Source organism: Lathyrus oleraceus, chromosome 3 (genome assembly GCF_024323335.1).
Source record: "Lathyrus oleraceus cultivar Zhongwan6 chromosome 3, CAAS_Psat_ZW6_1.0, whole genome shotgun sequence".
Lineage (NCBI taxonomy): Eukaryota > Viridiplantae > Streptophyta > Magnoliopsida > Fabales > Fabaceae > Lathyrus > Lathyrus oleraceus.
The window spans coordinates 326,055,825-326,127,913 of record NC_066581.1 but is presented as its reverse complement, the minus strand read 5'-3'; the positions used below and the strand labels follow the sequence as shown (position 1 = coordinate 326,127,913).

Below are 72,089 nucleotides of genomic sequence, written 5' to 3'. Positions count from 1 at the left end.
GTTGAGATTAGAACCATTATCAGTAATGATTCTTTCGGGAATCCCATAGCGACAAATGATTTCTTTCTTGATGAATCAGGCAACCACATGTCTGGTGACCTTCGCAAATGACGTTGCTTCGACCCACTTGGTGAAATAGTCGATGGCAACAAGGACGAAGCGATGCCCATTGGAAGAGGTCGGCTCAATCTTTCCAATCATATCGATGCCCCACATAGCGAAAGGCCACTGCGAAGACATCACATTCAAAGGATTCGGCGGCACATGCACCTTATCAGCATAAATCTGGCATTTATGACACTTCCGAGCATATTTGAAACAATCAGATTCCATGGTCATCCAGTAATAACCCGCTCTCAACAATTTCTTAGCCATTGCATGTCCGCCGGCATGAGTACCGAAGGAGCCTTCATGAACTTCCTGCATTAACATGTCCACTTCGTGTCTATCCACGCATCTGAGCAAAACCATGTCTAAGTTCCTCTTATACAGCACATCGTCTTTGTTCAAGAAGAAACTGCCTGCCAATCTTCTCAAAGTCTTTCTATCATTGTTGGATGCCCCTGCAAGGTATTCTTGATTCTTCAGAAAGCACTTGATGTCGTGATACCATGGCTTGTCATCAATCACCAGTTCAGCAGCAAACACATACGCGGCCCTATCAAGGCGCATCACGTCGATCTTGGGAGCATGGTTCCAACGGATCACCGTGATCATGGAGGATAGAGTAGCAAGAGCATCTGCCATCTGGTTCTCATCACGAGGTATATGATACAACTTTACTGTTGTGAAGAAAGTCAACAGTCTTCTCGTGTAATCTCTGTAGGGGACCAGAGTAGGCTGGAGAATGTTCCAATCACCATTCACTTGATTGATTACCAGAGCTGAATCTCCAAAGATGTCCAAAGTCTTGATTCTCAAATCAATGGCTTGCTCAATACCCAAGATACAGGCTTCATACTCAGCTTCATTATTGGTGCACTCGAAAGTCAGACGAGCGGTGAAAGGCATGTGGGCACCTTTCGGAGTTGTAATGACAACACCAATTCCACTTCCTCTGGCGTTGACGGCCCCATCAAACATTAAAGTCCACTTTTCGTCTGGATCAGGTCCCTCTTCAACAACTGGCTCTTCACAGTCTTTCATCTTGAGGAACATGATGTCTTCATCTGGAAAATCAAACTTCATCGGCTCATAATCTTCAACCGGTTGTTGAGCAAGATAGTCTGACAGAATACTCCCCTTGATGGCTTTTTGGGAAGTATACTGGATGTCGTACTCTGTCAGTACCATTTGCCAACGAGCAACTCTTCCAGTGAGAGTTGGCTTCTCAAATATATACTTGATTGGATCCATTTTGGAGATCAGTAAGGTTGTGTGAGACAACATGTATTGTCTCAATCGCTTAGCAGCCCCTGCAAGTGCACAACATGTCTTTTCAAGCATTGCGTATCTCGACTCGCAATCTGTGAATTTCTTACTCAGGTAGTAGATGGCATGCTCTTTCCTACCTGTCTCGTCGTGTTGACCGAGAACACAACCCATGGAATTGTCCAGTACTGTCAAATACATAATCAGCGGTCTCCCTGGGACCGGAGGCACAAAGATAGGAGGATTCTGCAAATACTCTTTTATCTTCTCGAACGCCCTTTGACAATCATCATTCCACCTGATAGCCTGATCTTTTCTCAAAAATTTGAATATTGGCTCACACGTGGCTGTTAGGGGAGAGATAAACCTTGCAATGTAATTCAACCTCCCTAAGAAACCACGGACTTGTTTCTCTGTTCTTGGCTCAGGCATTTCCTGTATCGCTTTCACTTTGGCCGGATCCACCTCAATCCCTTTTCCGCTAACAACAAAACCCAGTAGTTTTCCAGATCTCACCCCAAAAGTACACTTGTTCGGATTAAGCCTCAGCTTGAATTTCCTCAAACGCTCAAACAGTTTCTGCAAATTCACCAAATGTTCTTCTTCTGTCTGATATTTGGAAATCATATCATCAACATAAACCTCGATTTCATGATGAATCATATCATGGAACAGAGTCACCATCGCTCGCTGATATGTTGCTCCGGCATTTTTCAGACCAAACGGCATCACCTTGTAACAGAAGGTGCCCCATGGGGTTATGAATGTTGTCTTCTCCATGTCTTCTGGTGCCATCTTAATTTGATTATAGCCAGAAAAGCCATCCATGAAGGAGAATACCGAGAACTGAGCCATGTTATCCACCAAAACATCAATGTGAGGTAAGGGGAAATCATCTTTAGGACTAGCCCTGTTCAGATCCCGGTAGTCAACACACATCCATACCTTTCCATCCTTCTTAGGTACCGGAACAATATTTGTAACCCATGGCGGATAATTTGTGACTGCTAGAAACCCTGCATCCAACTGTTTTTGCACTTCTTCCTTTATCTTGACAACCATCTTTGGTCTTGTTCTTCTGAGCTTCTGCTTGACCGGAGGACAACCTTCTTTGAGCAGCAAGCGATGTACCACGATGTCTGTGTCAAGCCCTGGCATGTCCTGATAAGACCAAGTGAAGATGTCAATATACTCTTGCAGCAATTCAATCAACCCCTTCTTCACATTGTCTTCAAAAGCAGCCCCTATCTTGATTTCTCTCTTGGCGTCCTCGGTGTCGAGATTAATCACTTCAACAGACTCTTGATGCAGTTGAATGACCCTTTCCTCTTGTTTTAATAACCTGGTAAGTTCTTCAGGGAGTTCACAGTCTTCATCACCCTCTTCTTCAGCTTGAAAGATTGGATTTTCAAAGTCGAAGCGAGCCATAGCAGAACCGTTATCAATAGGATCCGGTGATGTGCATCTGCATGAGTGATGGTATGTGCTTATGAGTGTGAAAAAAAATAAAAAAAGTGGAAACTAAACAAAACATTGCCATTTTTTTAAAAAAACTGCAAAAATAGAAAGACAGGGAACGAAATATTTGAATGCAAAAAGACGTCCTTTGTTTATGATAAAAAATGCAAGTGTCACATAGATGAGCCCTACAATGAGTCATTACGCCCTGGAGGAACGTAAGACTTGGATATGCATGAATAAACAAAGAAAATTACTCCTCCAGACAAGTGGCTTGGACAATCTCCTCAGAAGACCAATTGTTGAGAACTTCACCCGGGATCCTCGGACGCACCCAGTTATCGATGTCGCAATCACTATCCCCATCTTCATTGTTGACCGCAGAGACTAATTTGACTTCTCCTTCAACCATGTTAACGTTGGCTCCACCATGCTGGGGCATGGGATTGTTGACGACATTAGGAGCTGGTGCAAAGTTAACGGTCTTTGAATCAATGAGGTCCTGAACTACGTGCTTAAAAGCTTTGCAGTTCTCAATATTGTGGCCAGGTGTCCCAGAGTGGAAGCTACACCTAGCGTTGGCGTCATAACCCACCGGAAGCCTATCAACGGGAGGAGCCAGAGTGCGCAACTGCACAAGTTGTAGTTGTTGAAGACTAGAAAGCAACTGAGCGTACGACATTGGAAGAGTGTCGAAACGCCGGTCCATCGTCCTTGGCCTCGGTTGATAGGCGGGTCTGTTACCCGGTTGTTGTGGTTGGTACTGAGCTGGTTGACGTTGTGGTTGTTGTTGTTGTAGTGGTGCTGCAGTTGGAATGGTCACAGCCGCAACATACGGTTGCTGATGATAGTTCTGAAAGTTATTCCTCCGGTTATCCCTATTCTGATAAGAAGATATGGCACTTGCATCCCCTTCTCTCCTCTTCTGTCCCTGAATGAACGGCTTCTTCACCCCTGATGAGGATCCATCTCCACTCTGGGTCTTATATGTCCTCAGGTGATTCTCCACCCTTTCTCCGGTAGAGACTACATCAGCAAAATTGGAGGCATTGCAACCCACCAGGCGCTCCAAATAAGGTCCTGGCAGAGTGTTCATGAACATGTTAGCCATTTCCTTCTCCAACATAGGAGGTTGAACACGGGAAGCTGTTTCTCTCCAGTGTTGAGCGTATTCTCTGAAGCACTCATTGCTTTTAAGAGACAGATTTTGAAGTTGAGTTCTGTCCGGAGTCATGTCTGCATTATACTGATACTGCTTCACGAAAGCCTCAGCCAAATCCCTCCAGCAACGGATGTGGGCTCTGTCCAGCCTCATATACCATTCCAGGGATGCCCCAGCTAGGCTGTCCTGGAAAAAGTACATAAGCAACTTTTCGTCATCGGAGTATGCAACCATTTTACGGAAATAGGCTTGCACATGGGTCTTCGGGCAAGAGTTTCCATTATATTTGTCAAATATCGGGACCTTGAATTTCGGTGGCACTCTCACACCTGGGACCAGCCCCAAGTCAGCAACATCTACTCCCAGATGATTCTGTCCTTCCACTGCCTTCAACCTCTCTTCCAATCTTCTAAACATGGGGTCCACACCATGACCCATACCAAAGTCTTCCTGTAGCAGGGGGAACTGATCGTCCTGATCATCATGAACGGGCTGTTGGCCGGAGGTGACATGTAGGATTGGGATAGGCCCCGGTCCATTGGGTCCATTAGCCTCTCCAGCTGGAGGATCAGTCACCGTCTCTGGTTGAGCAGGGGGATTCCTCTGTATCATCTGCCTGAGCTCTTGCTGTCCCTGAGCCACCCCTTGAACCACATCCATGAATTGATTCATGCGGATTTTCATCTCGGCAAACTCTTCCTGTAGGCTTTCCATTACTCTCTGTTGGTTTCTGCGGGTACCGTACCGGTGAAAGCCTGGGTCAGCTATCCTGATAATGGAACACCAAACAAACTGAGAACACTGTAGCGGTACCTGTTATGCAAGACATGCTAATGAATATGTAAATGCAATGACATGTTTATCGATTCCAAAGGTATTCTACCCCCTTGATTCCAGTCTCTCAATAGATAAACGATGTAAAAAAAAAGACTAAGTCGTTGATGAGAACCAAGAAAATTCCGACTAGAATCAAGTAGAAGATATAAACCCCACAGAAATGGATAAACATGTGTGAATGATTATGAATGCAAAATGATGTGATGCAAAATGATGTGAATGCAGTGCAGTGGCATGGGAATCAGGATCGTTGTATCTGCTTGAACATCTGTCAGGTTGCACTGTCTGGAGAGAAATTAAGAGCACACCAAACAAAGGTCATGGGATGGATCATGTTATCCTTAATATCAACCACCCATTTTGGTGGATTATGGTTTACACCTTATCAACACCCAAGTTTCATTGATATTAAGGATACCTGATCGGATCAACCATGAATCAAGGGTTTGTTGCAAGTCACGAGCATGGAGTTTAGGTTAAGAACCACCCAAAAGGAGTGTACTAAGGTTTAAACCTGCCAAACATGTTCTACAAAAGGTTCCCATAGTCATAATCCCATCTTTCGAATATTATCGGAGGAACGACTACTCGTATTCCAAAAATATTCTCAAGAGAGACTCTTATGAGTGTAGTATCGCGTAACAATCGTATCAAATCTTACACTTGAACGACTTTCGCACTACGTCCTACGAATAGGCCAAGATGGGTTTGGTAAACTAAGGTCCTCGGCTTCTAAGGTCTATATTGGAAAAAGTAATGTCTAACCACAACTTACTTGTGTGACATTATTGATCTCAACATGACCTCCACCAAGTGAATGGGCTTGCAAGTCAACTTGCTAAGGGATAACTCCACACAAGTCGACAAGACTATGCCATTCTCCTATCCTAAGTGCACTCGAGTTCGGGTATAGAACTCACCTCACAAAGATCACCAAGCAGCCATAGCCAGCCAACAGATACAGCAATGATATGTACACAATGCAATAAGGTAAAGCAGGTAAATAAATAACTGTACTAAAGCATGAACACCCAATAAACAAACAAACTACAAAAGCTAGGAGGGACTCGCTTAAGGAAACCGGGTCCCCAGCAGAGTCGCCAGTTGTCGCAACCTGAAAAATACAGTGTGCGAAAAAACAACCGGCGAAAGAAAATGACAGAAGAGTCGCCACCGTGCGTTATTTATCCCAAAGGAGGGAAAGGAAACGCTCGAAGTAAACCTGAAAAGAGGAAAGGAAAAGACAAGGTCTCGCAACCAAATCTTGGGTTCGGGAGTCGGTTATGCGAAGGGAAGGTATTAGCACCCCTACGCATCCGTAGTACTCTACGGGATCCACTTTTGTAGTTCTTGTCTAAAGGGTGTGAGTTTATCTTGTGTTATTTACTAAAAAAGGGGTTAAATGAAAATGACTCGCGCGGATGTCGCATGCACTGCATACGTATCTCATCTGAATATGAGAATCAGAGTCTTCGTAGCTCGGCTGACCTATGGGTTGGGGGGATGCGTGCTCGCTAAGACATTGTGTCTTATGCCTACGTATCTCATCTGGAATGAGAATCAGAGCAAGCCGTAGTTCGGTTAACTACGGGGTTATGGATTGGGTTTTGGACGAACGACGTTACTACGCAATCTACCGGATGCTCGACCTTTGGAGACTTACTCGCCTGTAGTAGAATGAGTAAACGTGTGTTTAGGAGAAGAAAAATCAATGAAGGGTTAGGGTTTGGGATGCTCATGCAAAAGGAGTCCTGGACGAAGGAACTTGTAAAAAAAATAAACACACAAAAACATTGCCTCCTATCGAGGTCTTCCAGCTAGGAAAGCAGTAAAATGCGGGAAAAATGTAAAAGGTACCACGCGGATAAAGATCTGAAGTAACAACAATTAGAGGAATGGGAAACCCAGGGATCCTTCCAAGCTAAACACCATCAAAGAAAGTGGGTCAGTACAGGTAACCGGAAAGAACCTCTAGGGGGTATCCCACAAATAAAGTGGAAAACCACGCAAGTTATCCCTGCAAAAGTCATGTGAGTCCTCACAAAAACTCAACAAACAGGTTAGAGACAAAAAAAATAGGGTAATCAAGGGTTGCCCCCAAATCAAAATGTAACCACATGAATCATGCCATTAAAATTCACAAAAAAGACATGCATCAAAAGGATATCAAATTCACCCATAATACCTCAAACATTCAGAGTATTCAAATTAAAAGCTCAAAGGTAATGGGAATAAGGGCAAACCTGATTGGAGAGCTTGATTGAAATTGAGTTGCACCTGTGAGGTTTACAAAACAATCTTTAAGGTTTATGTGAGGCAGAGGTGATTCTGTGCAGTTGAGTTCCCTTTAGGGTTTGGAGGCTGCTTTGAACTCTGTTAGCTCTTCTCTCACTATCTTTTTCCCCAGGGTTCTTCTCTCACTATCTTTTTCCCAGACAGGGTAATAGGAATAGAATGAAATTTTGTTTCACTGAAACTCTGAATTTATAACCTGATTTTTGTGGACCTGTGGGCTCAAATGAGAGAGGTCCAAGTCCAAGATTTTTTTCTTTTATTTATTTATTTTTTATTATTTCGTTTTTCGTTTTTCTTTTCGCTTTTTTTTTTCAAAACACGTGGGCTTCGCTTAGCGAGCATGACAGCTCATGAACAAACCTTTACTCCTTCAAGATTAACGTTTTGATTGACGAATAGGCCCATGTTGGAAGTAACTCAAGTCTTTCCCTTGTGTTGACTGATCATCTAAATAGAGCCCACAAAGTGTCCTGGATGATGTTCAAGCTTCTTGGATCCGATTCCGATTGCCATGATGAAATGCAAATGCTAAATGACCTAAAAATGAATGCATGCATGAGGTGTAAAGTGTATGCTTCCAGGAAAAATGAAGGGTAAATTTTGGGGTATTACAATAGGTTGCCACTATTTCAACCATGTTTGGGTCATTTGATACATAGATGAAACCATTTTCTTTAAATTAACTTGTTATTCTATTTGCTTATTGTTGTCCTACTAACCACTAACTACTAACTCCTAACATTTATATTATTGCACGTTACTTCCTTGCAATTTATTTTATTGTTCACTTTATTTCAAGTACCTTATGTTTATGTTTATATTTATGTTTATTGTTATCTAACCATATCATTTACATTATGCTAATCTATTTACTCTCTTACTATCTTGCTAAATAAAAGAGGAGTAAAAATAAAAATAAAGAGAACAAATTATAATCTTTTAAAATATTGATAGATGGACTTAGGGTTGCATAACTTTCTTTGTTACAAATCTATTGTTAGTTGAGTTTTCAATCATCTTCAATACTTTGCATCAATGATAAGCTATCCCTTAATGTGTCATGTTTTGAGTCTTTTTGACCTATGAAAAATAGTCCTCAAGAGGTTCACTTTGTACATATTACTAATCACTAATTATACTTCACTAACTTTGTTTATCATTAACCTTTGTTTATCATTAACCTTTGTTATTGTGATTTTGATACTACTAACTTGTTATTTATTCAAATGTCATTTACATTCACTAACCATTATTGTTGTGATATTGTCATTCTTTATCTTATGATTTACTTTTATGTCATTACCTTGTAATTTACATTCAAGTACTCATTATCATCATCATTGTACAAACTCATCATGCATGTTTATTTACTTGTTATTCATTTTATTGTCATCATACATTAAAAATAACAAAAACATGATAAAATGGTAAGACAAAAAAATATTCACTCCACTCTTAATCAACTTGGACTTAGAGGATTTCATCTTAGGACCTTTGCTTGGAAGCCTTCCTTTACTCTTTGTGATACTTTGTAAACACTTGGAATTTCACCAGCAACTTACATGCATGTTTGTGAGACCATTATCCTTTGTTTAGCTTAGGTCACTTTAGCACACAAAAGGCTTTCTGTTGGGCTACCTTACAATGAGACTCTTTAATTTCTTGTTCATTACTTTGCATTCACGTCGCATAAGCTAAAATTCATAAGCAATCTCATTTCGAGACCATTTTCATAATTCAATTCATATGCACATGTAAATACAAACCTCGGTCAATATCGAGTGCGCCTTTTCTAAATCAATTTAAAACACCTTTGTAAGTCGATTACTTGTAAAAGTATTGCCATCAACCTTACATGGCTTACTCTTGGGCCTTCTTACAACGAGACCTATTCGGTTTTAATTAATCGATTAGACGAACTATTCACTAAATAAATTCAATCCGTTCACAAAATACAAATTTAAAACCTCGACCCAACATTGATTATTCTTTATTAAGAATTAAAATACTTAATCATAATTAAAAATTATTTCACTTAGGAATAAAAGAGGTAATGGTTTTGAGTTTTCAACTCCTCTCCTCGATTATTTAAGCACGAACTCTTTTACTCGATTAAATCGAACAACCGTCATTTCTAATCCACCTAAGCACAAACAAATCAAATTCTTTTACAATAAGAAACAAAAAGGGAGATAACTTTGAGTCTTCAATTTTTTCTCCTCGACTATTTGAGTACAAGTTCTCTTACTTGTTTAGTCAAATAATTGTCGCTCCTCCACAAATCTCCAAACCCCGATTAAATCAAAATATTTTCACAATAAGTTGAATGAAAAAAGGAGTCAACTTTGAGTTTTCAATTTCACTCCTCAATTGGACGAATACGAGTTCTCTTACTCGGTCAGTCGAACAATTGTCATTTCTCCACAAACATACAACTTAATCAAACCACTTTCATAACAAATTATACGAAAAGGGAGATGGTCTTGAGTCTTCGATTCCTCTTCTCAAATACTTGGATATGAGTTGTTTTACTCAGTCATTCAAGTATTTGTCGTTCATGCTAAAATACGTCAATCTTATACAACCTTATTTTCATAAATACTCAGATGAAACAGAGAGCGGTTTAAAGTCTTCTATTCCCTTTCTTGGTTATTAGGATACGAGTTGTCTTACTCGATTATCTGAGTAATCGTCATCCAACAAAATGTCTCAACACATCAAATATATATCTTTCTTGCCTCGTGCGATAAAAACCAACCAAACAAAACGTCAAACATATTAATCCAACCCGTCACCCTCGTGTGATCAAAACTATTTTAAAAAAGAACACCATTTAATCCTTTCTAATGCGCATAACAAACCAATGCTTAAGCCTCCGCCGAGAGTAGACAAGCCAACGTTTAGCCTTTAGAACGCGATCTAAACAGTTGTTCACTAAAAAACACCAACCAACCGTAGTTCCCCGAACTAAGAATGCTTTGATTTCCTTATTATACCATAAGGATACGTAGGCAGGAGATTGATGTATCTTCGCGAGCACACTAATAAGAAACCTCTCATTTCCCTTTCTTAGGTTCCCATCCATCTCTTTTCAATACTCTAATTACCCGAAGATAACAAACAAACATAAATTAACACTCGAAACACAAATTAGAACTAACAGGTTCCCGTTGAGTACAATGGACACAAGGGGTGCTAATACCTTCCTCTTGCGTAATCCACTCCCGAACCCGAATATGGTTGCGACGACCATTATTCCATTTCCTAAAGGTTTTATCGATATTTTCTTATCCCTTTATTAGGATAAATAAAGTTCGGTGGCGACTCTGTTCGAACATAAATATTTTCCACGACCATCGCGAGGAATCGTATTTTTCAAGATGCGACAGATGGCGACTCTACTGGGGAATAGCTCCATGCAAAAGAGAGTAAAGCCTAATTTATTTCAGTTTCTGTATTGTGTGTTAATCTTGTTTGTTTGTTTGTTTTTTGTTTATTCTGCTATTATTATGATGTCACAATTATTGTCTGGTGTTTCTATTGGCTATGTATTATTGGGGTTCTCTGGTTGGTGATGTTTTGTGAGATAGACTCTCCACCCGAGTCTGAGAAAAAACATAAGATTAAGTTGGTGGTTGCATAGTGGGCGCCCACAAGGAGTCTTCCTTGTTGGGAAGATACGAAGACCCCTCCTAGAGGAGATTCTCTTGAGGTATTATTGCCCGACGAGTTTTCGTCACGATGATAGTATTCTCAAGTTGGACAAATGACTCTAGGGACCTTTTTAACCCATTATATCCGGAGGTTATGTAGTATTAACCTGCGAAGTCTCAAACTTATTGGGTTAATACGAAATCCCCAATCAGATGAGATCCCTTGGGCGTATTATTACATTACAGTAGTAGTCCCAACCTCGATCTATGACTCTGAGAACCTTATTAGAACCTTGGACTCGAGAGTTGTGTAGTATGGACCCACCAGGAGTCTTCCTCTTTGGGACCATACGAAGGCCTCCCCCAAACGAGACTCTATTTAGGGATGTTATTTGCATATGAGTTTTCGTCATGACAATGACTTTCCTAAATAGTGATTGATGACTTTGGGAACCTCTTACCTTTAGAATCCTCCCAAAAGGGTTTTGTTTAATAGCCAAGAATACCCGCTCTCACGACCTGTATATTAACCTACGTGTGGCGCGCATAATACCACTCATAGCATAACATTCATATTATTTTATTTCCAAGGAATTTGAGTATCATGAGTTGTAGGGATTCAAGAAACATGGAATCAAGCAAAATAAATATTTACTCATTCAAGTTCAAAGATCCCGATCTAAAGAGCTTACGTGACTTGGTCTCTCAGATGCACCCGGTATACAGAATCAACTTTGGGAAGAATTATGGCAATTTGCTCAGCATCCTCAATCAACGAGTAGACTATACAGCTTTAATCACTTTGGCCCAATTTTATGACCTACCTTTAAGATGCTTCACATTCCAAGACTTCCAGCTAGCACCAACGTTGGAAGAATTCAAGCGTCTTATTAGGATTCCTATGAAGAACAAGCCACTATTTGAAGGGATAGATGAATCTTTTCCCCTTGAGGTCATTGCTAGTGCACTTCACATGGATGAAAAGGAAGCATAAGCTAACCTAGAGACCAAAGGGAATACCAAAGGATTTCCACTAAGTTTTCTCTTAGAAAGAGCTCATACCCTATTGAAAGCAGAAAGTTGGGATGTGTAAGACCCCAATTTTGACCCTAAGATCCCTCATGGCATCATAACATTGCATTTGCATTGCCTCAAGGATCTTTAGCATCTTGGTTCCCTTTGCCTTTGGGTGGGACTCCTTGTGATTGGTTTGAGATCACCAAGCATGCTTGAATTATAAATCATTGTTTCTCTTACTTTTGTTTACTAACCAAAAGCACAAAAATGTGTCACTAACATCTTTTGTTTGAAGCTTGAGTATCATCCAAGACACTTCGTGGGTTCTATTTAGATGATCAGTCAACACAAGGGAATGGCTTGAGATACTTCCAACAGGTTCAAATGGGGTTTATTCGTCAGTCAAAACGTTAATCGTGAAGGAGCAAAAGTTTGTTCATGAGCTATCATGCTCGCTAGGCGAGCAGAATGGATCGCCTAGCGAGTCCCAAGAAAAGCCACCAGAATCACCTACGCTCAGAGGAATTTCTTGAACTGTCATGCTCGCTAGGCGAAGCCCACGTGTTTAAAAAAAACGAAAAACGAAAAATAAATAAATAAATAAATATATAAAATATAACAGAAAATTTTTGGACTTGGGCCTCTCTCATTTTAGCCCACAGGTCTACAAAAATCAGGTTATAAATTCAGAGTTTTAGTGAAACAAAAGGCCATTCTATTCTATTACCCTGGCAGGGAAAAAGATAGTGAGAGAAGAGCTAACAGAGTTCAGAGCAACCTCCAGAGACTGAAGGGAACTCATCGGCAAAGAACCAATTCCCTCTCATATAAACCATAAGAGTGCTTTGCAAACCCAACCGGGCAATTCAATTTCATTCGATCTCTCCAGTCAGGTTTGCCTTATTCCCATTACTTTATGCTTTTAATTTGAATGCTCTGAATGTATGAGGTATTATGGGTGAATTTGATACCCTTTTGATGCATGTGTTTGACAAGAGGTTTAGGCCTCCTACCCTTGGTTGCTTTTTGTGAATTTTAATGGCATGATTCATGTGGTTACATTTTGATTTGGGGGCAACTCTTGATTACCCTATCTTGTTTCTCTAACCTGTTTGTTGAGTTTTGTTTTGTGAGGGCTCACATACTCTTGCAGGGATAGCTTGCTTGGTGTTCCACTCTATTTGTGGGGTACCACCTGGAGGTCTATTCCGATTACCTGTACTGACTCGCTTTCTTTGATGGTGTTTAGCTTGGAAGAGTCTTTGAGTTTCTTATTTATCTAATTGTTGTTACTTCGGATCTTTATCCGTACGGTAGATCTCTCGATCCCTTTACTTTTCTCGCATGTTATCGATTTCTTAGGTTTCGTATAGCCTCTCGTGGCATGTCATTTAAGGTAGCGTGGTTCCTTCATCTAGGACTGCCTTTTTGCATGAGCATCCCTAAACACCCAAACTCATTGATTTTTCTTCTCCTAAGAATACGTTTACTCCTTCTACTACAGGCGAGTAAGTCTCCAAAGGTCGAGCATCCGGTAGATTGCGTAGTAACGTCGTTCACCCCAAAACACAACCCTTACCCCATAGGTGGTCGAACTACGTTTTGCTCTGATTTTCATCCCAGATGAGATACGTAGGCATACAACGCGATGTCTTAGCGAGCACACTCCTCTTCAACCCATAGATAGCCGAGCTACGAAGACTCTGATTCTCAGATTCAGATGAGATACGTATGCAGTGGATGCGACGTCCGTGCGAGTCATTTTCTTTTGACCCTTCTTTTAGTAAGTAATACATTAGATAAACATACACGCTTTTCTCATCCCTTCAATCATGTTTTCACAAATAAATTTTCAAAAAAAAACAACAACCTTTGCAACAAATGTGAAAAGGGCTCCCTAGGAGTACCTAGGATGCTTTGGGTGCCTAATACCTTCCCATTGCATAACCAACCCCCTTACCCAGATCTTTGACATTTTTACTAGTTTTTTATTTGATAAAACTTTTAGGTTTTTGTTCGCTTTCTAACCATTCCTTTGGATAAATAGAAGTGCGGTGGCGACTCGACTTGTATGATTTACCTTGGATTTAGTCAATATCTCTAATGGTAACGAATACCCCGCTACAGGATGCTTGTTACTCTGCTATTGCATTGGCCATCTATGGCGTCGTCCTGTTCCCAAATATGGATGGTTTCGTAGATATGGATGCCATTTGTGTTTTCCTTACTAGGAACCCAGTACCCACTTTGTTAGTCGATGTCTACTATTAAATAAGTCATAGGTATACTAAGAAGAGGGGATTGATTGCTTGTTGTGCTCCTTTATTGTATCAGTGGTTTCTAGAACATCTTCCGAAGACAAGTGCTTGGGTTGAACAGACAAATGTTAGTTGGCCTCAGAGATTGGGATCACTCCGATTTGAAGATCTATCTTGGTACTCCAAACAATACATCAACATGGATATCATATTCAGTTGTGGAGATTTCCCAAATCTACCGCTTATTGGAACTCAAGGATGTGTGAATGCTAATCCAGTCCTATCACTCAGACAACTTGTCTACCCAATGGAAGGCCCTCCAGAGGCAAATTCTTTGGAAGTTTTCTTGTTACTTGACTTTGGGGTTGAGAACCCTAGCTTGTTCCAACGAATCAAAGAGGCTTGGAAGAATATCAATCAAAAAGGGAAAGTTGATTTAGGGAGCAAATGGGATTACAAAAGAACCATATTTTCAGTGGGTAAAGGAAAGGGTGCAGATGATTAGAATGTCATTTGTCATTCGGACACCTATACCTCTTCCTGAACCTAAGATCACCCATGTCCCTATTAAAGAAATGGAGGAACTCAAGACCACTATGGCAAAGCTAGAAAAAGAGAATGAAGAGCTGCAGATAAAACTCCAACAAATGATCAATGAGAAAAACAATATGAAGTGAGAGCTTGAGAGAAAAGAGGCACAACTTCAAGCCCATGTGGAAAAGTTCAACAAGGAGGAGCATAAGAGAAAAAAGATCAAAGTGGGATTAGAACAAGCTGATCATTGTTTAGATACTCTTAAGGGTCAACTACGACAAGCTCAGAAAGAATGTCAAGACAATGAGCGTTGGTGGCATCTAGCCACGAAGGAAAACAAGACAATAAGGGATACACTTGGGGCTCAGATAAAAGAACTCACCAATTCTGTTCGTCATGCAAAGGCTGAAGTAGATCAGGAGCGCCGACTCAAGAATATAGCCAATGAAGCTTCTAGGGTGTCACCCATGATATGGGAAGAGAAGTGTCAAGAAGTAAGAGATGCAAGGGAGTCTGTCAGCTATTGGAAGAACCAGCTAGAGTCATTACGCCAAGACAGCTCCATGTGGTTGAAAGAGCGAGACTATGTGATTGAGGATTATGAATCCTTTAAGAAGACCATAGACTTCTTACAAGTAGATAGGGATGACTTCCGTGCAAAACTCGATGGGCTACTAGGATTCTGTAATTGGGCGGCTAAAGAATTACCATGGAAGTTGAGAGACGCAGTCGAAGAGTTGAAAGAAGATAGCACTCCTCCAGCCATAATCAGTTTCATTCTGCTCTATAAAGGTTACTGAAGAGATTCAATGAGGAACTAGAAGAGCTTCAGGCCAGAAAGCCAGCTGTTTAATTTGCTTATGTCTTGTATTTTGTTCCTTTAACAAATGTACTTTTGAACTATGACCTTTTTGGACCTCTATGTTATGTACTTGAATGAATGACGTTTAAAAAATCACTCCATTATTGTTATTCTAAGTATTTCTTGTTTCTTCGAATTACTAACAACTAATGAAACTCGAATGATTCCCTGAAAATAAAATATGCATAAACATTTGCATCCTCATTATGCATCACGTTTCATAAAAATTCAAAAAACTTACCCAATCTTTTTACCCTTTATCCAGCCACACTGACTAATCAACACCGATACGAGACGCGAAGCAAATACAAGATGACATTAGAGAAAGTTGAGGCCAACCAGATTACCATGAGGACAGACATCAATACGATCCAAGAGAAGATGGATCAACTATTGGAGACAATGCTCGTGATTGCTCAAAGAGAGAGGATTGAGGAGGAAGAAGCTAGGGCAAAAAGGAATGATAGCACGCCAGATCTGAACCCCTAAGACGAGGGTTATGTCCCCACCAAGAAGAGACTGGTTCAAATACCGGTAGGAGGCAAACGAGATGGAGATCACGCAGAACCTTCTGATACGTCTACTCATCATGGGTCCGAAATTGGAGATGACCAGTACGATGCATTCTATATGCCTGATCAACCAAAACCTAAGATACTTCTAGATCCTGCTGCAGATAGGCTTCGTGCCTTGGAAAAGAAGATCAAAGCCATAGAAGGAAACAATATCTTCGGTGCTTCTACCATGAACATGCGTTGGTATCGAATTTAGTCATCCCGGCTAAATTTAAAACTCCTGATTTCGAGAAATACAAAGGACAGACTTGTCCAAGAAGTCACCTGGTAATGTACTTCAAAAAAATGGCTGCTCATACCGAAAATGACAAACTACTTGTACACTGTTTCCAAGACAGTCTGAGTGGGGCATCTTTGAGATGGTACATGAGCTTAGAGCAAGGGAGGATTCAAAGTTGGGAGGATTTGGCTGACGCATTTCTTCATCAATACAAATATAACTTAGATATGGCACCCGACCAAATACAGTTGCAAGGATGGCTATGAAGGAGAGTGAGTCATTCAAAGAATACGCCCAGCGGTGGAGAGAGTTGGCTGCTCAGGTAGAGCCACCATTGTCTGAGAAGGAACTGACCGGGATATTTGTGGACACCTTGAAGGACCCATTCTTTGATCGATTAGTGAGCAGTGCAGCATCTGACTTCGCACATCTAGTCACAATTGGAGACCGCATAGAGAAGGGGTTGAGGGATGGAAAGATTCTAGGAGCAGTGACAACACCTAGCGCACCGAAGAAGTATTCTGGAGGCTTCCCGAAGAAAAGAGAAGGTGAAACAAACGCCATATCCAGAAACTATAAAGGGAAGCAACAAGCTTCATATGGTCAAGTCACCGCCGTGGTGCCTATACCCTATTAACAGCCAATGCAGCAACAACAAATGTATCAGCCACGACATCAACAACATCATCATCAGCAAAATACAACACCACCAAGACAATTCAAGCCAAGACCTCCAAGAAGGCAACTTGACCCCCTACCAGTACCTTATAGTCAGATATTCCCATATCTGCAAAAGGAGGGCCTTCTAACATTGAGGGAGTTAAAACCAGCTATTTTTCCATATCCACCCGGATACAACGCTAACGTCCATTGTGAGTTTCACATGAGAGCACCTGGTCATACCTTGGAGAATTGCTTTGCATTTCAAAATCGGGTACAAGACTTGATCGAAGCGAAAGTCGTCTCATTCACTCCGAGACGCCCGAACGTGAACTCCAACCCTATGTTGACGCATAAGGATGCTTCCGTCAATGCCATTGAGGAGAGTGATCAAGGCTTGATCCGTAAGGTTGAAGAGATTCAAACCCCTATCACCATGATAGGAGCACAATTGCTGAAGAGTGGTTTGATCCCGGAAGAGCTGATTAAGGAAGAGAACGATGAAGGGTTGAGGAATTTTATACAACAAATGCTGGATTGAGGCGAGTTACAGATAAATTGTCGCGTCAAGAGCAAGCGCTAGGAAGAGATAGTCGTGGTGGACATCCCCTATGATGAAGTTAAAGTAGAAATACCTATAAGCCTGTTGGTGATAGAGTTCCTGGCACCATTTGAATATAAAGATGAGAAGGCAGTCCCGTGGATATTTCATCCCAAAGCTTTTAAGTAGGGGCAGGAAGATCAACCTTTGATGATCAACGAACCAAATGTCACTTTAGTTGTGGGGCCAGCAGGAATGACACGTAGTGGCCGAGTGTTCGCACCAAGAACTGCTGATACTTCTGAAAGAGCTAAAGGGAAGGAGGATGCTGTCCAGATCCCCATCCCTAATCAAGGAATGTAAGACATGCACCTGTCTCCTAAAGTTGATGTCACTCATGAGGAGGCTGAGGAGTTTTTGAGAATAATCAAGAAGAGCGATTATAAGGTGGTGGACCCGCTAAACCAAACACCGACCAAAATTTCCATGTTATCTTTACTTCTTAACTCATAAGCACACAGGAATTCATTGTTGAAGGTATTGAGCACCGCTCATATCACGAAGGATATAACAATAGAACAATTTGATGATGTGATAGCTTGTGTGACCACTGAGAATTTATTGGGTTTTAATGATGATGAACTACCAATCGAGGGAAAGAACCATAACAAGACCCTCCATATCTCCTTGAAATGCATAGATACTATACTGGCAAGAGTGTTAGTAGACACAGGTTCCTCACTGAATGTCATGCCGAAGACAACTTTGATAAAGCTGCTAATGGAAGGGATAAGTATAAAACCTAGTGCCCTAATCGTAAAAGCATTTGATGGCTCAAGGCGAGCAGTGATAAGAGAAGTTAACTTATTAACCAAGATAGGTCCAACTATTTTCAATATCACATTCCAAGTCATGGACATACATCCTGGTTATAGCTGCCTACTTGGGAGACCCTGGATTCACTCCGCAGGTGCTATCACCTCTACTCTACATCAAAAGCTGAAATTCATTATAAATGACAAGATGATTGTGATTGGAGGAGAGGAAGACATCTTGGTTAGTCACTTGACATCTTTCCGATATATCGAGGTAGATGGTGAAATCACTGAAACACCATTCCAATCCTTGGAAGTGGTAAACATGATGGCCATCCAACAGACCTTGGAAGTCCCGAAACCAGGACCATCCATGGCCTCGTGGCAAGGAGCTAAAGTTGTTATGGAAAGTGAAGATGCTCAAGACTGGGGCAAAGTGGTGGAAGTGAAAGAGAAACGAGACAAGTTTGGCTTGGGGTATGACCCATCATCACACAAGGCCGGTAACCAACATGACAAAGAACAAATTCCTTCTGTGGAGAAAACATTTACCAGCACTGGCCACATCTTTGGCAAGCAGGTGACAATGATCAATGAAGAAAACCACAAGGAGGGGGTGTCCAGCTGGATGCGTCAAGCCGCGCCTAATGAAGAACTAACAAACTGGAAGGCTATGGAAGTTCCCCAAATATTTCAAAAGTAATTTTATCATTTTAGACAAAACCATGTGCTCTTCCCAAGGCACAGTGGCATGTTGTAGGGCCTCCTTTATCTTTTTCAAGAGTTGTTATCATTAATGAAATGACTTTTTTCATTCAAATTTTCGTTCTTTTTCTTTCATTTTGATCTATTTACAGAAATGGAAATCAATTTTTATGCACGCACTTTCTAAATAAACTGCATAAATCATAACATGCAGAAACACCACCGAGATCATTGATAACGACACTACTATGGTCCAATATGACTTTGATTGTCCAATCTACCAAGTTGAAGACGAAGTGGGGGAAGATTGCGAGCTCTCTGAAGAGTTGGCCAGATTACTCAGACAAGAAGAGAAGGTCATTCAACTACACCAAGAAGACGTTGAAGTTATCAATCTGGGAACAGAAGAAGATAAGAGAGAAGTGAGGGTAGGCTCCGCACTTCAAGATACAGTGAAGACAAGATTGATAGAGCTCCTCCACGAATATGACGACGTGTTTTCTTGGTCATACCAAGACATGCCTAGATTAGATACTGATATCGTGACCCACAAGCTTCCCCTTAAAGAAGAATGCCCTGCTGTTAAACAAAAGCTGAGAAGAACTCGACCAGATATGGATCTCAAGATCAGAGAAGAGGTAAGAAAGCAGTTTGACGCTGGTTTCCTGGAAGTCGCCAAATACCCACAATGGGTTGCCAACATTGTACCAGTGCCGAAGAAAGATGGAAAAGTCTGCATGTGCGTAGACTACCGAGACTTGAATAGAGCCAGTCCCAAAGACGATTTCCAATTACCTCACATGGATGTATTGGTGGATAACGCAACTCAGTTCTCTGTGTTTTCCTTTATGGATGGTTTCTCTGGATACAACCAAATTAAAATGGATCCCGAAGACATGGAGAAGACCACGTTCATTACCCCTTGGGGCACCTTTTGTTACAAAGTAATGTCGTTTGGATTAAAGAACGCCGGGGTAACATATCAACGTGCCATGGTGACTCTCTTTCACAACATGATTCATGAAGAGATTGAGGTGTATGTCGATGACATGATTGCCAAATCCCAGACAGAATTAGAGCACATCACCAACCTGGGGAAACTATTCGCTCGTTTGAGGAAGTTTAGGTTGAGACTTAATCTTAATAAATGCACATTTGGGGTTCGATCTGGGAAGCTTTTAGGCTTTATTGTAAGCCAAAAGGGAATTGAAGTAGATCCTGACAAGGTTCAAGCCATTCAGAACATGCCTGCACCAAAGACTGAAAAGGAGGTTCGTGGTTTCTTGGGGAGACTAAATTACATCGCCAGGTTTATCTCTCACCTTACTGCAACATGTAAACCAATATTCAAGCTTCTGAGGAAGAATTAAGGCATGGAGTAGAATGATGACTGTCAAATAGCCTTAGATAAAATCAAAGAATACTTGCAAGAGCCACCGATTCTAATGCCCCCTGCCCAAGGGAGACCTCTCATCATGTATCTAACCGTGCTCGATGAGTCCATGGGTTGTGTATTGGGACAACAAGATGAGACTGGTAGAAAAGAGTATGCCATCTATTATCTGAGCAAGAAATTTAACGATTGTGAGACCAGATATTCATTACTCGAGAAGACCTGTTGTGCACTCGCATGAGTCGCTAAGCGTCTCAGGCAGTACATGCTAACTCACACAACTTGGTTGGTATCTAAAATGGATCCCATCAAGTACATATTCAAGAAACCAACTCTCACTGGTAGAATTTCCCGATGGCAGATGTTGTTGTCAGAATATGATATCCAATATATTTCGCAAAAGGCGATCAAAGGGAGCATAATAGAAGACCATCTTGCTCACCAACCGCTGGAGGATTACCAATCTTTGAAATTTGACTTCCCAGATGAGAACATCATGGCTGTTAAGGACGTTGAAGACTCCGAACTAGAGGAAAGTCTGGAGCCAAGAGCAGGTTGGACGCTCATGTTTGATGGTGCCTCAAATGCAATAGGCCATGGAATTGGGGTGGTGCTGATGTCTCCCAAGAATTTCCATCTACCATTCACCGTAAAGCTTTGTTTTACCTGCACAAACAACATGGCCGAGTATGAAGCTTGCATACTAGGGTTGGAAGAAGATATTGAGTTGAAGATCAAGATACTAGAAGTATTCGGGGACTCCGCTCTAGTCATACATCAGATCAGAGGCGATTGGGAAACAAGACATGCTAACCTAATTCCATACCGGGATTACAGGCTGAAGCTACTCCCAAAGTTCGACGAAATCACTTTCTCTCATATTCCTCGAGAAGAGAATCAGATGGCAGATGCCTTAGCAACTTTGGCCTCCATGTACAAATTAATATGGCCCAACCATCAGCCTCGCATTGAAATTAGGCGTTTTGACAAACCTGCTCATTGCTTGACGACAGCAGAAAAGCCAAATGGCAAACCCTGGTTCTTTGATATCAAACAGTATCTAGAGAAGCGTGAATATCCTATAGAGGCTTCCAGCCTTGACAAAAGGACTCTCCAGAGGATGGCATCAAAGTTCCTCTTGAATGGAGAGGTATTGTACAAGCAAAACTACGACATGGTTTTGTTGAGGTATGTGGACAAACACGAAGCGAATCAGCTTATGAGGGACATATACGAAGGGTCTTTCGGTACGCACGCCAATGGGCATGCCATGGCAAAGAAAATCCTAAGGATGGGTTATTACTGGTTGACGATGGAAGCTGACTGTTACCATTACACCAGAACATGCCACAAATACCAAATCTATGCTGACAAAATACACGTTCCGCCTACCCCGCTGAATGTCATAGCGTCACCTTGGCCTTTCTCTATGTGGGGCATCGACATGATTGGAATGATAGAGCCTAAAGCATCAAATGGACACAGGTTTATCTTGGTGGCCATAGATTACTTTACCAAATGGGTGGAAGCTGCGTCTTATGCGAATGTCACAAAGCACGTAGTCGCCCCGTTTCTTAAAATATAACATCATATGTCGATATGGGATTCCCAACAAGATCATCACTGATAATGGGTCCAATCTCAACAACAAGACCATGGATGAGTTATGCGCAACATTCAAGATCGAGCACCACAACTCATCACCTTATCGACCTAAGATGAATGGGGCCGTTGAAGCTGCAAATAAAAATATCAAGAAAATCATCCAAAAGATGGTTGTCACGTACAAGGATTGGCATGAGATGTTACCTTTTGCGTTACATGGTTATTGCACGTCGGTACGAACTTCAATAGGGGCAACCCCTTATTCCTTGGTATACGGTATGGAAGCAGTTCTCCCTATAGAGGTGGAGATCCCCTCGATGAGAGTCTTGATGGAGGCTAAGCTGGACGAGACAGAATGGGTTCAATCAAGGTACGACGAGCTCAACCTTATTGAGGAGAAGCGCTTGAAAGCGTTAGGTCATGGTCAACTCTATCAGAGGCGTCTTAAAAAGGCATTCGACAAGAAAGTTCGTCCCAGGGTGTTTCCGGAGGGGGATTTAGTACTGAAGAAAATCTTGCCTATTCACAAGGACTCCATAGGGAAAGGGACACCAAATTATGAAGGTTCGTTTGTGGTGGTTAGAGCCTTTTCTGGAGGCGCTCTAATTCTAGCAACTATGGACGGTGATGAGTTGCCGCTTCCCACCAACACTGATGCTGTTAAAAAGTAATTCGCCTAAAAAATTGGAATAATAAAAGCCGCTAAATCGAAAACCTGAAAGGGCGATTTAGGCAAAAAAATGGCTATCCCGGTAGATTAAAAACCCGAAAGGGCGATCCAGGCAAAAATTAGGGATGAAAATAAAAGAATCTGACCCGCTGAGTTGAAAACCCGAAAGGGCGACACAGGCAAAAATGGGTATCCCGGTGGATCGAAAACCTGAAAGGGAGATCTAGGAAAAAATTAGGGATTAATTCCAAGGCAAAAAGTTGTACTTACAGGCATTAAGTGTATCCTCGAAGATAAAGAATCAATCTACCTTACTTTTCACAAGCAAAGTGCTCGGACTATCAAAGACATAAAGATCATAGCAGTGTGGAAACTCAATAAGAACTCAATTTTCATTGCCATTTTGTTTCTATGCACAATAATTACCTCATTAAGGAATTGCATCTTTATGTACAATCACTCATTTAAGGGGCAAATAAATAAAGGAGAAAATCTTCTCAACAAAGTTATGCCCAAATCATTTTTATATTTTATCTTTTTTGTTTGCAAAGCACCTTTTTATTTTTGATAAACATCACTTTTAAAAATTATTGGAGAAAATAAAACACATGTTCAAACAAAGTGGTAAATTTGCTTTTGAAACAGTAAACGGGCAAATCCTTTAGTCTCTAAGATTCATTTTTGTTTTTCATAAAGTTGTAGGACTGATTGCAGATAGTTACGCTCCTTTCAACTACTAATTCATACCTCTGATAAATGTACTCATGGTATAGCCAGACCGGGGCAAGGCTCCATCACATTTCCAGCAGAAACATTGGTAAATCATGGATGGAGTATCGCGTGTTGAGAGGTCTGAACCTTTCAGTAACCTGGATCACCCCAATGTCAAAAGTCCACAATATTGGCATCACACCCCAATAACAAAAGTCCACACTTTTGGCATCATACCCCAAAGCAAAAAAACGTCTTAACCGGGGCATGTCCAATTACCCATTTTCATTCTAACATGCATCATATAAATCATTCGTAAATGTTTTCCTACCGAACAGAAGAATTAAAAAAACACACGATCATATCAATCATCAGCATACTCATGCATAACACTCCCATAAAATGGGAAGTTCAACAAAATAAAAAAAGTCATTTGCATTCCTACATGCACAGCCAAATATCCCCATCAAATTGCATATTTGCATACATCCCATGCATCATCCCATGCATGGAAATCCCACCTAAAGTGGGACATCATACAAAAATCAAATATAAAATGTCAGGATCCAAGGTCATTCATGTATATCTTGGACATTCCCCATTCCAAATGAAGTTATTACCCTGCATATGCTCGTGGGATTATATCTCAGTAAATCATTTTTTCGACTTTATGATTAATAATGATATTCCCAGCAATTTTCTTTACAATCATCACTCCCCAAGCAGAGGTTATCCTAAAAAGTCTCTTATGAGCTTTTTCCACTGCAGAGCATTTCCAGTATGTCTCCCTCAAAAGGAGTCTTTCTTAAAATTCCCCCAACAGACGAATATTCGAGATACTGCTTCATTTATCTGAAGAATCTCATTTCTCTGTTTGAGATACTGTTTCATTCATTTGAAGAATCTCATTTTTGTTTTCAAGATACTGCTCTAAGTATCCTCGGAGAGTCTTAGATTCAATTAAGGTATATTTCCCTTGATGGGATATCTTAATTCTATCATATAAGATGCTGCTTCAACTCGATACAGAGAATCTCATTTTTGCTGTTTGAGATGCTTCTTCATCAATATGAAGAGTCTCATTTCAGATTTTTAGAGATATTACTCTAGTATCCTCGAAGAGTTTTAGATTTAATTAAGACATCATTCCTTTTGTCTGGAATATCTTAATTCTATCATATAAGATGCGTCTTCGACTCGATACAGAGAATCTCATTTTTACTATTTGAGATGTTGTTTCATCAATATGAAGAGTCTCATTTCAGATTCTTTTAGAGATACTGCTCTAATATCCTCGGAGAGTCTTAGATTCGGTTAAGGTATTTTTCCCTTGCTGGAATATCTTAATTCCATCATATAAGATGCTGCTTCGACTCAATACAGAGAATCTCATTTTTACTGTTGGAGATACTGCTTCATTTATCTGAAGAATCTCATTTATCTGATTAGAGATACTGCTCTAATATCCTTGGAGAGTCTTAGATTCGATTAAGGTATTTTTCCCTTGCTAGAATATCTTAATTCTATCATATAAGATGCTGTTTCGACTCGATATAGAGAATCTCATTTTTATTATTTGAGATACTGCTTCATTTATCTGAAGAATCTCATTTATTTGATTAGAGATACTGCTCTAATATCCTCAGAGAGTCTTAGATTCAATTAAGGTATATTTCCCTTGCTGGAATATCTTAATTCTATCATACAAGATGCTGCTTCGACTCGATACAGAGAATCTCATTTTTACTGTTTGAGATGCTGCTTCATCAATATGAAGAGTCTCATTTCAGATTCTTTTAGAGATACTTCTCTAATATCCTCGGAGAGTCTTAGATTCGGTTAAGGTATTTTTCCTTCGCTGGAATATCTTAATTCTATCATATAAGATGCTGCTTCGACTCGATACAGAGAATCTCATTTTTACTATTTGAGATAGTGCTTCATTTATCTGAAGAATCTCATTTGTCTGTTTGAGATACTGCTTCATTCATTTGAAGAATCTCATTTTTGTTTTCAAGATACTGCTCTAATATCCTTTGAGAATCTTAGATACGATTGAGGTATCATTCACTTGTTGGAATATCTCGATTATATCATGTAAGAAACTGCTCCGTTGATCCCCAGAGAATATTGTGTTTCTGTTCAAAACAATGTTCTGCTAATTTTCAAAAAAATCTTAGATACCATTGGAGTATCGTTCTATTGTCGAAATATCTCGATCATGGCATCCAAGATGTTGCTCTGATAATTCCCAGAGAGTCTTGATTGCTTTATTTTACCTTCCGATAACCTTTTCTTACTATATTTCTCACTGCATTTTGTTTCCGCATTTCTTCCTTACATTTCAAAAGACAAAATTTGGGTTTTTCAAATATTTAATTATCTTCCACCGCGAGTGTACGAAGACTGCTGTCATTCTTACTTTTTGGTTCAAGGTAATTAAATAGGGGCAACTGTCATACCCCAATTTTGTCCCTACCCCGATACAATTTACATCTGATCCATGGCCATACTGCACATACATGCTTTCATTATTTCATCATCATAATTTGATTGAACTTTCATAACCAAATACATATTACACGGACTCAAGGCATGGTGTTAACACCCGGGAAAAACTAGGGTTATCCGGTTAAAGTTCTAAAAAAAAATAAAAAAATTTGGACTGAGTAATCGATTACCCTAATCATGGTAATCGATTACCCTAATCATGGTAATCGATTACCCAGGCCAAAAATTGATTTTTTGACCATTTTGTACTGTGTAATTGATTACCCATACCAAAAATTGATTTTTTGGCCATTTTGGACTGTGTAATCGATTACCCTAATCATGGTAATCGATTACACAGACAAAAAATTAATTTCCAGGCCATTTTGGACTGTGTAATCAATTATCCTAATCATGGTAATCAATTACACCTGCGTGGACAGCAACAGTAGCTCTGTTTTTTACACATAGTGCTTTTTGGGTCACCCCCTTTTCCACCTACTTTCCCTATAAATAGAGGTACTATTTCCCCTCATTTTTCATGCTTTCTAGCCCCCAAAAGTTATGTCCAAGTACCATTTACTCTCCTCTCCAAACCTAGGTCAAAACAAAAAATCGTTCTCACTTAGAAAAGTCACCCCACTAACTTTTTTTGTCCTCTTTCATATTTGTTTCAAAGCTCCTTACTCTCTAACACTCACAACTCAGCTCCTTCACTATACTTCCACCATAAACACTTTCATCTCAAACCCCTTGCTCTATATCCAAGCTCAACACCACTTCAACCTACCATTTTTCAACATTTTTGGATAATGATTTTAGCTTAAACTTTGTTAACTTTTTGGTTCTGTTTTTGTGTTGAAAATGGTTGTCTATTCTTGTTTGATTTTTTGAGGGGTTTTAGACTCAAGCTTGTAAAAATTGATTAACTTTGGTTTACATCTTTTTTTTGGGGATTTCTTGCTCTTGCTACTTTTATCCACTATCTTTAATCAAACTTAGTATTTTGTTTCATTTGCTATTTATTGTTGACTTGTTTTCACATCTATTTGGTTGATGAGATCTATTAGATCATGGCTATGGTTGTTTAGAGTGGATAAAACCTTTAATGTTTCAAACCTATTAATGATTGATCAATAAATCCTTCATGATACTTTGAGGCATTGATAGGTTGCCTCTATTTCAACCATGTTTGGGTCATTTGATACATAGATGAAACCATTTTCTTTACATTAACTTGTTATTCTATTTGCTTATTGTTGTCTTACTAACCACTAACTACTAACTCCTAACATTTATATTATTGCACTTTACTTCCTTGCAATTTATTTTATTGTTCACTTTATTTCAAGTACCTTATGTTTATGTTTATGTTTATGTTTATGTTTATTGTTATCTAACCATATCATTTACATTATGCTAATCTATTTACTCTCTTACTATCTTGCTAAATAAAAGAGGAGTAAAAACAAAAATAAAGAGAATAAATTATAATCTTTTAAAATATTGATAGATGGACTTAGGGTTGCATAACTTTCTTTGTTACAAATCTATTGTTAGTTGATTTTTCAATCATCTTCAATACTTTGCATCAATGATAAGCTATCCCTTAATGTGTCATGTTTTGAGTCTTTTTGACCTATGAAAAATAGTCCTCAAGAGGTTCACTTTGTACATATTACTAACCACTAATTATACTTCACTAACTTTGTATATCATTATCCTTTGTTATTGTCATTTTGGTACTACTAACTTGTTATTTATTCAAATGTCATTTACATTCACTAACCATTATTATTGTGATATTGTCATTCTTTATCTTATGATTTACTTTTATGTCATTACCTTATAATTTACATTCAAGTACTCATTATCATCATCATTGTACAAACTCATCATGCATGTTTATTTACTTGCTATTCATTTTATTGTCATCATACATTAAAAATAACAAAAACATGATAAAATGGTAAGACAAAAAAATATTCACTCCACTCTTAATCAACTTGGACTTAGAGGATTTCATCTTAGGACCTTTTCTTGGAAGCCTTCCTTTACTCTTTGTGATACTTTGTAAACACTTGGATTTTCACTCGCAACTTACATGCATGTTTGTAAGACCATTATCCTTTGTTTAGCTTAGGTCACTTTAGCACACAAAAGGCTTTCTCTTGGGCTACCTTACAATGAGACTCTTTAATTTCTTGTTGGTTACTTTGCATTCACGTCGCATAAGCTAAAATTCATAAGCAATCTCATTTCGAGACCATTTTCATAATTCAATTCATATGCACATGTAAATATAAACCTCGGTCAATATCGAGTGCGCCTTTTCTAAATCAATTCAAAACACCTTTGTAAGTCGATTACTTGTAAAAGTATCGCCATCAACCTCACATGGCTTACTCTTGGGCCTTCTTACAACGAGACATATTCGGTTTTAATTAATCGATTAGACGAACTATTCACTAAATAAATTAAATCCATTCACAAAATACAAATTTAAAACCTCGACCCAACATCGATTATTCTTTATTAAGAATTAAAATACTTAATCATAATTAAACATTATTTCACTTAGGAATAAAAGAGGTAATGGTTTTGAGTTTTCAACTCCTCTCCTCGATTATTTAAGCACGAACTCTTTTACTCGATTAAATCGAACAACCGTCATTTCTAATCCACCTAAGCACAAACAAATCAAATTCTTTTACAATAAGAAACAAAAAGGGAGATAACTTTGAGTCTTCAATTTTTTCTCCTCGACTATTTGAGTACAAGTTCTCTTACTTGTTTAGTCAAATAATTGTCGCTCCTCCACAAATCTCCAAGCCCTGATTAAATCAAAATATTTTCACAATAAGTTGAATGAAAAAAGGAGTCAACTTTGAGTTTTCAATTTCACTCCTCAATTGGACGAATACGAGTTCTCTTACTCGGTCAGTCGAACAATTGTCATTTCTCCACAAACATACAACTTAATCAAACCACTTTCATAACAAATTATACGAAAAGGGAGATGGTCTTGAGTCTTTGATTCCTCTTCTCAAATACTTGGATATGAGTTGTTTTACTCAGTCATTCAAGTATTTTTCGTTCATGCTAAAATACGTCAATCTTATACAACCTTATTTTCATAAATACTCAGATGAAACAGAGAGCGGTTTAGAGTCTTCTATTCCCTTTCTTGGTTATTAGGATACGAGTTGTCTTACTCAATTATCTGAGTAATCGTCATCCAACAAAATGTCTCAACACATCAAATATATATCTTTCTTGCCTCGTGCGATCAAAACCAACCAAACAAAACGTCAAACATATTAATCCAACCCATCACCCTCGTGTGATCAAAACTATTTTAAAAAAGAAACACCATTTAATCCTTTCTAATGCGCATAACAAACCAATGCTTAAGCCTCCGCCGAGAGTAAGCAAGCCAACGTTTAGCCTTTAGAACGCAATCTAAACAGTTGTTCACTTAAAAACACCAACCAACCGTAGTTCCCCGAACTACGAATGCTCTGATTTCTTTATTATACCATAAGGATACGTAGGCAGGAGATTGTTGTATCTTCGCGAGCACACTAATAAAAAACCTCCCCTTTCCCTTTCTGAGGTTCCCATCCATCTCTTTTCAATACTCTAATTACTCGAAGATAATAAACAAACATAAATTAACACTCGAAACACAAATTAGAACTAAAAGGTTCCCGTTGAGTACAACGGACGCAAGGGGTGCTAATACCTTCCTCTTGCGTAATCTACTCCCGAACTCAAATATGGTTGCGACGACCATTATTCCATTTCCTAAAGGTTTTATCGATATTTTCCTATCCCTTTATTGGGATAAATAAAGTTCGGTGGCGACTCTGTTCGAACATAAATATTTTTCGCGACCATCGCGAGGAATCGTATTTTTCGAGATGCGACACCTTTGAGTAAGCTAAATTCACCCATGTGTTTCTAAGGAAAATCTCATTCTTCTTTAGAGTTACCTTATCTGCTTCATCTACTTCATTTGATTGAGTTGCATCCACAAATTCTGACTCATTAGAGGTGTTACATGTCTATTTGTTTGAATTAGTGCAGTTCTTAACTAGTTGTCTTTGTGTGTTGACCTCATTTATGTCTTTGGAAATATCTGGTTTAACTTCAATAATAGGGCTGAGGTATCTCCATGGCATCTATTGTTACTTCTTTGTTTACTCCACTAGGTTCACCAGCCTCTCTATGCACTATCTGAGCCTCTGTCACTTCGATGACCGGGTCTTTCCCATTTTCTACCATAGGAACATATACTTTTTTAGTTTTCCTTTATTTTTGTCTCTATCTTTTTCAATGCCATTAATTGATTTTATTTTACAATTGGTATCTGTATGGCCAATTCCGCTGCAAAATTTACAAAAATCGAGGTTCTTTCATATTCTATTTCCACAAAAAATGCATAACCTTTCCTTCCAACAAGGATTTTGTAGCACAGATCATTTGTGAAATCCATGTCAACTGACACTCTCACATAATGCCCAAATGTCCTATCAAACGCTGGCTTATTGGAAGTTAAATCTATGCATAAGCGAATGTCAATGTTGCTTGCAATAGTGAAAATAATCTTGGGTCTCCAATACTCTTGAGAGAGTCCATGTATCCTGATCCAGACTTGTGCATAAGTATTGTGAACATTCGATGGAACAAAGTCTCGAGTCCATGGGAATAACTTAAGGACCCCAGGACTGAGATTCCATGAGTTCAAGGATCTTACCCTTCTGACATCTTCAATGCTTGAGAAAGAGAACTCAAAGAAACCTTTTCCGGGAGAAGTAATTCCCCATTTACTTATAGAGCTCCAAAGAGTGTTGCGCTTAGATCTTATAGAAACAACGGTGGATGGAGATGAGCCTTTGGACCAAATGATACGACCAAGGAGGTTGTGTTTACATGCTTCTAGACCTAGTTGATATTCATCCTTAGGGATAGTTATTGCCAAATGGTCTCCTTTGACACATGGGATTGGGAGTTGACTTACGAGAATGCTGAAAACATTATTAACAGCCTCACGATGTTGAAGTTTTAGGAATGAGTGCTTGTACCTTTGGAATCGATGGTTGCGGTTGTTGAGCTTCTGAGAATAGATGGAACACTTAATGGACCGCCATTGAATAGAAAAAGGAGGAAGAAACGTCTGGACTGAGTTAGGTCAACAATGTAACAATCACTCGGAGAATCGCTAGAGGAGATATCAAAATAAACAAACAATTTTTATTTACTTTTAATCCTATATTTTATATTTTATATTTTATATTATATTAAAAATATAAATATAAATATAAATATGAAACAGTGTTTTAAAAACCGGATCAGTCATAAAACCGATGAGGATATCGAGTCACTGGTTCATTGGTCAAACCACTCGATCATCAGTCGAACCGCGTGACTAAACCGAATTAAACTGGATAACTCGGTTGAATAACTCGATCTTTATAACAAAAATGTAGATATTAAACCGATCGAATTAGATGACCCAATCTTTAAAAAAAATCATAATAACAAAATATCATAATTTTATAAGTTAATCATTTAAATTCATATTCTAAATATAGGCGGTATACACAATAAAATACAAATCCAAATGAATTTTGCACAAATTATAATTACATCATAAACTGGATAACAAAATAATTAGGTGTATGGAAAAAAAATTATTACAAATAAGTTTTGAACAAAATCCAAATATATTTTAATATATATTTTTAAAATTATAAAAAATGACATCGCGCTATTTAAAAAAAAAATCATTTAATCCGTCGATTTTTCAAAATCATCGCTTGGTCGATTTTTTTCAATTTTGATCGATTTTCAATAATTTAATAAATTATCCTATCCAATAATCAAATTAAATTAATAACCCTTTCAATTTTAGATTCAATCAAATCGACCGATCCAGTCAATTCAGTTTTTAAAACACCACAAACAACTGTAAGAAAATATTTATAGAAAGGAAAGTCTGGGATCCAAGTGGGGATTGGTTGCAAATACAAAATCCAACCCGCGCGATTGGACTTCTGACGTCATCATGACGCAACAAATACGCAATGGGAACGCAATAAATAAATCATTTGAAGAGAGAGAAAGAGTTTCCGCGTAGAAAGATGAGACTATGGGTCTCCCTAGTTTTAAGAAAATAATTAAAAAATTTATTAATCATGATTTTGTTTTTTTTCTAAAAAAGGTAATTTCTTATAACTCATTACCTACCTCTAAACTATTCGTAGATGATTAAATGGAAAATTTTGATTCTAAGAATGGTCTCGAGTTGTTTTTGACCATGTTATTTTTTGGTATTGAAATGTCAAGAGTCTTTGAAATTACAGATCTTTGATTTTAGTATTAATTATATCTTTATGCAATTTTTTTAAATGTTTTTAATTTTAATTTTATTTTAAATTCTAAATTCATTTTTCTTATGGATAAAATTAAATAAATATTAAATATATGTTTCGTTTCATGTTTGAACCATTCAGAAACATTTTGAGTGTGTAAAATTAATTTTGACATATTTTGTTATATTTTAGTAGAATTATTTATCTTTTTAAAAAATTGATTTTACAAAAAATTAAGATTTGTAGTTTTTTTGTTTAAATGTGATTTGAGGTTAAAATTTATTTATCAATCAACTTTTAAATTTTTTATTCAAATAAGTAACTTTATTTTTAACTCATTTTTATCTGTTTTACATGATCAATTTATTATTAAAAGATAATTTTTTAATCGCAACCAAATACTAATTTGATGATTATCACAATCTTAGAAACTAAATAAATTTAATGCTATTATTTATTCTCCCTTTCTATTTTCGTTATTCTTAATAAAAATTATGATTTAAATTTTTTACATTCAATAAAAATAATTAATTCTCAATTTTTTCTATTACGTTTTTATTCAAGTATCTACATCTTTCTTTTTTAATAATTTGTTGAATTCTGTGGATATATATATATATATATATATATATATATATATATATATATATATATATATATATATATATATATATATATATATATATATATATATATATATATATATATATATATATATATTTATTGGAGAATTCATCTCTATTTTTAAAAAAATAATAATGGAACACTCTAAAAAATTTAATACGAAATTTCAGATGAAATGCCAAATGTTTTATGTGAATTTAGTAAATTAAACATAAATCTCATAAGGAAACTCACAACAATTATTGAAAATTTAATACTAAATTTTGATAGAAATACAAGTTTTGAAAGTGAATTTGTTATATTAAACGTATATTTAGAAATGAATTCATCACAATTTATAGAAATTTTAATACTAAATGTTAAAAGAAACACGAGTTTTAAATTTGAATTTGGTAAATTAATATCACTTAGAAGTATATTTAGAAGAAAATTCTCCATATGATTCATAGAAGTTTCAAGGTAGAAACATTGGTTTTTCATGTGGATTCGGCAAACTAGACGCGCATTTAAAAGAAAATTTACCATAATTTATAGAAGTTTCAATAATAAATTTTGATAAAAACACGAGTTTTCAATGTGAATTCAATTCTCCGGCAATTAAAAAAAGTTTTGATTCTAAAATTTAATATACACACGAGTTTTTAATATGAATTTGATAAATTATGTTTTGAAGAAGACATAATCTTTGTTATATAAATTCATTTTTTCCCTCTCCTTTAAACCAAATTGATATTCTCTATAAATATATATATATATATATATATATATATATATATATATATATATATATATATATATATATATATATATATATATATATATATATATATATATATATTTTATGAAACTCATACTTTCTTAAAAAAACATATTATATATATTGATTTTAAAGATAAAACTAATCAATATTGTGAAAATGAGTTTTTATTTTAATTGAAATAAATCTCTTATCTCGATTAATTGAGAGGATGAAACAGGACCAGGACCGCTTATAAATATTTTGGGACCTTAGACGAAAATATTAAAGAGATTTTTTTATAAAATTTTTAAAGAGACTTAGTATATTATATAAAATATCAATTTTTATATTAATCTTTAGGATTAATTACTATGGATTGTCATTGTAAAATATTTTACACTATCGATTCATCACCATCACCCGTCTGCATTACTTTGTAGATTTTTAAAATAAAAGTCAAATTTATTTCAATATCCTTTTACACTGTCAGTGTACTTCAATTAAATCTTTAATCTTTTAGGTTTTTTAGCTGCAAAATCATTTATCAGAATTTTATAATCAAATAGTTCTAACCCTTCACTTTCAATAGATAAAATAGCTAACCCATTCAATATGATTTAAGTAGTTTTAGTCTCTTCATTTGCTAGTTAACTAACATTTGTTGAACCAAATAACATACAACAAAAACAATACACTTTGTCTAAATATTTAGAATAAACTAGCCATTTTCTATCATGTTTTTCTCCATTTGATAGTGTTCGTTGATAATATGATGAATAGAAACATATTTTATTTTCATCTTTTGAATATTGAAAATTATCATGTCTAATAGGACCCTTTTCTATCATTAAATTTCTAAATTTTTCATCAATATTTTTCCATAGTACTGGATCATAAATATTTGTAGGTACTTCACTAGAAGTGTTATTATGCTCAACGTTCCCTTCTACTTCTATTTCTAAAATATTATCTTCTAGTTTTTGATCAAAATTATGACTATTTGTGTTGTCAATATTATTTATACGTGGTTCTTCTATCACGTTTTCACCATTGTTAATATCATCTCTAGGTGTTTGTTCTACACCTTTTTTAGTATTATCTAACGGTGGTTGTTCTATCATATTTTCACCTATTAAACTTGCTTCTGTGTCCTTTTTATGAACAATAACAAATTTATCAAGACCACCACGTTGAGAATCAATTGGTTTTTCAACTTTTCGATTTTTCTTCAATTTTTCATAACCAGATTCATACTTTCTATTTGACATTTTCTTTTTTAAATAATAAAAATAAAAAAATTAACTAAATATTAAAGAAATCAAAATAAACTAAACTCTAAAATAAATATAGAAAATGATAATCCATGAACAGGCTCTGACGAACCTGAAATTGGAAACAGACAGAGATGAAAGGCTCTGACGCTCCGTACGCGGGACGTCGGGATGTATGCGATTTATAGGCGTTCAAAATCCAGACGATGTCAAATTCAGAGAGGTTGAGTCGCAAAGATAAAATTTGATCAATAGACAATATGTTTCAAGGGAAGAAGAAGATTTTTTTTATGAATAGAAGATGAGCAGATGAAAAAACGTGAAAAATGGAGTCTGGAGAGTGAGAGACGTTAGTTAGGGAATTGATATGGGTTAATAGAGATTTACTTTTTCTTGGATAAATAAAATACTTTAAATGATATTAATTATGATATTGATTAATTTTTAAAAAGATGATATTGATTGACTAATTTTTAGGGAAGATAGAGATTCTAAATTATTTTATTTTAATCAGTTAAAATTTGTTAATAGTTAATATTGATAAATATTTTATTTGGGGCCTAAAATATTTTTTTGGGGGAGCCTTAAGCTAATGACTAATTTGCCTTGCATCTTGCATGACCCTTGGGTGAAGTAACAATGAGTGTCATACAAAGTTATTTTTTTTGGAGCAACTGCCAACTAAAGTGAAAAGTGGTTTTGGTCATAAATTTGATTCTCAACGATAACATTTTTAAAATGGTGTAATGGATTTTTTCCCTCAGTTAGAGTTTCAATAAAGGTGAAATGTAAGACACTTCCTTTTGCTCTCAGTTGAGACTTCTAACCGAGGGATATGTATGAAGGGATCCCTTTTATCTTGATTGAGAATTTTAACTAAGGAAAAATCTAATTTATCTTTTGTCACTTTTAGGGTGCTCTTTATATTTTAGGCTCAATGGAATTTATTTTAAAAAATAAACATTTGTTTTTTTTATTAATATAAGTATTTCATAAAAACATAACCATTTGTTCAACAAAGAAGAAATTATACCATTTGATGAAGAATTCAACCTAATAAAAAAAAGGGTAGGGGCAAGTTATGAAGACAAATTTTAGGAATGATTTGTCTTATTTATGAAAATAAAGGATTCCCAGTAAAGTTCTCATTTTTGGTTGGAGATTGCTTCATAACAGTTTACTATCTAGGATGGAATTGGTTAGACGTGGCATTATCAAGGGTGCACACAATTTGGTTTGTCCGTTGTGTTTCGACGGCGACGAGGATGTATAACATCCCTTTCATTCTTGTTCATTTTCAAAGCAACTTTGAAGAAGGTTTATGAACTGACTTGACATGGATATGGATCTTCAGATAGGTTCGTTACTCTCATGATTACGCGCTTTAAAGTTGAATTTGAAATCTAAATTCAATTTTGATTTCTAGTGGTTGTTTGGGGTAGCATTCTGTTGGGCGATTTGGAATTGTAGGAACTCTATTTTGTTCAAGGTGGTATGTAATATTGATGTGTTTGGGATGATCCAATTTTTTATTTGAGATTGAATTGTGGTTTCCAATAGATTTAGTAGGGTTATTGATTGGTCTGTTTGGTGTGTTAATCCGACCTTAAGTCTTGTGTAAGTTATTTCCGATGAATATTTGTTGGATTAGTGTTATGTTGTTGGGTTGAGCACCCATTGTGCTTTCTTAATTGATTTTCCCCTACGTATAAAAAAGAGTGAATGATAAAAAAAGTTGAAAAGGAAGCAACACAATGCATGTTTGTTTTTCAATTTCTTACCCTTCACCATTCTTTTTAGGTTGCAATTATTTCACTAGATAATACAATTTCTTATTTACTAATTAAATGGTTATGCTTTATGAAATATATAAATTAATTAATAAAACAAATGCTTATACTTCAAAAAAAATTATTTTATTAAGTCCAAAATATCAAGAACACAGTAAAATGATAGAAAATACAAAATTTAAAAAGACACCATTAGCATGAGAACACAAATCTAACATATTATCTAATTATTTCAATGAACTTGAGCAAAAAGAATTTCCCTTATAAGACCTTTAATCTTCTCTTCGCTGAGGACGTGTTATATCAATATTAAATATAAGGAGTTGAGTCATCTCAGCAACAACAATACAAAATCAAGAGCAACAATAAAAACAACGTTAAGAGCAATAACAAACTTTAAAGGCGGTGTTACATCAATATTAAATATAATGAGTTGAGTCAACAAAAACAACAACATAATAATATGAAACGATATATAATGACTTTTTTCCTAGGCGGGGAGACACAACCAATGTGAAACGATATATAATTTTAATTGAAAAATAAAATAGAAAGACATTGAAATCGAACCTACGACCTGTTCAACTTTTCATCTCGATTTAGTCTTTCAATTGAAACGAAATATAATTAATTTAATTTCAAAAAAAAGAAAGAAAAGCGTCACTTTTTAAGACTTCACTTTGAACCTATGTACATTTAGATAAAAAATTTGTTAGAAAATATATATTTTATTTTAGTGAATACTCCTTCTGAAATTTAAAATAAAAAAATATTTTTTAATTTATTAAATAATTAATATATTTAATTTATATAATAATTGATTATTTAATAAATATAAAAAATCTTTTTAAAAACAACAACTAGAGCATATCTTTATAATAATTAGTAGATTAATTAAATGAAATGAAAGTTGATAAATAGAATATAATAATAAAAAGAATATTACATTATAATTATTTTGAGATATGATTTTTATGAAAAAGAGAAAGTACTTTTTACACAAATTAAAAGATAAATAAATTTTAATAATTACAATATAACTTTTTATCATTTTTGTATGATTAAACTTATTTATATTCTATCTTAGTCAACTTATTTTAAATTTATTATCTTAATCATATATTATTTTATTCTACTTTTTTTCTAGTTAAGTGCATTATTAGTTTAAAAAAGAAAAAGTTGAAAAGAATGATATAAAATACATTTGATTATATTAAAAAATAAATAAAAAGAATGATAGATAGAAATTCAACGAGATAATAAATTTCTTCTATATAAGCAAAAGAAAATTTCACTATCATATTTTTTCTTTCTTTCTCTTGTATGTTAAGCAATTCACACCTTGTGTTCACACCTTACCCTCCACCTACATATATATATTCTTCCTATCTTTTCCTTCTCTCTCATCTTTTCCCTCTCTCTCTCTCTCTCTCTCTCTCTCTCTCTCTCTCTCTCTCTCTCTCTCTCTCTCTCTCCTCCATAGCCAAAAACACCATACCCTCTTCTTCTCTTCTCACACGACTTTGCAAAATATTGAATCACTAGAATTTATCTTTTGCTTTTGTTTTTTTATTCAATTTTCAATGGATGGTCATCATCTCCATCATCATCAACATCAACATCATCAACAACAACAACATCATCAACAACAAAGACAACAACAACAGCAACATCAACAACAACAACAACATCAGCAACATGTTCAAAACATCATAGGAACTAGCAGTCTTAACATGGATGTCACCGATAGGTTCCCTCAATGGAGCATCCAAGAAACAAAGGAGTTTCTCATGATCCGTTCAGAGCTTGATCAAACTTTCATGGAGACAAAGAGAAACAAACAGCTTTGGGAAGTTATCTCTAACAACATGAAGGAAAAGGGTTATCATAGAAGCGCTGAACAGTGCAAGTGCAAATGGAAAAACCTTGTTACTCGCTATAAGGTACTTTTTCTTACCTTTTCAATTTGTTAAGGGGTAGGGTAAACTTTTCAAAAAAATATTATATAGCACTTTAATTAAAATATATGATTTTTATATTGTGAGCACTTTATTTTGTTTTTGAGATATAAAGGGGTGTGAAACAATGGAGATAGAAGCTACAAAGCAACAGTTTCCATTTTACAATGAGCTTCAAGCAATATTCAGTGCAAGGATGCAAAGAATGCTGTGGGCTGAAGCGGAAGGAGGATCAAAGAAGAAAGGGATGCATGCATCTTCTGAGGATGAAGAAGAGTTAGGAAATGAAGAGAGTGAAGGAGATCATAAGGGTAATATTGGCAAAAAGAAGAAGAAAAAGGGAAAAATGGTGGTAGGTGGTGGAGGAAATGATAGTGGTGGTGGTGGTAGCAACAATTTGAAGGAGATTCTTGAGGAGTTTATGAGGCAACAGATGCAAATGGAAGCTCAATGGATGGAAGCATTTGAGGCAAGGGAGAATGAGAGGAGGATGAAGGAGATGGAGTGGAGACAAACAATGGAAGCATTGGAGAATGAGAGGATGATGATGGAACAAAGATGGAGAGAGAGAGAAGAACAAAGAAGGGTTAGAGAAGAAGCTAGGGCTGAAAAGAGAGATGCATTAATCACTGCTCTTCTTGATAAGCTTACAAGAGAAGATAAGTAGTAGTTTCTTTGATATTTTCTTCTATGAAAAATTGTCTTAGTTTATTGGAGATAGATATTTATGATCATCATTTTAGTGGTTTAGACAATTTTTGTTTTGGAGTTTGGACTCTCTAGTTCTTTGATTTTTTTTAGAATTGTATGACATAAGTTAATTTGTTTTATGATCTTGTTTTACAAATCAAGTGCTTCTTTAGACAATGCAATAAAAACATAGGAAATTGCTTTTAGTATGTTTTATCTTTTACATCTCAATTATTTGGTTGAAACTCAATAAGTACTTAGGTTGAAGATGATGATGAAACTTTTGATCTTATATCACTAATTAAGATATGATTAATTAGGATCAAATTAAATCTTATTTTGAAGTAATTTTAAAATAAATTTTTAGGATCTCTTATACTTACTTTAAATTTTAAATGGGGAGACGAATTTACTTAATGTCGAATCGGAAAAATCATTTTTCAATCTCTTTATTTCTTTCGATTGTGAAACATCTGAATTTTATTTTTTGAACTATTTTCTTTCATCTCTATATTTTCTTTGAATTGTGAAACATTTAGATTATGTTATTCGGTAGATTTTCTTCCGATCTCTTATTTTTTTATATCGAAACATCTAGATTTTGTTATTTGATAGATTTTTCTTTCTATTGCGAAACATCTAAATTTTGGTGTTTGATATTTTTGTTCGATTGTCAAATATCTAAATTTTGTTGTATGATAGATTTTCTGTCAATGTGAAACATTTAGATTTTGTTGTTCAATAATTTTTTTTTCAATCTCCTTATTTAATGTTAGATTGCGAAAAGATAATATAAAAAAAATAATCTATACTAATTTAGAAGTAGTTTTATAAGAATAAATTAGACTAAAATTTAATTTTAATAGTTTTCTTACCATGGTTACTTGTATTTTTTTATTGATATATATATATATATATATATATATATATATATATATATATATATATATATATATATATATATATATATATATATATATATATATATATATATATATATATATATATTTCATAAGATTATGTATATTAGTAGGTGTAATAGAGTGCCTAGCCAACCACCAAGATGGGGTAAAATAATCCACAAAACTTTGTTCTCAGATAATGCTCATCATAATGTCTATCCATATATGGAGACGCACAATTTGAAGGTTAATGGAGCATTTACTCAAATGACTCACTAGACACAATGTGATGTTATTTTCACTTTGATAGATGATAGACGTACATATATGAAAATAGAAGAATTTGTTATTTGTAAATTTTTCTATTTAAATGGATGACGCTATAACTATTTTTCTATACTTCATATATGTATGTATATCGATATATTAGTGACATGAATTGTTAGGTAAGGTTGAGATATAGCTATACAAATTAAGAAAGATAAAATTTTGCTTAAATCACTAAACACGTTGTCTATATATAATTATTTAATTAGTTTTCCTTTCAATATCAAATATGATCTTCAAGTTACAGATGAATGTCCAAACTTAAATGGTTAGGTTTTTTATGATAGGTTACTATTTGACATTGATATGAAGATACGTGAGAGAACTAGTTTATCATATTAGGAGCTGAAAAAATAATCATCCTCAGGCAAGGACTTAAGACTTTATTATGATATGGGCAGGTATACAATTTTTTAAGCCATGTTTTAATAAATTGATTTCTTTAACTAATAAACAAATATCATGATAAGAAAAATACAAATTTGTTGAATTTAAAGGTAAATGATTAGTCTCACATCGAGAAAGATATGTCTATAAATTTCATATATTTAATGTCTTAAGATTTTGTACAATGATATGGTGTCTCGTCTTTCTATGTAGATCGTTTAACTTCTCGTTGTTACTCTAGATACTCTCTCATATTTAATTATTTATTTAATTAATCACTTATAAATTAATATATTCAATTATTTAAATATTTATTGATATAAATAATAATAATAATTGTTATTAAATATTAATTATCGATGAATTGTTGAAAGGACTTTGTTTATGAAATGAGTTTGATGGGGTGGATTTTTACTTAAGTTCATTGTGAGATCATTGTCCTTAACCATTTAACTATTTAATCATGGACACGTTAGAAGATTTATTTAGAGAAAACCTAGTTGACCATTAGAGTAGTATTTTTTTCATTATTGCTCTCTCAACAATCGTCTTTTGAATTTTAATAAATAATATATCATTTATGATCATATGTTTATGGTAATATGTTATAGTTTGTATCTATTCTATTTTATATTCTATCGCATTAGACTCATTATAAGTGGTGTTCTCTAATTTATAAGTTAGTCGAAATATCAAATAACAATTCTTACTTGTGATTCACTTTTGCTTCAAGAGATTACATGGTAAAAGATATTATATCGTTTAGTTATAGATTTTTTAACTCCTTCAAAGAATGTTTAGTACGAAGTTGTGTTTTTTTAGCAAGTCAATTAAAGAAACATAAAAGTAGATGTTATATGATAAAAATGCATAAATATTTGATTTCAATGAATGTGTGTGTTCAAAAAATATATAAATGCGGTTATTTGATTGAAGAATGCTAGAAAATAATTAATCAGTGTTAGATAAATTTCAGATACACCATAATTTTTTATATGATTATTTTCAAAATCAATTTAATAAATTATATGTTCAAAGAGAGTTAGTGAAACAAACAATCAACAACATTAAATATAATAAACTCAACTCGACAGAACAACATCGAAGCTGCACAAAGAATCACAAAAAACATAGTCTCAATATCATTATCAATCTCAAACTCAAACACAATAACAACAACTAAAATAAAACATATAGATTTAATAAACTCAACTAAAAAACAACAACTTACATTGAACAACAACACAAAAAAAAATCAACAACATCAAGAACAACAACGTCAATAAACAACCTCTAGGATTTAGGGTTTCAACAATAAGAACAACAACATCAATAACAACAACAAAAACAACAAGAAAATCTCTAGGGTTTCAGATCTCAACAACACCATGACAACAACAATAACAATATGAGTATTGATGTTTGACGTACTAGATCTCTGAAGAAGAAGTAAAAGAAATGATTTGGATCTCTGAAGAACAAACGAGAGCACGAAACATATAACATCTTTGTATTGAAGATGATATGTACTTATGGTTCTCGTTGTTTACAACTTTTTTGTTAAAGGTTCTTAATTAGGGTTTTGTTTGTGTTGTTTAGACAAGTGAAACTAAAAATTACAAGCTAAAGTTATATATATCAGAGAAATATATTCACCTCGGTTGGAAATAAAACTGAGGTGAAAAGTGGTGTATTTTTAGATTAAGAATACAATATTCAAGAAGACGCCACTTTTAATGAGATAAAAACATAAACTGAGGTTGCTGAGATTCGAAGCATATACGATGAATAATTTTATCCCTCGGTTTTTAAAATAACCAGCGGAGTGTATTGTATATTTTTTTTATAAAAAAAAACCGGGCACGTCCTGGAATTATATCCTGATTTTTTGATAGGTGAGATGAAATCGTTGTTATGAAATATATTATTTGTAGTAGTGATTATAAATATGTAACACAAATAAATTGCTAAAATTTTAATTTTTATTGTGCTTTAATCAATTCGGACACTCCCTAGACTTTTATGGAACTATGTCAACTTAAGAAAGATTTGACAATCTTGTATTTGATTATTTAGCATTTGCTTAATCTTCATTCAAATGAGAGGAATTTGACCTACCTTAAGTTTAATTGTTTATCGTTCGAGGTTTATATTTTATTTATTTTTAGGTCTAATAAGTGGTACCTAATTTTTTATTCGACGTGATGGAATGTGAGTGAGATTCAGATGTTTGGATGAAGTATACGGTCAAGGAAACTCGTACTTAAAGAATAAATTATTGGGTTTCAAGTGTGAGTTATGGTGGTTATTTCCACACCCACAATGTAAGATTTAAATATAGGATACAAGACCTAAATCATATTACAATGCTGAATGTCATAAAGCTTTGAATGTAGATGTAGGTTTTAGAATGTGGCGTCACAACCTCTTCTTCGTGGTCCTAAATCATTAGTTTTCTCTAACTCCTAACATTTTTTCTTTTCTTTGATTATCCAAGATCTTATGAAAAGAATTGGACAAAAAAGTCTTAAGAATTCAACACCAAACTTGTTGTCAAACTTGTCTTAAAATTTTGGATGCTCTGTATAAGTTAACCACACTTTAAGTGTGACAAATTAAATATGAACCCTATTTTAAGATGATTTAACTGTGACAAATATTTTATAAAATTCTTTTTATTCACGATTTAAATGTGTCAAATTTTGAGTCATATGTGATACTCCGCCTTACACTCTCTCAAAGACGGCATATGCTACCACTTCTTGTTGGGGATTCTATTGAAAAAGTTAAAAGCAATAACAACAAGCCAATGGTCAAGAATCACAACATTTAGAGACAATGCATCTCCATAAAAAAATTTAAGTTATTAGATATGTGAGACATCTTTTTTATATCAAATATTTACCGAGGATATGATGCAATCTATAATAATTCTCTCTATCATGAAAGATCAACAAGTAAATAAAAAATAAATAAAATATGCATTAATTGTTAGATTAATTATTTAATTTAATGAATTAATTAATGATTTATATAGATAATTATATTATGATCAATTATTATTAAACAATAATTATTGATGAATTGTGTGATTGAATGGACTGTGATGCGTTATATCATTCAGTTGAGAGATTTCTACCCTCAACCGTTTATCTATTATAAGTGTTTCCCATTAAACAATTAATATACTCTCTAAAACTTAGACAATAATAAAAATAATAATTCTCTCTTATTTACTCTCTAGACAACAGTCTCTTCAAATCTATAAGGTATTTCGTTCATGATTCAATTATATTATAAAATATATGTTATAATTGTATATCTATTAGTAATGTTGTGATATAATCGAAGTCTAAGTTCAAGTTAGTTACTTGGGTTGGAAGTTAGCTACTTGTATATATACATGTACATAGTGTAATATCAATAACAACAATAATAATTTTTCAATAACAACTTTCATCCTCTTTCTTTATTTTCTCTATCTTTCCTTTTCCACCCAAACTGCATCAACACTGATAAATTGGTATCTAGAGCTTTTAGTTCGTTCTTCTTGATAAAATATTTAATAATTGCACGTCAGTGGTCGTGTTTCTATGGATCTTGAATCGTGCTTGTTGCAAAGATGAATGGTATTCCCAATTCTCTTCCAATTCTTGATGGAAAAAATTGGGTCCGATGGAGAAAACAAATGCAGTCATTGTTTGGTTTTCAAGAAACCCTAAAATTAATTACTAATGGCATCCTTGAGCTTGCTCAGAACGTAAATGATGCTCAGAGAGTTACTCACAAGGATACAAATAAGAAAGATTGCAAGGTTGCATTCCACATTCAATGTGCAGTAGATGCAACGAATTTTGATCTGATTTCTCATGCTGAATTGGAGAAGGATGCATGGGATATTCTTGTCAAGTATTATGAAGATGGTGAGAAGGTTAAAGTTATCAAATTGCAGACATTGCGACAAAAATATGAGTTACTACAGATGGGAGAAGATGAAAAGATTGCAGACTATGTCTCTAAAGTGCATAATCTTGTTCATCTTATTAAAGACTGTCGTGAAATCCTAGCTGATAAGATAAAAATTGAGAAGGTAATACGTACATTGACCTCTTACTTTGATCATGTTATTGTAGCCACTCAAGAATCCAACAATCTTGAAACTATGAAAAAGGAAGATTTGGTTGGTTCATTGGAGGCACATGAGCTAAGGATTATCGAGAGAAAAAAGTTTCAAGATTCGATACAAGCATTACAGGCCCAAACATGGAAGAAGCATGGTGGTCCCAATAAGTTCAAGGGCAAAGGAGACAAGAATCAGAGTACGGAGTCTTAGGTGAATCTTCAAAAGCATAAGGTTGATGATAAGGCTTCCGAATCCTCGAAAAGAGGAGAAGGAACCTCATATCAGAAAGACAACAGGAGAAGAAAAGTGTGCAATGTTATAACTATGAAAAATAGGGTCACTTGGCCAAGAATTGTTGGTACAAGAAGGATAAGGGAGCGACTAAAGTCAAGGATGATGAAGAGAAAACCTTACACTTCAAGACTCATATGAATCTCATGGTATGGTGCTTATGACTACAATTACAGATGAGCATGTCGTCTCCAAGCTCTGGTTCCTCGAGACAGGTTGCTCAAATCAAATGATTGATCGAAGAGGTTGGTTAACAAATTTCAACGATTCAAAGAAGAGCAAGGTCAGGCTTGTAGGTAATAGCTTATTACAATCATAAGGTACTGACATCATACTGTTCAAAGGAGTAATGGAGTAAAATCTATAATCAAAGATGTATTCTATGTATATGGCATGAAGTACAATTTGCTAAGTGTTGGATAATTGGTCGAAAAAGGTTTTTTAGTCTTATGAAATATGGAGCCTTTAATTTGTTCGACACCCAGAATAACTTGGTCTTAAATTCTCCTATGTCGAAGAATAAAACATTTAAGACCATGATCAGTTCGACTAAGGTACAATGCCTCAAAATAGTTGTCGACCATAAGCATAGCTAGTTGTGGCATTTGAGGTTTGGCCATTTGAATTTTAGGTCACTCAATCAACTATTTACTCAAGATATGGTTACTGGTATACCAATTTTTGTAATGTCTGACAAACTCTATGAAGGTTGTTTAGTAGGGAAGCAATCCATTAAATCTTTCATCTCGACTATGCTAATAAGATCCTCATGCATACTAGAAGTAGTACATTTAGATGCATATGACCCATTTGATGATCATAACATTGATGGAAACATGTATTTTATCTCATTTGTCGATGAGTATAGCGAAATATTTGGATAAGAGGCCTAGATCTGTGCCCCTTAATGAATCGAATGGTCCTTCGGCCCCTTCATTTTATTCCGACGGCCGGCATAGATATCATGAGACCCGCCCACTATTACGACGTAAAAAGCCCTGCCTTTTTCCTTCTAACTAGGAGAGTAAGCAACTTCTATTAGCGCCGGACCTTGAGTCGGGATGAAAGTAAAGGGATGCTCGCTAGCAGGGATTAAAATTAATCCCGCCTCTAGCCTCCTTGCCAGGCCGGTTTCCCTACGGAGCACTGGAATTTTCTGGTAGACTTGGACATGTTCCATGGTCTTTAAGATATTCAAATGGATGGGGCGAATACACGTCCAAGATATTTGAAAAGTTATGTATAAAACATGGTATCGATTGTCAGGTAACTGCTCTTTACACGCCTCAACATAATGGAATAGCAGAAATAAGAAAAAAGACCATATTGGATATGGCGAGATGCATGATGAAGCAGAAGAATATGTCAAAATTCTTATGGGGTGAAGTAGTCACCACTACTATTTATATTCTGAACATGTGCCCTACTAAGAAACTAAAGAATAAGGTTCCTAAAGAAGTATGGAGTGGCAAATGACCATCAATGAGTCATCAGAATGTGTTTGGATCTATTTGCTATAAGCACGTTCCTGATGCAAGAAGAAGGAAGCTTTATGATAAGAGTGAACCTATGATTCTGGTAGGATATTAAGATTAGAGCATACATGTTATTCAATCCAATGAATGATAAGACCGTGATGAGTTAAGACATTGTGATTGATGAGAACTCTACTTGGGATTGAAATCTAGGTGATGCAACTAACAACCTATTGACGAGCTATGACATTGATGAAGCAAGTAGTGAGCATAGAGAAATTCCAGTTATTGACATTCCATTCACAGTCAAAGCAGATACTAGAGAGGGTGTGGCTAGCACAAGCCAAATACCTCATAGAACTAGAGCTCTCCTAGTAAGGCTTCAAGACTATGAAGTCGTTGGTGACGATGAAGTCACACCAGATAAAGATTTGGTTCATTTATCTTTACTTGTAAGTGCTGAACCAATTAACTATAATGAGGCCTTAAAGGATAAACAATGTAAGGCATCTATGATCAAAGAGTTACAAGTGATCGAAAGAAACAATACATAGGAGCTATTCGAATTGACAACACACACAAAAGCTATCAAAGTGAAGTGTGTGTTCAAATTGAAGCACAATCCTGATGAACCGACTGCAAGACATAAGGAAAGATTAGTAGTTCAAGGATTTCTTCAGAGATAAGGACTCGACTACTTTAAAGTGTATGCACTAGTAATAAGATTGAAGACTATCAAATTGGTAATTTCCTTGGCATGCAAGCAAGGTTGGCCGACATTTCACTTAGATGTGAAATTATCATTTTTGAATGGTCCCCTAGATGAAGTCGTGTATGTCACACAACCACTTGTGTTTGTGAGATAGGAGGAAGTAAGGAAATTGTACAAGCTGCACAAAGCCCTCTATGGTCTCAAACATGCACCTAGGGTATGGAACAATAAGATCGACTCATACTTAGTCAAATTGGGATTCATCAAATTCAGGTATGAGTATGGTGTCTATGTATAAGTCATGACACAAGATATAACCATCATCGACTTATATGTCAATGGCTTGCTAGTAACGGGAAACAATATGAAAAGCTTGTTGAAATTCAAAGAGTTGATGAAGAAATAATTTGAAAGGTCAGATCTGGGAAAATTGTCTTATTTCCTAGGCATGGAATTTCAAATGTCAAAACAAAGTATGGTTCTACATCAAAGAAAATATGTCAAAGAAACACTCAAGAAATTCAGGATGGAAGACTCGAATCTTGCATCCTCGTCTGTCGAACCAAATCTGAAACTGAAGAAACACGGAGAGGAGGACACGGTCAATGCTACTTTGTTCAAACAAATTGCCGGATCTTTGAGGCATGTGTGCAATAACAGATCTGATATAGGTTTCGCAGTCGGATTGGTAAGCAGATTCGTGGATGAACCAAATATGTCACACATAAAGGCTGCAAGAAGAATCCTAAGATACCTAAAAGGATCAATAAACTATGGAATCATGTTTCCTCGATATTCTAAAAGCAAAGAAGTTGTGATTAATTGCTATTTAGATGTTGATTGATGTGTAGATAAGAAAGATCGAAGAAGCATAACTGTTTATTTCTTTCAAGTATTTGGTGCCTCAATCTCATGGTGCTCGAGAAAGCAACCTGTGGTGGCATTATCATCGTGTGAGGTTGAGTATATAGCATGATCATATACTACTTGTCAAGCAATCTAGATCAGATTTATGCTGAAAGAGATGAAAGTCGAAGTAAGGAAACCTCTAGTGCTGCAGATTGACAACAAGTTAGCCATCAATCTTATAAAGAATCCAGTTCTGGATGAAAGGAGTAAGCACATTGAGGCTAGATTTCACTTTCTAAGGGAAAAGATAAATCAAAGTGAACTTGAAGTAAGACATTGCTCGAGTGAAGCACAATTGGACAATATTATCAAAGAATTGAAGATCGACAGATTCCTGACTTTGAGAAAAAAATTAAAAATAGTTCAGATCAATTATGATTAGTCTGTGTTTAGTGACTTGGATTATAAAAGAGTATATTATGATATAATTTAACGTCAAACCAAATTAATAATTTGAATTGGAAGTTAATTAGTTGTATATATACATAAAGTAATAACAATAACCTTCTTCATCCTAACTGCATCAGGACTAACAAGTAAAAGTTAAATTCTTCATCAATAAGATAAATCAATTGCCATAAGTTTGATTTCAAGACTTCAAACCTCCTTTAGCCATAAAGAGTACACATTGTCTATTCCCACGAAGGTGAATTAACATGATAAATAAAAACAATTTTGTGCGAACAATATCTTTGTTGTTATTGAAACAAATAGAACAGTTGGTTCCAAGAAAACAGTTGGTTCCAAGTGTGATTCCATAACTGTGACTGGCTTAGAATCATTTGTTGGACCCAAAAAACAATGGGCTATGTGTTACATGCTCACCGACATAAAACACAAATCCATTCCAACGCGTTAAAGTTGAAACTTATTTACACTTACGACAACACTTATCATAATTTATGTTCTGTCTTTACAAAAATCATATAGCCAAAAAACTTATGTCGGGTCTTTCATAATCGATAACAGCATTTCATATACTCCATAACTAATACTAATAATTTCAAAGAACTGTTACACTTTTTTAAAATGACATGTTCGAGAAAATCCTTTAATTACAAACGCGTTTCCGTCAGAGAATATTTAACAAATTAAAAGTAAAATTTATTCTTTTTTAAAAATAATATTGTTACCAGTTTTTTCTTCTGGAATATTCCAAATAGTCAACCAAGTTCAGAACTAAACCTGACACATGTTCAAGAAAATTCTTTAATTAAACAAGTTTAAAATAAAATAAAGCAAAAAAGGTTGAGATTAATTTCGTAGAAAGTCAGAATCTGACTCACATTTTCAAATTTACTTTTCTTTCCAACGTTTTTTTATTCATATTTTTTTATTAAACTATCATTATTAACTTTTGCGTTAAAATATTATTTTGATTCTCCAATTGTTTGGACTTTGAAGGAACTTAACATTGCTGACCCTGTTGGTCCTATAATGTTTATTAGTTTCAAGCTTTTGAATGGTAATAATAATTAACATGGGGACTCCAAGTTCCACCACTTTATATACAGAATGTTTGTTTGTCCCAATTGTTGTGTATAACCATAATTTTTCTAAATTTGAATAATTAGAGTTTATTATTATTATTATTATTATTATTATTATTATTATTATTATTGTTATATATTTTGAAATATAAATACAATAGTATGATATTAAATGAGTTTGAATATTTTTATACATTTTTTAAAACATTTAAAACTATTGTAATAGAAAGAAAAAAATTGAGAGGAAATGAAGAGATATTTAATTCATATATTGTTAGCAAGAATTTTTAATAATTAAAAACGATATTTATTGATTTAAAATATAGTTTTTCATTTTGTTTAAGTTTTTATGTTTTTCAATGGTATAAAATTTTGAGAAAAATTGAGAAATTCATAGTTATAGGCCGACATTATTATTCTTTTTTAAAAATAAAAGAACCCTACGTTATGATCCAAAAGAAAATATGAAGAGATATTGGAGACCGCTCATTTTAATTCTTAGATGTTCCCTGTTGGGCTAATCAAAGGAATCTTAGTACTTTGTCGGTGCAGTTCCAAAAGAAAATTTTAACAGAAACCAGTACTCTTGTGATTATACTTTCATCTTTAGAAAAAATATATAAATAAAATTCAACTTCATGAAAAAAAAGTATTTCTAGAATAGTAATGACGGCTTAATCACGAGTAAATCTAAAATTTTGTGAGTAAAATTCTACACCAAAATATATTAACAAATTTCTTTAGAAAACTACCTGTAGCTCAACTTTAGCAACAGTTAAGTTTTGTGTATTAAAGTTCTAAGCATTTTTGAAAATTTATCGACAACTTAATTGTGGATAAACTATGATTTCTTTTAATTTAAAATCTATTCGATTCACAATTCCTTTTGGATGATACGACTATGGATGCTTCGATTTAAGATCTAATAAAGTTATCTCAGTCCACAAACTCTCAAGTACGAGATCTAGGAAAATGGAGTGATTAAGTTGGATGCACAATGGTCTCTTTAAAACTTATGAAGGCCTTCTAGTTAAAGGCAAGAAGAAGTTTACAAAACGGGTGACCATCATTTCCCCAAGCCTTTCAGGATTCTCAAGCCCGAGGAGGTTGAAGGGGTTTCATCCCCTATCTAGGATCAAAAAGACAAGGGTGTCCCGCCTCTAGTGACTATTGATTTAGAGGATGAAGGCAGAGAGGACCACGATGGATCACCCATAAAGATAGACAACTCTAAGGCTCATTTGAAGAGAACAATGACACCTTTTATTTCGAATAGGGATTTCAAAGTGAAGTGCAATGTGGGTTACCGATTGAACTTCTTTGTCAATTTCCCAAATGATTATCAAATGGAGAGTCAAATAGGGGATCCTTGGTGAGAAGAAAATGAAAGAGGATATTTTAAAATGCAAGGACAAGGTGGTCAAGGCTTCTAACAAGTTCTTCGAGAGAGCCAAATCACAAGTGAAATTCTTATATCCTGATCCAGATTAGAGCAAGCTCGACTTATTTAAAGTCTTTAAGGACGATCAAATTATGGGCGAGGAGGATGAGATTGATCAAGAGGCACCCACATTACTCAAGAAGTGTTCCTCCCTATCGAGGAATATAATTTCCTTTCTTCGAAGGCTACTTCTGCCAACAAGGAGAGACGATTTCAAGAAATGGGCGAATCAACTATTCTCACCTTGCCTCATCTTTAACCTTGTTCCTATTTTATATCTTGTCTTGGAATTTTGTTTGATATTTGGATTTCTACCCTCTGTGGGCCCTTTTGTAACCGCAGCCCTCAAGGTTTTTTTCTAATGAAAAACTTACCTCCTTTTGGCAGTTTAATGTCGACATTCTTAGGGTTGCGGATTTTCTGCTATACATAATATTAAGACCTAGTTCTGAATCTCATTCCTCATTGGCGCTCAGGTCGGGTTGCCTACTGAGGTGGAGATGATTCCCTTCTTGGATTTAGATGAGTAGCCCATTGAGGAAATCATGTTCCCTTATTAGGGTCCAACAATATTTCTTAATCAAACGACAAGGATCCCTTTGTAAAGGTTTAACAACATTGCCTAATTAAAGGTAAGGATTTCTTTGTAAGGGTCTAGCAATATTTCCTAATAGGTGAAAAGGATCCATTTGTAAGGGTCCAATGGTATTGCTTGATAGGCAAAAATGATACCTTTGTAAGGGTTTAACACTATTGCTTAATAAGGCTGAAATGATCCATTTGTAAGGTATAACAATGTTGTTTAATAAGGAGACAAAGATTCTTTTGTAAGGGTCTAACAATATTTCCTGATACGCGGTAAGAATCCCTTTGTGAGGGTCCAACAGTATTTCCTGATAAGGCGACAATGATTCCTTTATTAGGGTCCAATAATATTTCCTAATAAGTTAGAAGGGATTCCTTTATAAGAGTCTAGCAGTATTTTCCGATAAGACGGATAAGATCCCTTAGTAAGGTCCAACAATATTTTCTAATAAGGCGATAATGAATTCTTTGTAAGGATCCAACAGTATTGTTTGATATGCAAAAAGTATCCACTTGTAAGGGTACATCGAGATCTGCAACATTAAAAAACTCATGGAGCCAGTAAGTCAAGAAACTATGGGGCCTCATTAAAAACCCTTTCCCTTGCATGGGAAAAAAGTGACAATCTACCTTTGTTATTTATTAAAAACTAATCTTGATAATTTATACATTGGTGAGTAAACTTCATCGCCTTATTTAATTAAAATGAAACAACAATCAATTAATTGTACTAATATCTCAAGTTCACTAATTTTCGTGTTTTTTCGATGAGTTTCACATTCAATTCCTCAAGCTTATAAGCGCCATGTGATAAATTTTGGTGTATTTTGTACGAGCCCTTCCAATTAGGAAGAATCCTTCCAAATACGAGTAGGTCCAACTATGGATTTATGTGCTTGCAGGTATAGTCTATGTAATCCAAGATGGTGAAACTTATGAATAGAAAAGCTGCAAGTTAATTGAGTAGCTATTTATTTTTGATGATGACAACACTTAATTTCAAACAATATACAGTGAAATCAAGTATGTGATGAAGATAGATCAAATGGTCAAATATGGACAAGATATTTGATCAAGTTATTCCCCCGAGTCAAGTTATGCTCTTAAAGATCAAGACATTTATTTAAAGTCAAAATTATGTTCAAACAACTTTCAAGTGAAGACTTTAGTTTCAAAGATCAACTGTGGTTTATCCTCCCAACTCTCAGATGATGATATTCTACATAAAGATATCTCAATCCTCAAGATATAGGATTCAAGGATCTTGTATGATTATAAATTAAAAGATAGTTATTACAAGACTTAAAGCTTTAGAGTTTTATAAGAGACGAAGCGCGAAAGCTCTCCTTGTCGTGTCTTTCTGAGTCACTAGAGTCTTGTAAGATGCATGGGTATTTCAGGAAATATTATGGATAAATCTATTTCTCTCTCTCTCTCTCTCTCTCTCTCTCTCTCTCACACACACACACACACACACACACACACACACACTCTTAAGAAGCCTCTCATATTTTATTTAAACCACCTAAAAATGTTTTTTTAGGCCTAATCAATTGATTAAGAGAGTGTCTGATTGATTGGAAGAGATCTTCTAATTGAATAATCAATTAGAATATTTACCTAATTGATTATATCATGCTTGGTTGAGTCTAAAATCGATTGGGGTAGTCTCTTAATGATTGATAATGATTTTGTATAAAAACCTTCCATTTAAGGTCTTAACAATCGATAATTTAAGGTGTCTGATCGATTAGCCTAATCGATTATTACATTGAATAAACCTATGAATTGTTATCAAATTTATTCCAAATTTATACTACACCTTGGAAAGCTAGAATTAAAATATTTATTCAAAGTTTTGATATTGAATTGTGAGAAATAATAATCATAGGTTTGTTTATCCCTACTCACTACGTTAATGGTGAAGTAGTAGATAAACATGATTTCTTTTGGACCAAAACATATAAGAGAAAGCTTATAATTAATTTCAAAGCTAAACTTTTTTAGTTATGTCTTTAAATAAAAATCTATTTCTTTATGTCCTTAGTTGTAATTCTGCAAAGAAAATGTGAGACACTCTTGAAATGATCTATGGACTATCTCCAAGTATCGAACAACAAGACATGATGAACATGTCAGGAGAAACACTAGATGAATTCGGATGTTACTTTCACATATGGTGTTCAAACTTTAGAAATCTTGGAAGTCATGTTAAAACTTTTGTCGCTAATAAATATCTAGGAGTTAATAATTGGAATCAGAAAGCTGATCCAATCCTTAAATCGAAAGATGGAAATGTTTATAACTTTTAAGAAAAATCCAAGAAGGGAGAAATTATCGAGAAACTAAATGAGTTGATTCGACTATTTTAAGATGAAGGGATAAGCTCAAACCTAGAATAATATCTAGAAACTTCATCAAATAATTCTTTTGGAGAAGAATAAGAAAATTCAACTACAGTAGTTTCCTTTGAAAGAACAATCTTTGTGAACTAAAGGTCCTCGAATAATTCAAGGTCCAAAGGTGAAAGTATGAAAAACCTAAAGAAGTTCCATTCAGTGGAATCTTCAAAAGAAGAAATGAGAGATAAGTCTCAACAAGAAATATCTTCAGAGACTCAAAATGGATGATAGATCTTGAAGAATCAAAATTTGGTAGAATCTTCAAAGATCCTTCATAAAATGAAGAAAATGAACAAGTTTGGTTGAAAGCTTCTCACGAGGATGATGATGGTGAGGAAACAACTTTATCAGACAAGCAACCTTACAAATTACATGTTAATTTAATTGAGTAACATGATAAAATCAAAAGGCGTAGCTTAGATCTTAAAGACTACATTGAGTTTTTAGAAAATAGCAATAAAACACTAAGATATGAAATGGCTAATCTTACAAACCATGCTAGTAAATATGAGACTTGTGTCTAGATGAAAAAGGAAGCGAACGATCTTCATGAAACCCTAATTAAATTTACTAAGGGGTGTCGCGCCGAGAAAAATACAAATTCGTCACTGAAATTTATTTATTCCAAAGGAAAGGAGAAATATCAATAAAACCCTTAAAAGAAAAGAAGATGGTCGTCACAACCAGATTCGGGTTCGGGAGTTGATTATGTAAGGGGAATGTGTGAGAGCAAAGGTTCTTAGTCCTTGTTTTAATGATGTCAAACCTGTTAGTAGCTCATACTGTGTACTTTTTACGGTGTCATCATATCGTAGAGTACATTCATTCTTTAACATGCTCAAAGTATCAATTCAATGTGTCTATACATATAGGAACATCTCATATATGTTAATATTGCACTTGATAATTGGTGGTACCTTAGGTCCATAAGAGAATGGTTTGGATTGACCAAAATACATCTAAAAGCTTATTTTTTACCATTTAAAACCTTTGAGTCGACTCATTCTTTGGAGCGATCGACTCATTCATGCATGTCCTTTTCTTTGTAACTCACGGGTCTGATCAGGACGATTCATAGGTCGACTCATTTCTGGAAAACAAGATGGGTCGACTCATCTCCCTATTGAGGTCGACTTATAACCTATTTTATTTGAATTGTGTTGCTGTTGGTCTGAAGAGGTCGAGTCATAGGTCGACTCATTTATGGAAAAATAAGATGAGTCGACTCATCTCCCTGTTGCGGTCAACTCATAACCTGTTTTATTTGAAGTGTGTTTGCTGCGGGTCTGAACAGGTCGAGTCCACAATGTGAACAGGTTGAGTGGTAGTTGATTTCACTCATTTTTCTGCTATGTATCTTTGCTAAAAGTTATGTGGTGTTTTTCACTTGGTCCATGCATCATATATATATATATATATATATATATATATATATATATATATATATATATATATATATATATATATATATATATATATATATATATTCTTGAGTCTCATTTTCATGAACAACAAGAAAAGTGAAAGATATACACTAAAGTTCCTCTTCATCTTCATTCTTCATTGCATGTTTCAACAACTACACATAACAATTTTGGTTGATCATAGTGCATTGATGTGGTGATGACATCCAAATAGGATTGTGTATCTTGGTTTGGGTAGAGGTTTTTAGTGGATTTTTCTTGAATAAAATCATAGGGTTTTGTCCTCCAAGATTTAGGGGTTTTTGCACAAATCTTTGCTTCATAGATTCAACCGAGTGAAAGGTTTGAAGAACGGTGGGTTCATCCGAACGAGTAACGGTAACCGGAGGATTGTGAAGAAAGGTTTGGGTTCAAGCGTGTCGTAATCGAAATCAGGCGAGCTAGAGTTTTGGAGAACCTATAGTTCTTGCAATAAGGTAGCTACAATCGGAGGTTTGTTCGGAACGTTTGAAGCACTTGGTTCAAATCGAACCAATGGGAGAGAAGTGAATAGGATCTACAACAACACTTAGGTTTGCTTGGTGGTGGTTATCTCTTCTCTTGTATAAACTTTTCAATTGATAATAAATATCTCAATTCTAGTTTTAGAATTGGGGGCAGACGTACCCAAAGCGAGGACGAAAGGGGAACTGCCTAAACAAATTTGGTGTTGTTCTCTCTTTCTCTAACTCTTTAATTTATGCATAAATTTTGAATCTTGTGTGAAACTAATTGGTAACTTCATCTCTCTTAATTGTTGTGCATTAAAGCTGTTTGATAAATTGTTGCAATCACTTTGGTTGTAACTAAGGAAAATTTTGCACAATCAATTCTAGTGAAATTAAGACTTGGTGTAGTGTGCACACCAAGTGTTTGCTAAAATTAACTTCACACAAGTTTATCAATATTTTGCTTGTTTTCTCATTGTTTTAATTCATCATTGGTGATAGATATATCAAGGATTTGTGTATTTGATCAATTGATTAAGATTGTCGTTGATTAGCTTTATCTTAGTCATTCCATTAGGTGTCACGCATATCCGATCTTTTCAGTAACAGATCGTTTAGACGATCGTGGTCTAGGGAGCTTTCACAATCTTTAAAAACAATTTTAAAAAGAGCCAAAAATTGAAGTACTGATCTATTCAACCCCCCTTCTAGATCGATACTATCATCTAACAACTGGTATCACGAGCACCAGTTCATATAGTGCTTCGCATATAACTTTTTAGAAAATGGATAACTATCCTAAAGGGGCATACAATAGAGCGCATACTTTCACTGGTGAAAACTACAGTTATTGGAAATATTGTATGCGTATTCATATCAACTCTGTTGACAGGAAGGTATTAAAAGTCATCCAAGATGGTCATATGGAAATAATTGTGACCAATGTGGATGGCGTTATTATACCTAAAACTGAAGTACAGTGGAATGAAGAGGATGAGAAAAAGTACAACTATGATTGGAAAGCCATGAATACGATCATCGTCGCCTTAGGTGTTGATGAGTATTATAGGGTTTTCCATTATACTAGTGCTAAAGCTATGTGGGACTCATTGCAAATTTCCCATGAGGGAACCAATTATGTCAAACTAGCTAGAATCAACACTTTGACTCAAGAATTTGACCTTATTCATATGAAGGATGGTGAAACCATTGCTAATATGCAAAATTGATTTTCTCATCTAACCAATAGGTTAAATGCTCTTGATAAAACTACCCTAATGATGTTGCTACTAACAAAATCTTAAGATGTCTTAACAGGGAATGGCAACCAAAGGTCACCACGATTAAGAAAGCCAATGATCTAAGAACATTGGACATGACAATATTGTTTGGTAAGCTTAAAGAGCATGAGCATGAGCTCATGAACCTTGAGAGACATGAAAAGAGTGAAAAGAAGGAAAAGAAGGAGAAAGCAAAGGAGACCGAAAATAAGTCTATCGCTTTAAAGGCTTCAAGTTCTAAGTCATCCACCAATGATACGTGTGAGAGTGAATCAAGTGATGATGATAAAGATTCAAATGAAGACATATGGTTGTTTGTAAGGAGGTATAACCGATACCTTAGAAAGAATGAAGTTCAACATTCAGATAAAAATCTAGTCAACTATAGAAGACAATCAAAATCATCAAATCAAGAAGAAAGTAAGACAACTAAGTTAAGAGGCTCATGTTACAACTGCGGAAAGGCCGATCACTATAATCCGGATTGTCCATTGTTGAAGAAAGACAAAGGAAAAGACAAATGTCACAAAAAATCTAGCAAAGCTAGAAGGGCATACATTGCATGGGAGAGCGATAGTGAGCCCTCAAGCAATGGTAACTCAAGTGATGAAGAAGAAAAGGTCAATCTTTATCTTATGGATCATCAAAAGAAGAAAAAGAATATGGAATGTCTTGAGGCTACGGAGAGAAGATGGTTTCTCGATAGTGGATGCTCAAGACATATGGCGGGTGACATTTCCTTATTCTCTGACTTTGTGGCTAAGAAGAAAGGATTTGTAACCTACGGTGATAACAACAAGGGAGTTGTACTCAGAAAAGGTAGTGTAGGTAATCCATCTTCTACTACTATCTCAGACGTCATTTTAGTTGAAGGCCTTAAGCACAATCTTATTAGCATTAGCCAACTATGCGATAAAGGATATAAAGTATTGCTTTCAAAAGATTGTTGCATGATTGAACATAATGGTAAAAAGAATGACGTGTTTAAGGGATTAAGGGTAAATAACATATACATTCTTGACTTGAATGAAGTATCTTTGACTAGCACTAAATGTCTTGTCTCCATGAGTGAAGACTTTTGACTTTGGCATAGGCGATTAATGCATGTCAACTTTGACTTGCTAAATAAAGTAGTTGCAAAATATTTAGTAGTTGGTCTGCCCAAAATCAATTTTTCAAAAAATCACTTATGTGATGCGTGCCAAATGGGAAAGCAAACAAGGATCTCTTTTAAATAAAAAAACATTGTTTCTACAATGAGACCCCTTGAACTTATCCATATGGATCTTTTTGGGACATCTAGAATTAAAAGTCTAGGTGGAAACTACTATGGTTTTGTTATTGTAGATGACTACTCTAGGTTTTGTTGGACCATTTTCTTAGCAAGTAAAAGTGACACTTTTTCCACTTTTGAAAAGTCTACCAAGATTTCTCAAAACAAATTGAACACTAGCATAATTACTATCTTAAGTGATCATGGAGGTGAATTTGAAAACCACCTCTTTGCGGAATTTTGTGAAACAAATGACATTTATCATAATTTTTTTGCTCCAAGAACTCCACAACAAAATGGAGTAGTGGAACGTAAAAACCGAGCTTTAGAAGAGCTTGGAAGGACTATGATCAATGAAAATGGTATTCCTAAACATTTTTGGACCGATGCCATAAATACAAATTATTATGTATTGAATAGGATACTCATTTGTCCGATTCTTAACAAAACTCCTTATGAATTGTTAAAGGGAAGGAAACCTAATGTTTCACATCTTCATGTCTTTGGATGTAAATACTTTGTGTTAAATAATGGTAAATAAAACCTTGTTAAATTTGACTCAAAAGCCGATGAAGGTATCTTTCTCGGATACTCTAAATCTAGTAAAGCATATAGGGTATACAACAAAAGGTTACATATCGTTGAAGAATCCGTGCATGTTTCTTTTGATGAATCTTATCCGAAAATTGTCGGAGAAGGTATTTTTGTTGATGGTGCAGGTGTTCCTTCGAAAAACATAATAAAAGATCAAGAAGAAAAGAGTGTTGAACCCAATCCGGAAAAAGTTGAGGAGGAGTCGGATCATGTAGCTGAAAAGAAAGAGGAGGATCATCCAATTAATGATAATGATATTCCTTTGGAATGGAAATCTACTAAGGAGCATCCCGTCGATAATATTTTAGGAGATATCTCAAAAGGAGTCACCACACGGTCAAAGATAAACAACTTTTGTTATCATTTTGCTTTTGTATCTCAAATTGAGCCTAAAAACTCCAAAGACGCATTACTCGATGAACATTGATTTTTAGCAATGCAAGAGGAGGAACTTAACCAGTTCAAGAGAAATGAGGTATGGGATCTTGTCCCCCCTCCGCGAGGCCATCGAGTAATTGGTACTAAATGGGTGTTTAGGAATAAGTTATACAAAAATGGAGTTATAACTCGCAACAAGGCTTGCCTTGTTGCTTAAGGGTATAACCAAGAGGAAGGCATCGACTATGAGGAGACTTATGCTCCGGTCGCCAGACTCGAGGCTATACGCCTTTTGCTTACCTATGCTTGTTCTCAAAACTTCAAATTATTTCAAATGGATGTTAAGAGTGATTTTCTAAACGGATACATTAATGAAGAGGTATATGTATCTCAACCTCCCGGTTTTGAAAACTATGAGCATCCTAACTATTTTTATAAGCTTAAGCGTGCTTTGTACGGTCTCAAACAAGCCCCTAGGGCTTGGTATGAGCGTCTTAGCAAGTTTCTACTAGAACAAGGATTCTCAAGAGGGAAGGTTGATACAACCCTTTTTATTAAGCGTCAAGGAAAACACTTTATTTTAGTTCAAGTTTATGTATATGACATTACTTTTGGATCTACTAACATAAATTTGGTCAAGGAATTATCTAAGTTAATGTAGGGAGATTTTGAAATGAGCATGATGGGGGAGTTAAATTACTTCCTTGGACTTCAAATAAAGCAACTTGAAGAAGGAACTTTTATGAGCCAAACGAAGTACTGCAATGAGTTACTCAAGTGCTTCAATATGGAAAACTCCAAAGTAATCGACACTCCAATGCCCATTGCGGTAAATATGGACCGGAATGAAAATGGTAAGGCCGTAGATATAAAAAGATATAAAGGTATGATAGGTTCCCTCCTCTATCTTACCGCATCTCGTCCAGATACTATGTTTAGTGTATGTATGTGTGTTAGGTATCAATCATGTCCCAAATAATCACACTTAAAGGCCTTCAAGCGCATACTTAGATGCCTATATGGTACTTCAAAGTATGGGATTTGGTTTTCTAAGGGAAATGATTGTTCTTTGGTTGGCTACTTTGATTTCGACTTTGCTGGTTACAAATCGGATAGGAAAAGCACTAGTGGTACTTGTCATTTTTATTCAAATTCCTTAGTGAGTTGGCATAGAAAAAAGCAAGTTTCTGTTACTTTGTCAACAACCGAGGCGGAATACGTTGCAGCCCCATTAGTTTTTGTGCCCAAATCTTGTGGCTGAAACAACAATTACTCGACTTCAATGTTCAACTTGAACGTATTCCCATTTTGTGTGACAATACAAGCGCAATTAATTTAACCAAAAATCCTATACTACATTCACGCACTAAACATATTGAAATTCGAAATCACTTCCTTAGGGATCATGTTGAGAAAGGTGATGTCGTTTTTGAGCACGTTGATAGCAGAAATCAACTTGCCGATATTTTCACAAAACCACTTGCGACAGAACCTTTCTTCCACATCCGTAGGGAACTTGGTGTTCAGGATATCTCGGATCTCTTTTAAATTTACAGATGATGCTTGCTCTATATCTATGCTTGTCTATTCTTTGATTAATCACATTGATTCGTGCGAGCTATGTGAGGGCATTCATCGTTTATCAGCACTGGAGGTAATATCGTTCCTATCTATTTGAACTATCTTGATCATTTATATATGTATGTACTTGCTCTATATAATGAACTTTATTGATGTTTGTTTTATGGTTTGGTCTAAGCTTAATCCATTTCTATGTTTGAAATATGTGTAAACTTGCTTAGGAATCATATTTAACATGCATTCATCATTAGGACCATTGTTGCATTTCATGTGTGTGAATCATTAACTTAGGGTCCCAACAGGTCGACCCATGATTCGACTCTTCGCCACTCAAGGTTCAATCATTTGCGTTTTTAAACAAATATGCATCAATGCATTACCTGTTTGAGTCGACTCTTTGCTGCAAATTCCATTTTTTTTGCCTTGGGAGTTGTTCCACTCAATTAATTTTTATATAGGTTGTCTCATTTCAAATTCATTTCTCTCAATATGCATAATTAATCTCCTAGTTCTTCTCTTCTCTCTCTCTACTTCCTCACACTAACCCAAAAAAATCCATTACCTCAAATCTCTTCAAAACAAAACTCAAATGGCTTCATCAAGAACTTCTGGAAGAAGAACGTTAGGAGAAACACCAGATGAATTCGGATGTTACTTTCACATATGGTGTTTGTAGCTGTAAATTCATGACCATCAAACTATAGATAAGTTTAACGTCAATAAAACCAGAGTCGCCACCGCGCTTTTATTGTTTCCAAAGGAAAAGGTAAAAGTACGAACAAAACCCAAAGATAAGAAGTTTTCAAATCAAAACTAATAAAATGCCAGAGATTACAGGTAAGGGGGTTGGTTACACAGAGGAAAGGTGTTAATACCCAAAGTGTCCTAGGTACTCCTAGGGAGCCCTTTTTTATGCCTGTATGTGTTTTTGGTATAAATGATGTTTTATAAAATAGAGTGTGAAGATGAGAAAAGAATTCATTAATTATATTTTTGTGTTTGACAAGACCTTTGGTCTTGTGCCTACGTACCAACATAAAAATGAGGGATCAAAACCCCGTAGTTCATGGTAAGAATTTCAAATAAGTCGGTGAGGTTCTTTTAACAAAAGTTTAACAAGAAAAGGCACAAAGGGCCAAAAAATTGAATGAAGTTGTTAGTTCTTTTTGTCTTTTGAAATTTTAAGTCAATATGATTAAGTTTATTTACAAATTTGATTTAAAAAGAGTTTGAAATTTCAATGGCATAAGGCCACAGTTTCTAATAATTAAAACAAAGTCTAAGTTTGAAATCACAAGCAAAGAAAGTTTTTGAAAATAGGGAGAGGTTTTGAAATTTAAGAAATGGGAGGAGATGAAGAGGCTATCCTAAACATAAATTTAAAAGTTAAGAGATGAAAAGATTTGACCAATGGGATGCAATCCAACAGACAAGAATGTCATATAGAAACCCATTTTCCTTTGGACTTTAATCAATCAATAATCAATAAGCAATGAGCAATATTCAAACATCACGAAGATCAAGGCATCAAATAAAGATATCCACATACAAGCAAGCACTTTAATAGCTAACAGTCTTCATTGTCTTCTCATGTATCAGGTGAAATATTCCTTGATCAACTTAGAACAAAACATTAGACACAAGATCAAAATAACAATTAAGCACAAAGACAGAGTAGTAGATGAACCCAAGGAATCCCTAAGTCTTACATCAGATGAAGGCACAGTGCAAAATAGTTCAGTCTCAAAATGTTGGCATTGGCCAAGTCCTTTAGCATAGGGAATGTTGCCTAATCCTAAGTCCAAAAGTTCAGATCAAGTTCAACAGTCCACCAAATGTTTTTTAGGGTTTTTCTTGTTATTATATGTTTAAGGTCCTAAGGCCACAAACAAAACCAAAAGCAAGCAAACAATATATACAATCACAAGATATGGCTCAAATGAGCAAAGTAAAAAGGACTTGAAACATAAACAAGTTATATGAAATTTAAATGGCAATGGATGATAAATGACTGAAATTTAAATTGCATAATAGTAAATGACTTGAAAGTAAAGTAATATTAACAAGAGCTAGTCAAATTTTAGTCAAACGTTAGTCATGTGTTAGTGGTGATTTTTAATTGATTAAGCCATTCTTTGAAGAATACTCAACCATTCATTCACAAGTATGAATCCTTAAACCAAAACATCTTCCATGAGAAGGGCTCCAACTTGGATAATTCAACAAGTATGCCACTAGCTCCCATGAAAGGAGAAAAAGATCAAGTCTCCACACAATGCCATGAAGAATGACAGACTTACAATCTCACTTACTAGAATGCTATGCCTTGAGGGTCAAATTTAGCTCTATGTTAAGCAATCATAATTGGACTTATATAGAAGTCACAACTATCTGAGGTCGGGAATAAAAATATAGGTGTTAATGCATGTTACAGATTTGGTATGAAGAACCAAACTCTTAAAACATACCACACACTAAAAGAAAAATCAAAAGGGAGGGACCTATCTCAGTCATACTTGTATTGATTCATCTGACATAAGGTCATTGATGAATCAATTAGCCTTTAGACATTAGAGATTTCATTGGTCAAATGAGGGTATGGGAAAGAATAGAGATGAAGATGAAGAGGGATGGGAAGATAGAAACAAAAATTGATCATGAGAGGAATTTCATCAAATCAAAACCATCCATTCATTTTGGGAGATGAAATGTACATTTCATCAATCCCCTAAATCTAATGGTTTTGATCCAACAAAAGTCAAATCAACCATGACCAAGGCCCAAACAGAAAGTCAAACATACAAAGACCATAAAAATGGCTCAACAACAATTTTAAACATTTAATCAATTAAAAATCAATTTAAAAATGAATTAAAATACATTTTAATTTGGTCAAAACCTAAAATCCCTTCAAAACATCAAAGAAATGACCAAGGGATTTATCCTAGGTCAAATAAGGTCAAAGGACCTTAGACAAAAAATTTCACAATTTTTAAAAAGTCAGAAGTATTTTTAAACAATTAAAAATATGCACAAAAACATTTAATTCATGAAAAATACCAAAATTAATCCAAAAAATAATTTTAGTTCAGAATATGGAAGAGAAAAATATTTAAAGATTTTTGGTGAAAGTCCCATAGTTTTTGGATTAAAAATGAAATTTATATGAATTAAACAAAATAAATGGATTAAATAAAAAATCAAAATTAAAAAAGAAAATAGAAAAACGAGGGCCATCAGATCTCCCTCATTAATTGAGGTGGCAGATCTGATGGCCAAGTGCGTGCGTTCCACCATGTGCCTTAGTTAATACGCTGCAAGCTTGGTAGTCAAAAGGAAAGACTATGATTAAAACATTTTGAATGGATCAAATGGTCGGGAACACGCCATCAAACCACCGGAGCTAAAGCTCCGGTCATCTTCTCTGATGAGTCTCACCGGACTGGATGACCACCAACCATCACCAGAATGAAAAACAAGGACATGATTTTGAAGAAAAAATGCTCAGGAGCTCGAATCTGGCCTCAATTCTCTCCAATTCCAAGTATATTGAAAGATACAAGGATTTGAATTTTGAGGATCATGATCTGAGTTGCTTCGATTTGTCCTCAAATCAACTCAATCTTGTTACCTACATTGGTAGGACTTCAGCCAACCAAAAATCAAAGAGAATGGTGAAGAATTGAGAGAGAATCGAAGAGAGAGAGTTTGAAAAATTTCACCTTCTGTTTGCAGTGATGAAGCTCAGTCTGGATCTCAAATGGCTTAGGCTTACTTCCACTTGATTTGCAGGAGGTGAATTGAGAGCTCAAATGGCTTGGATTCTTAGAGTTTCAACTTCAAAACAGAAGTGAAATTGAAACTCGATTTTCAATTGAAAACCTTCAAGATTATCCTCTAATGGTGATGGGAAGGCTACAGGAGCAAAGCTTGGGCAAGGTGTCCTCAATTTTGAGCAGGAGGCGATGTATTTATAGGCTTGCCAATTGATTTTCACACACTTCCATTCAAATGCCAAAAATAGCAATTCAAGTGTACATGCTTGCATGGGCGTATGATAGGCCCATGAAATGATGTAATCAGGTCCAAAAATGATCATGAGTGATGCTGAAAGTGTAACATGAAGCCATGCATTTGAAATTGGAAAATGATCATGAGATTCATCCAAATGGAACCATGAAGAGTAACCATGCGCAAGTCATTCAAACCTTGTTCAAATGAAGTGATTTTGGACTTTTTGGAAAGGTGATATCAAGCGGAACAACTTTCATGTTGAACACGTTTCCATTTGAAGCTTGGAGAATGATTAATTTTGAGGTGGACGTTTGAGAAATCAAACATAATTGAAACTTTTCTAAGTACCAAGTCAAATGTTCACTTCTTCCACCTTGAATAACTCTTTTTATGCGTTTCAAATGGAAAAAGTTCCTTCATAAAAGTTTTAGATCTTTCAAACCTATTCAATTTGGTCACAAATTTGATCTCATTTGGATTGGCATGAAGGAGTTATGCATTTTAGAAGTTGAGGAAAATTGCTTGTTCAATGGTAATGGCCCAAAATGACCTATAATGTTTCCTCTTGGCACATGCCCTTGCAAGTTGAATTTTAAGTTTATCAAAGAATCAAAGTTGGCGAGGATATCTTTAAATTGATCATGAAACTTAAATGGCCTTTATCATATAAAAATTGAGCAAGTTATGGTCCTTCGAAGTTGATCTTCTAACTAGGGCACAGACAAAATGACATAATTTTTCACCATAAAAAATGACTTTCCAAGCAAAACTTGCTCTTGACCTAAACATGAAAGTTGTTTGGAATGTCATATGGTGTAAAGTTTATCTTGTAATCATTTTAATATGATAAAAATTGTAGGACATAGGGTCTAGGGAACCCCGGTTTTGACCAGTTGACTTTCTCTGGCCAACCACCTTGAACCAATTTGCAAACTTGAAATTATATTGTTCTTTTGGACTCATGAAGGATAATATATGTATAATATGATGTAATATGAAGTATCCCTTGAAATATTTGATCAATTATTGAAGAAACCTGTTGAGGAAGTCACATAAGATACCCAGATGAATTAGGGCTTCCAAGACAAACAAGCTTCAAACTCTTGATGAATTCTTGATCAACATGATAAATGAAGATCACAGGGATCCATATATGATGTCTAGAACCAATGTGAACCACCCCTTGATTGATCTCCTTGTACTGAGGGTCTTAAACCCTAGATATGAGTTTGATGAGGCATTCGTAATGCACACACTACCTACAAAAGAAACAAAGCTATACATAGACATATTTTTGGTATTTTGGTTAGTAAATAATGAAAAACAAAGTATGATACAATCAAATGTTTTTGGTGATCTCTCCCAATGCAAACCCAACGAATGGGGGGTAAGGAGGATGCCAAGGTGTGATCCCAAAGCCAATGCATATGGTGAGATAACATGAGGGATCTTAGGGTCAAAATAAATCAATGGAAGGAATCAGTATGGAGACAAGGGAAATCTGCAGGGGAAATGGGTAGATCAGAACAAAGCTGAAATACTCAAACCAAACCGAGGATTGACGATTTCAATAAGGAAATACACACTCAAACTCAACTGGGGAAGAATGAACTTCATCACAGGAGTATCTGAGATATATTATCTATTACAAGGTTACTGGGTAGAGAGATGACTCGCTGAGAAAAAGAGGTGTATTTGTTACCGGTTACTGGGTAAGAATAACCTACTAGGGAAAAGATCAAATAGGATTTACAACTAGCGGTTACTGGGTAGAAGACCAGAGAGAGAGTATTCGTCACTTGATTAGAGTGAACATATGAAGGATAAACTCAAAGTAAGAATCTTTGTCATCGATTAGGATGAACATATCAAGGATAGACCACCTAGGAGAGAGGAAGAATATCCGTTACCGGTTAGGGTAAACATATCAAGGATAGACTGTCGGGGAGAAATATGAATTATATCTACTAGTTACTAGATAGAATACCAAAAAGAGGAGAGAAAATCCTTCACCGATCAACGCATTTTAGAAATTGAGGAAAATTGTTTGTTCAATGGTAATGGCTCAAAATGACCTATAACGTTTCCTCTTGGCACATGCCCTTGCAAGTTGAATTTTAAGTTTCTCGAGGAATCAAAGTTGGATAGGACATCTTGAAATGGATCATGAAACTTAAATGGCCTTAATTTCATAAACATTGAGCAAGTTATGGTCCTTGGAAGTTGATCTTCTAACTAGGGCACAAACAAAATGGCCTATAACCTTTCACCATAAAAATGACTTTCCAAGCAAAAATAGCTCTTGAAATCAACATGGAAGTTGTTTGTAATGTAATTAGAAGTAACGTTTTTCTTAGAATCATTTTCATATGACAAAAATTGTATGAGATAGGGTCTAGGGAACCCCAGTATTGACCAGTTGACTTTCTCTGGCCAACCACAATGAACTAACTTGAAAACTTGAAATTCTCTTGATCTTTTGAACTCATGGAGGATCATATATGTATAAGATGATTTAATATGAAGTATCCCTTGAAATATTTGATCAATTATTGAAGAAACTTGCTGAGGAAGTCACACAAGATACCTAGATGAATTAGGGCTTCCAAGGCAAACAAGCTTCAAACTTTTGATGAATTCTTGATCAACATGATAAATGAAGATCATGGGGATCAATATATGATGTCTAGAACCAATGTGAACCATCCCTTGATTGATATCCTTGTACTGAGGGTCTTAAACCCTAGATATGAGCTTGATGAGGCATTGGTGAATGCACACACTACCTACAAAAGAAACAAAGCTATACATAGACATATTTGTGGTATTTTGGTTAGTGAATAATGAAAAACAAAGTATGATACAATCAAATATGATTGGTGATCTATCCCAATGCAAACCCAATGAATGAGGGGTAAAGAGGATGCCAAGGTGTGATCCCAAAGCCAATGCATATGATGAGATAACATGAGGGATCTTAGGGTCAAAATTGGGGTCTTACAATGTTCAAACTTTAGAAATCTTGGAAGTCATGTTAAAAGTTTTGTCGCTAATAAATATCTAAGATTTAATAATTAGAATCAGAAACCTGATCCAATCCTTAAGTTGAAAGATGAGAGTGTTTATAATTTTAAAGAAAAATCCAAGAAAGAAGAAATTATCGAGAAACTAAATGAGTTGATTCGACTATTTTAAGATGAAGGGATAAGCTCAAATCTAGAATAATATCTAGAAACTTCATCAAATAATTATTTTGGATAAGAATAAGAAAATTTAACTACAGTAGTTTCCTATGAAAGAACAATCTCTATGAACTAAAGGTCCTCGAATAATTCAACGTCCAAAGGTGAAAGTATGAAAAACCCGAAGAAGTTCCATTAAGTGGAATCTTCAAAAGAAGAAATGAGAAATAAGTCTCAATAAGAAATATCTTCAGAGACTCAAAATAGATGATAGGTCTTAAAGAATCAAAATTTGATAAAATCTTCAAAGATCCTTCATAAAATGAAGAAAATGAACAAGTTTGGTTGAAAGCTTCTCACGTGGAGGATGATGGTGAGTAAACAACTTTATCATACAAGCAACCTTACAAACTACATGCTAATTTAATTGAGTAACATGATAAAATTAAAATGCGTAACTTAGATCTTAAAGATTACATTGAGTTTCTAGAAAATAGCAATGAAACGCTAAGATATGAAATGACTAATATTACAAACCAAGATAGTAAATATGAGACTTGTGTCTCAATGAAAAAGAAGTGAACGATCTTCATGAAACCATAATAAATTTACTAAGGGATGTTGCGCCACGAAAAATACAGAGTCGCCACCAAACTTTATTTATTCCAAAGGAAAGGAAAAATATCAAAAAGCCCTTAAAAGAAAAGAAGATGGTCGTCGCAACCAGATTCGGGTTCGGGAGTCAATTATGTGAGGGCAAAGGTTCTTAGTCCTTGTTTTAATGATGTCAAACCTTTTAGTTGCTCATACTGTGTACTTTGGACGGTGTGATCATATCGTATAGTGCATTCATTCTTTAACATGCTCAAAGTATCAATTCAATATGTCTATGCATATAGGAACATGTCATATATGTCAATATTGCGCTTGATCCTTGTTGGTACCTTAGGTCCATAAGAGAATGGTTTGGATTGACAAAAATACATCTTAAAAACTCATTTTTGGCCATTTAAAATCTTTGAGTCGACTCATCCATGCATGTCCTTTTCTTTGTAACTCACGAGTCTGATCAGGTCGAGTCATAGGTCGACTCATTCATGAAAAACAAGATGAGACAACTCATCTTCCTGTTGAGGTAGACTCATAACTTGTTTAATTGAATTGTGTTACTACGGGTCTGAACAGGTCGAGTCATATGTCGACTCATTTCTGGAAAAACAAGATGAGTCGACTCATCTCCATGTTGTGGTCGACTCATAACCTGTTCTATTTGAAGTGTGTTGTTGCGGGTCTGAACAGGTAGAGACCCTAGTGTGAGCAGGTCGAGTGGTAGCTTATTTCACTCATTTTTCTGCTGTGTATCTTTGCTAAAAGTCCTGCTGTGTTTTTCACTTGGTCCATACATCATACACACACACACACACACACATATAAAAGTGAAAGATATACACTAAAAGTTCCTCTTCATCTTCATGGACAACAAGAAAAGTGAAAGATATACACTAAAGTTCCTCTTCATCTTCATTCTTCATTGCATGTTTCAACAACTACACATAACAATTTTTGTTGATCATAGTACAATTTTGTGGTGATTACTTTCAAATAGGATTGTGTATCTTGGTTTAGGTAAGGGTTTTTAGTGGGTTTTTCTTGAATAAAATCATAGGGTTTTGTCCTCAAAGATTTGGGGTTTTTTGCACAAATCATTGCTTCATAGATTCAGCCGAGTGAAAGGTTTGAAGAATAGTAGGTTCATTCGAACGAGTAACGGTAACCGAAAGATTGTGAAGAAAGGTTTGGGTTCAAGTGTGTCGCGATCAAAATCAGCCAAGCTAGAGTTTTGGAGAACCTATAGTTCTTGCAATAAGGTAGCTACAATCGGAGGTTTGTTCAGAACGTTTTAAGCACTTGGTTCAACTCGAACCAAGGGGAGAGAAGTGAATAGGATCTACAACCACACTTAGGTTTGCTTGGTGGTGATTATCTCTTCTCTTGTATAAATTTTTCAATTGATAATAAATATCTCAATTCTAGTTTTAGAATTGGGGGCAGACGTACCCAAAGCGAGGACGAAAGGGGAACTGCCTAAACAAATTTGGTGTTGTTCTCTCTTTCTCTAACTCTTTAATTTATGCATAAATTTTGAATCTTGTGTGAAACTAATTGGTAACTTCATCTCACTTAATGGTTGTGTATTAAAGATGTTTGATAAATTGTTGCAATCACTTTGGTTGTAACTAAGGAAAATTCTACACAATCAATTCTAGTGAAATTAAGACTTGGTATAGTGTGCACACCAAGTGTTTGCTAAAATTAACTTCACACAAGTTTATCAATATTTTGCTTGTTTTCTCATTGTTTTAATTCATCATTGGTGGTAGCTATATCAAGGATTTATGTATATGATTGATTGATTAAGATTGTCGTCGAATAGCTTTATCTTAGTCATTCCATTAGGTGTCACGCATATCCGATATTTCTAGTAACGAATCGTTTAGACGATCATGGTCTAGGGAGCTTTTGCAACCTTTAAAAACAATTTTAAAAAGCACCAACATTTTAAGTACTGATCTATTTAACCTCCCTTCTAGATCAGTACTATGGTCTAACAGAAGGTATTAACACCCCTCACATCCGTTGTACTCAACGGGAACCGTTTTGATTGTTTTGCATGGATTAGTGATATTATCTAGGTTACTTGCGATTAGTTTTCATTAAAGTGAAAAATAAGTTTTTTAGTTAATGTGCTCGCCAAGATATCAAAATCTTGTGTCTACGTATTCCCATAGTACAATGATAAAATTAGAGCTCCGTAGTTCATGGGGTAAAAAATAAGTGTTGGTTGGTTGTTTTTATTGAACGATGTTAACATTCACGTTCTAGCAGTTAAATGTTGCTTGTATACTCGCGTGTGGGAGGTTTAAGCGTTATTTGTATTGCGGTAGAACAAAAATAACATGTCCTTTATGAAAATATTTTGAATACCCTAAGGCAAAAAAGTTAAATTTGATTGGTTATGATTGATTTTAAATGGGAGACCAGTATCGGACTACAAGCTAGGTTCGATCGACAATCAGAATACTTGGGAGCTGAAAGGACAAGTGCATCCTGACCTCACTTTTTCATCCGAAAAGTTTTTGTTTATGAAATTTGTTAGGCGATTTTAATTGTTAGTACTTAGAGGGAGACAAGCATATAACCACAATCCAAGTACGGTCGACAATCAGAATACCCAGGAGATGAAAGGACAAGTGTATCCTGGCCTCTCTTTTTCATCCCATGAGAACCAAATTAAACTCGTTTATTTTTAAGTGTTTTGAATGGAAGACAAGTATTGGACCACAAGCTAAGCACGACTGACAAGTCAAGTACTTGAGAAATGGTGTGGACAAGTACGTATACCTCTTTCTTTTTCATCCAGTTTACTGTAAAAATGTTTTTGAAAATGACTTGATGTTGGATCAAGTGCTTGAAGTCGACTCTGACAATTGTGTGAATTAAATGGAAGAGGTACTTAACATTGGACCAAGAACTCGCCTTGCATTAAATT

General features: G+C 35.2%; 2 protein-coding genes across 2 annotated transcripts; one reads left to right on the top strand and one right to left on the bottom strand.

Annotated features, from left to right (window-relative positions):
- Positions 1-34,219: 34,219 nt before the first annotated feature.
- Positions 34,220-34,840, bottom strand: LOC127131105 (uncharacterized). Its single transcript, XM_051060039.1, has one exon. It carries the CDS (start codon positions 34,838-34,840, stop codon positions 34,220-34,222), a length of 621 nt encoding a protein of 206 aa, XP_050915996.1.
- Positions 34,841-37,989: 3,149 nt separating this feature from the next.
- On the top strand, positions 37,990-39,487 carry LOC127127450 (trihelix transcription factor GT-3b). Its single transcript, XM_051056638.1, has 2 exons — positions 37,990-38,576; positions 38,707-39,487. The coding sequence occupies exons 1-2, from the start codon at positions 38,217-38,219 to the stop codon at positions 39,256-39,258; spliced, it is 912 nt and encodes a 303-aa protein (XP_050912595.1). The 5' UTR covers positions 37,990-38,216; the 3' UTR covers positions 39,259-39,487.
- Positions 39,488-72,089: the final 32,602 nt, after the last annotated feature.

Bases quoted from the DNA above. Each gene is read 5' to 3' on its own strand.
- LOC127131105 (XM_051060039.1), bottom strand. From the start codon at position 34,840: ATGTCAAATAGAAAGTATGAATCTGGTTATGAAAAATTGAAGAAAAAT.
- LOC127127450 (XM_051056638.1), top strand. From the start codon at position 38,217: ATGGATGGTCATCATCTCCATCATCATCAACATCAACATCATCAACAA. The intron at 38,577-38,706 runs GTACTTTTTCTT...TGAGATATAAAG, and splicing joins ACCTTGTTACTCGCTATAAG to GGGTGTGAAACAATGGAGAT.